General features: G+C 46.3%; 3 protein-coding genes across 3 annotated transcripts; 2 read left to right on the top strand and 1 right to left on the bottom strand.

Annotated features, from left to right (window-relative positions):
• Positions 1-15,483: 15,483 nt before the first annotated feature.
• On the top strand, positions 15,484-44,653 carry LOC128135748 (E3 ubiquitin-protein ligase RBBP6-like). Its single transcript, XM_052774811.1, has 16 exons — positions 15,484-15,649; positions 22,048-22,147; positions 24,801-24,837; positions 29,623-29,667; positions 32,066-32,154; positions 32,274-32,370; positions 33,214-33,353; positions 35,368-35,537; positions 36,332-36,435; positions 36,883-37,074; positions 37,155-37,233; positions 37,327-37,384; positions 38,545-38,910; positions 39,241-39,342; positions 40,627-41,365; positions 44,585-44,653. Exons 1-16 carry the CDS (start codon positions 15,484-15,486, stop codon positions 44,651-44,653), a joined length of 2,553 nt encoding a protein of 850 aa, XP_052630771.1.
• Positions 44,654-44,844: 191 nt separating this feature from the next.
• Positions 44,845-59,550, top strand: LOC128135747 (ubiquitin carboxyl-terminal hydrolase 42-like). Its single transcript, XM_052774810.1, has 15 exons — positions 44,845-44,860; positions 45,457-45,657; positions 46,099-46,209; positions 46,285-46,387; positions 46,535-46,602; positions 46,763-46,833; positions 47,383-47,465; positions 47,714-47,825; positions 48,092-48,232; positions 48,443-48,543; positions 48,639-48,784; positions 50,683-50,793; positions 51,459-51,529; positions 58,730-59,078; positions 59,444-59,550. The coding sequence occupies exons 1-15, from the start codon at positions 44,845-44,847 to the stop codon at positions 59,548-59,550; spliced, it is 1,791 nt and encodes a 596-aa protein (XP_052630770.1).
• Positions 59,551-60,634: 1,084 nt separating this feature from the next.
• LOC128135746 (ubiquitin carboxyl-terminal hydrolase 42-like) lies at positions 60,635-64,593 on the bottom strand. The gene is made up of 11 exons (XM_052774809.1): positions 64,578-64,593; positions 63,778-63,978; positions 63,226-63,336; positions 63,048-63,150; positions 62,833-62,900; positions 62,602-62,672; positions 61,970-62,052; positions 61,610-61,721; positions 61,203-61,343; positions 60,884-60,984; positions 60,635-60,788 (listed from the first exon to the last, which is right to left on the bottom strand). Exons 1-11 carry the CDS (start codon positions 64,591-64,593, stop codon positions 60,635-60,637), a joined length of 1,161 nt encoding a protein of 386 aa, XP_052630769.1.
• Positions 64,594-69,920: the final 5,327 nt, after the last annotated feature.

The raw sequence follows: 69,920 nt of genomic DNA, 5'->3' as shown, positions 1-69,920 counted from the left end.
GCCATATAGACCCTATAGGCCACCCTCCCCATCCCTATAGACCCTCCCCACAGTTCTATAGACTCCCCCAGCCCCATATAGACCATATAACCCCCCCCCGGGGCCATATAGACCCTAAAACACCCCCCACACCCCGATATAGATCATCGCAGCCCCACAAAACCCCCACAACAGCCCCTCCAAACCCCATACAGCCCCCCCAACCCCATATAGAACACCCATCTCCATAGAGACCCTCTACCCTCAGCCCCTCCCACACCTTTGTCAGGGTTTAACCCCAGCCAGCAACTCAGCACCACGCAGCCGCTCGCTCGCTTCCTCCACACGCAGTGGGACAGGGGAGAGAATTGGGGGAAAAAAAGTCAAACTCGTGGGTTGAGATAAGAACAGTTTAATAGGACAGAAAGGAAGAAACTAACCATGATAGTAATAACAATACTAAAATGACAATAGTAATAATAAAAGGATTGGAATATACAAGTGATGCACAATGCAATTGCTTGCCACCTGCCGACCGATGCCCAGTTAGTCCCCGAGTGGTGATTCCCCCCACCTCCACTCCCCCCAGTTTATATACGGGGCATGACATCATAGGGTATGGAATACCCCCTTGGCCAGTTTGCGTCAGCTGCCCTGGCTGTGTCCCCTCCCAACTCCTTGTGCCCCTCCAGCCTTCTTGCTGGCTGGGCAGGAGAAGCTGGAAAATCCTTGACTTAGTGTAAACTCTCCTTGGCTCCTCCCTGTCTCCCATATAGACCCCTCCAAGGCCCATATAGACCCTAGAAACCCTCTCCCCAGCCCCACCCTCCCAGCCCTATATAGACCCTATAACCCCCCTTCCCAGCCCCACATCCTCACCCCCAGCCCCACAGAACACCCCCAAGCTCCATATAGCTCCCCCCCGCCCAGGGCCTTATAGCCCCTATAGGGCCTGGCCCCACGGCTGCGCTCGCCCACAGCACTGAGAGCAGGTCGAGGGCCCGGACGCTGGCCCTGCCCCACACCTCCAGCAGCTCCACCACGCAGCGGGTGAAGGCCTGGACCTCCACCTCGGGGGACACCTGGGGGGCCCGGACGCCTGGGTCCCCCCAGAACCCAACCAGTCCCCCCACCCAAAGACACAGCCCCGAACTCCTGGGTCCCCCCCAGACGCCTGGGTCCCCTACCAGCTCCCCAAAGAGGAGGTGCCCGATGGTATAGAAGGGGAAAACCTCAAAGGGGTCCAGGGGGGCCCCCCGTGGGAACACAGCTCCTGGGAGGGGCATGTCAGAAGGGGGTTTTCGGGTCCCCAGTGGGGTATTGAGGGACCCCAAGGGGGTACTAGTGTTACCGTAAAAAGCCAGTCAAAGAAATTCTGTAAGACTCAGTTTTGGAGTTTTAGAAAGCAGGCATTCTTTATTGCAGCGCTGGATGCATGGGGGATAGTTTCTTCTAACGTGCATACTGCTACCTACAGCAAGCAAAGATTATATTGTTCTAATATATATATATATTTTCATTTTATTTCCTGGAATTGTCATACAAATTCATGTTATTTCCCAGAAATTATTTACATAGTGTCCGCCCTTTTGGGCATGCACTATTAAATGGGTCGGTGGTCTTTTGGGGTCTTCGAAACCCTCTGGTGGTCATTTGCTTGGTGTCCGCTAATTGAACTTTCCCTTAAGGCATGCGCAGTGTGGGTCATCTCAGGTGGTTCGTCTCTTCTTCCCCGTTAGCTGGTCCTTGCAAGTTTTAATCACAAAGCTCAGCAGAACTTAAGGCTTCCTACCTATTTGTGCACACTGTTAACAAACCTCAAGGTTTTCTCACATACCAAAAGTTTCAAAGTCGCTCAAGCAAGCACAAATTAAGCGCTACGAAATACGATGGAGTCTTTCAACTCCAGCCTTTATTCAAGGCATCACTAGGGTCCCTTAAGGGGGTTTTGGGGTGTCCTAAGGGGATATAGGGGGTTCTGGGGGGGGGCCCAAGGGGGCTTTGGGGGCCCCTAAGTGAGGTTTGGGGGGATGGTCCCAGGCAGGTTTTGGGGGTGTGCAAGGGAGTTTTTGGGTGTCCCGGGGGATAGAGGGGATCCCTAAGGGGTCCAGGGGCCCCTCCTATGTGAGAGCATAGCTTTGGGGGGAGTGTTGGTGTCTCCAGGGGGGTACTGGGGGGCCCTAAGCAGGGGTTCGGGGACCCTGAAGAGGTTTTGGGGTGGCCCAGAGGAATATAGGGGACATTAAGAGTACTAGGGTGTCCCAGGGAGATATAAGGGTCTTTTAAGGGGGTTTTGGAGTCCCCATGGGTGGCATTGGGTGTCCTAAGGGGGTTTTGGGGAGGCTAAGGGGGTTTGGGGTCCCTAAGAGGGTTTGAGGGTCCCAAGATGGTATTGGGGTCCCTAGAGAGGATATTGGGGTGTGCTAGGGTGGGGCACTAAGGGAGCTTTGGGGGTCCCTAAGGGGTATTGGGGATATTGGGGGACTCTTAAGGAAATTTTGGGGGGCCCTAAGATGATATTGGGGTTCCTTAAGAGGGTTTTGGGGTGCCCGAGGGGGATGGGAGGGGCTCTAAGGGTGATTTCAGGGTCCCTAAGGGGACGGTGGTGGGGGGGGGTCGGGGTTCTGGGGCAGGTTTGGGGGTGCCTGTGGGGGGTCAGGGTCTGGGGGCCCCCAAGGGGTAAGTTGCAGGTTGGGGGGGGGGTTCCATGTCAGGTTTGGGGTTTCGGGTGGGGGATGTCAGTTTTGGGGTGCTCCCCCAAACTCACTGCCCCCCCCAGGCACATGCGCAGGACGGCCCGTGCTGGCGGGGGGGCCCCCGCCCCCTGCCCCTTACCAGCAGCAGCAGCACGACTGCCATTCCCCGGGGGGCCGAGGGGGGGCCACCGCGGAGGAGTGCCTATATTAGAGGGGGGACCTGGGAAGCCACACCCCACTTAAAGCCACACCCACCCAAAGTCACACCCCCGAGCCACACCCTCCATCACACCCTCAGTACCCCCATCCCCCCCCAACCACACCCCCAAGGGAAGGGTGCCCCAACCCCCGCCCCGCACCCATGGGACCCTCCTAGAGCCCTCTCAGCACCCGTGGGACCCCCCCCAGCACCCTGGGGACCCCCCTCCAGCTCCCTCCAGCACCCATGGCACCACCCCGGGCCCCCTTCCTTGCACCCGTGGGACCCCCCAGCACCCAGAGGACCTCGCCAGATGTCCCCCCAGCACCCATGAGGGGTTGGGGGGGTCCCAGAGGGTTTGGGGGGGCCCCAGGGGGTTCGGGGTCCCCGCTCTCACCATGCGGGCGAAGGGCCCGGGGCGCAGCAGGAGGCGGGTGCTGCTCGGGTACTTGCGGATCTGCTGCAGGGCCCGCTGGCCCGGCCGGCGCCCTGGGGGGACGGGTGGGGATGGGGGGGGACAGGGGGACAGAGTCAGGGGCTGCCAAACCAGAGGGGGAACATGGGGACCCAGGGGGGTAAACAGAGCGGGGTGGGGGGGGATATCTATAGGGTCCAGGCAGGGAGTAGGGAGGGATCTCTAGGGTCCGGGGAGGGTCAGGGAAGGGTCTGTAGGGTTCAGGGGGGGTCTATAGGGCCTAGGAGAGATCCATAGGGTGTGGGGGAGCAGGGAAAGGGGGGATCTATAGGGCCTGGGGGGGCTGAGGGTGGAGGGACCCATGGGGTCTGGGGAATCTATATGGGCCACGTTTGGGGAAAGGGAAGGAGCTGTAAGGTTTTGGGGTATCTATAGGGCCTGGGGGGGGGGGAATTATCTATAGGGCCAGGGGAGTGACAGGGGGATCTATAGGGTCCAGAGGGATCTATCTGGCCCAGGGCAGGGAATAACAGAGGGATCCAGGCAGTCCAGGGGATCTATGAAAATGAAAATATGACTTGACTAATGAAAATATGAGTGTGTTACCAACTGAACCCAAACATAACACTATACCGGCTACTAGAAAGAAAATGAACTCTATCCCAGCCAAACCCAGGACAGCTGTCCTTGTACACTGCTGTCAGCCTTCAGTCTAGAGAAATGTCTGCTAGTGGTGTGTGTTTAACGGTAATGTAACTCAAGTGCATCTTAAGTGGGGACCCTTTAGAGCAGAGAAGAGAATGTGAGAAACACTTCAATGATATGCATCTAGTGAGGATGCAAGTACCTGCTTTAACTTTTTTTTTGGTTGTTTTTGCATTCTTTGGCAATATCTACTTAAAAGTCTACTTCAGCAAAAGACAAAGAAATTACTTCTCATTTCTGTGTCTGACTAAAAGAACGTGATCATACAGAGAACTGATGTCAAGAGCCATTTTTTGGCATTACTGGATATTGCATCTGACTTGTCGTGCTTTCCCTGTGTGTAGGGTGGTGGTTTGTGCCTGGCACTGATCTGTGCTGCCGGGTCTGCATCTGTATTGGTTGCCAGGTGCAAGGCAAAGGGCTTATCCTCGTTAAAGTTTACTTGTCTAATTTCAGAAACCGTCTACATAGACTCAAAAATGAAACCCCTGCTAATCTCTTTGTGCACTGGTAGAGAAGCAGTGGGGGGGGTTTCAGGGCAGTGCCTATGCAAGAGCCTTTAGGAGATCCTGTCCCTTGACTGTCAGATGGGGCAATGAAGAGTTTGAGAAAGTGATGGGTGTTTTAAGAAGGTAGCAGATGTACACACTAGATAAACCCCCTTTTATTGTCAGCTGTAAAGGTGCCTCTCGGCTGCGAGCCTGAGAAGGACCCCACATAAGAATTCTTGACTCTTTATATGCAATCTTAAGCCTACACACATACTCATTTTTTACAGTCTAAAAAAACCCTCTTGGCTTTAGCTGTGAGATCATCTGTTACCATTCACTTTGGAGTGTTTGTCCACACAACTCCCACGTGCAAGCACGCTTAATGCCTATTTATTAGCTGTGTTTGCACTATTTTGTTGCAACTTTGCCACTTTCAGCTCGTTTCTGTCTGGTCTCTTCTACCAATAGACCCACTTGCATAGGCAAGGTCACTGTCGGTCAAGTTCTCTTGCACGTGTCTTCAAAGCCATCTTCACATAGGAGCTTTTTCTTACGTAGCATAATCTGCTGGTCAGCTTTTTCACTAGGCTAGTTCAAAGCCTACACAACAGGATGCCACTGCTGCCTTACAAGTTTTCTTTATATCCCACAGGAGCTCGATGGTGATCAAGCCATTTCTAACTTTCCTTGGGAGACAGGGAGGACCAAAGCTCTTGTATCACAGCTTGGCTTGGTTGGGATGGCAAACTGAAGAGCAGGTGGTGGCCCCAGACGCACCTTTCCTGGGCTGTGAGCTGTGCAAAGGCCAGCAGAAAGCTCTGGGAACACTTGGCACATAGGCCAAAGCGTTCCTGCTGGTACCCCAAGTGTCGGCAGCCCGAGCCCTGACATCTGGAGACCGATGTTTCACGCCAGCAGGGCAGGGGAAGGTGGAGTTGCCTCCTCTCTGACAGGAGACTGCCACGCTTTGGAGGGAGCGGTCAGACCAGGTGCCTTTGCTGTCTGCTGGCCTTCATGTGGTTCTCGTGCTCCTGGACAGCCCCATCTCTGTTGGCAGTCTTTCGTAAACAGGGGTTTGCAGAAGTGGAAGTTGTTTCTCCCTCCTGGTGGGAGCACTCACCGGGGCTTTGTTGTCAGAAAAGCAATGGGGAGCGCTCCTGGTTGGATGCAGCTCCCTTGGCAGATGCTTGTGCTCGTCTCTCGGCCCCAAGGTCTTACTGGTGCCTTCCCCCCACCCAAGCTGTGCTGCTGGCTCTTGTGAAATGGAAGTACGGAGGGAGGGTGGTTTTACCACAGCTGGGAAGTTCCAGTCAACCCGTCAGGGGAGTTTTCTTCCTGGTTCTTGCAGTTACAGGTTTTCAAACAACCCGGCAAAGAAGTTTTCCAAGGAAATGTGACTGAGGGAAGTGCAGGGATGAGCTCTCATTGCTCTCTGTGTGGATTGTGTCTGTCCTCAGCCAGCATGCAGTAGCTTTCAGATGAGGAATGGGACTATTCCAGGCTGCAGTGGGCAATCAGGATCCAAACTCAGTTTTTTTTAAGGCAATCAGGTGAAAATGTGTGGTTGGAGCCTTCTTGGTCGCTTACTCTTTGAATTCCGTGCTGTCCTCTAGTCTGAATCTTGCAGTGTTTTTACTGAGGCATAAAAATTAAAGGGAGAAAGCAGATTGTCCTCACCCACATAGACACCTTCTCCCCAGCTCAAGGTGAACAGACAAAAATCTCTGGGGGTGCGTTGTTTTATTAAACGTGTATCAGATATCCAGCATTAGGGGAGCTGTGTACAGCGAATGGCTGCAGGTGCCTGGGGATTGACCAGTGTCCCCTGGAAGGGAAAAAGGAAAAAAGGTGACCATGGGGACTTGTTTCCAAGTATATTTATTTGTAATTTCTCATTGTCCATTGCTGTATGTGTGCCTCGGAACATTTAGCTTGCAATGCTTCCTCCTCTTCTCCCCGTCTTACTCCGCCTGGTTGTCTTCCTCCACTGCCTGTTCCTACTCCTCTTTATTGTCATTCTTTTACCCTTCTTCTCCTCCTTCTGTCTGCCCTCCTGTTTGTTGTTGCTGTAGTTGTCCTCTTCCTCTTCCTGCCCCTTCCTCCCACTCCTCCTCCACAACTTCACCCTAATCCTCTTCTCCTGTTAGTCGTCATTCTCCTGTTCAACTTCTTGCTCATCCTCTTCTTGTTTCTCATCCTCGTTCTTCTCCTCTTTCTCCCCCACCTCCTCCACTGCCTCCTCTTTGTTCTGTTCCTCTTCATCCCGTATGTCATCCTCCTCTGCCTTCTCTTTGTCTTCCTCCTCCTCCTGTTCCCATTCCTCTTCATTCTCCTCCTCCATTTTCTTCCTCTTTCTCCTCTTCCTGCCCCTCTACCTCCTCCTCCTCCTTCTTGTCTTACTCCTCTTCCTCCGCTTCTTTTCTCTTCTTTCTCATGTTTGTTCTCCTCCTCCTGTTCTGTATCTTGTTCCTGTGTTCTGTTCCTCCTCCTGCTCGTCCTTCTTCTCTCCCTATTTTTCCTCCTGCTCCTAGTCCTGTGCCACCTGTTCCTTGTGTTCCTCCTCCACCTCTTCTTTCTCCTCCTCTTGCACCTCCTCATGTTCTTCCTCTTCCTTCTGTTCTCTCTCTTCTTCCTCCTTGTTCTCATTCTTTTTCTATGTTCCTCGTCCTCTTCATTCCCTTCCTCCTCCTGCTGCCGTCCACCAGTTCATCCTGTTTGTCTTCTTTCTTTTTCTCCTCCTCCTGTTTGTCCTTCTGTTAATTCTCTGTGATGGGGTCATCACAGCCTGGTTGGTTGGGTGTCTGGGACTCAGTGATGGATCAAGGGATTCGATTCCCCATTTAGAAATGGGTTTCCATATGCCCTTTCCTTGTGCCAGCGTGACAGAAATGACAGGCTGACAGTGGGGGTTTTAAAGGGTTTGTGGGTTAGAGAGAGCAGGAAAATTAGCTCGTTCCACTGGGCATCCAGTGGGTACCTGCCCATTATTAAAGTGTCGTTATTTAAGTGCTGTTAGGTTTGGGTATATAGGGCAGGTGGAAGACCCACGTGGCTCCGTGAGGTTCCCACCGTTCCCATCCAGTTTGATGTGTATCAAGGCAGAAAGCCTCTGCCCCACAGGAGGGGAAGGCGTCATTTTCATTTCCTCCACCAATTAGCCCTTGGATGAGAAGAGGGAAAAAGTACTGTTTGATTTTATAGACGGTGCTCTGCGTGCTGCTGCGCTTCCCAGTTGCGTGCCAGGGTCATCACAACCTGGCTGGCCAGGTTCCTGGGACCTCTGAGGCCCATAAGGAGCGAAAAAATCAGCCTGGCACCCAGGAACCTTGAGGCTGATAGGGAGCGGGGGAAGAAGTCTGCCTGGTGCGCGGGACCTCCAGGGCCTGATGCAGAGGGGAAAGGGGACTGATAAGTGACCAGCTTGGTCGCAGGGCATGGCTGTTTGCCTCATAAAATGGCATTCGTTTTGCTAACTGTCCTACCAGGTGTCAGGAGGATGGGGGTACCGGTCACAAGTGCAATTGTGAATTGCCTTTCGTAAGTACTGGGACGGCAGCAATGCAGGGCCCAAGTACCAGGTTAGGCTTGAGGCTACGGCTTTTACCCTGGTTCTCCCAGGCAAAGCACAAGCGGAGACGTATCCCTGCCTGCAGCTTCTCTGAAGGGAGTGCAGCAGCTCTTGCCTGTTCCCAAGGCACTGGGTGGCTCCAGCCCATACAGCATCGGCATCGGTATAAACTGTGCTGGCTCCAGCTTCAAAGGCTTGGGTGATGGCTGGGACTCAGCTCATTGGGCAGAACTTTTTATTTCCTCAGTTAAGTAAGTCTGTTTTTTCATCTGCAGAAATGGCTGTGGATTTACCGAACCAAACACCATTGTTCAAGTGGGCACTTGTGTCTGTAAACCATACTCCTTAAGTATTACTGGGGTTGAACGGGGGAGCATCTTGCATAGGAGAGGGTGGTGCATCGCTCTCAAATTCTTGCGGCAGTCCTATTTGAGCGATGGTTTCAGTGGGAGTCCTTCCTGAACGATCCTTTCCTGGGAGGACAGCGCGATGATGGAGGTAAAAGTGTCCCCCGCTGAACGGAAGGCTTCTGGGCCAGCCCTAGGGGCAATTCTTGGCCTTTGAGGATAATTTTCAGAGTGGGGAGAGGGGTACGATCACGAAAATTTTGCAACTGGGCTGTGCTGTCCGAGGAGAGAGGCTAGGACACAAAGTATAGAATTACAAGAGTAATTCTCTATTCATGCACATGGGGTGTCCCAGTCAAATTGGGGCACCCCGAATGCAGTTTTACACATGGTTCTTATGCCTTTCAAGCATTCAGGTACAACACGATTTGATCAATCGCTACTTAACACACACATATACTGCTGTTTTGCAAAGCAACTCTAATTCTGTGGTGTCACCATCCATCTGCTTCTTTCTGGATCTAGACGTCCCTGGAGTCAATCTTTCTACAGTTCCTTATCTCTGATGCCAGCTAACAGGAGGGTTTCACAGAGGAGTTGGAGGGGTGGGATGCTGGCGTGATCGGGGTAGTCCAGGGGTATCCTTTCTTCTTCAGGGTGGGGGCTGTCCTTCTGCTTCTTGCAATGAGCCATGCTTGCTGAACCACGGCTATGCAGTATACAATGTAAACCGTATAGATCTTCAGAAAGTTCATACAGTTTCATACTCGAAAGACTAGCTGGTACAATAGTCAGGGAATGAGCTTTTTCCTAACAGTCCCTCCTTTTCTTTTGACCCTCAGGGTCACACTATTCACTATTTTAGTCGTGTCGAGTGCATAAGGTCATACAACACTGTAAGCACACGTATGTAATTGCAAAGCAAAACAAGATAGTGACTACAACAACCCAAATCCTTTTAGTTCACAGTCCTCTACCTAAGTCTGGGAGCCAAGAGGTTAAGCACCCAAATAGATTTAGGGGCGATTCCTGCCTTACTTCATCTAGTATTTTTAAATGAGTCTTTTTCTCGTTTCTATCAGTTTCATTTTTCTGGTCTTGATTTACATAAAAAACCCATCAGCTGTTATTCAGTAATTGTCACGGATGAGTGTTTTAGATCACTTAAAAAATTTGTAAAAGTGCGACTTAACAGAGTTCGATGGCAAGGTTCACTCTGTTAATACATGGGAGAATCATACAAAGGCAGATCGTGTTAGAATCGATTTAGAATGATTTACAGAGAGATGGGAAGTGTGGAAAGGTATCACAAAGGGAGACCCTCCTGTTGAGTCACAAGGTTCAGAATGGACCCCCTTGCTTTCAAAACTCCATCTCAGTGGGGAGTCTAGGTGCAGCTGGATCCAGACTTAGTCCCAGACTTGGTCATCAGTTTATGGCTAAAAGACTGTGTGTGCACAATCAATCCTTATATCACTTAGTTAAGATTTCAAAGTTTAGCATGCTGTTAATCACTTAGCGATCCATTCGGGCATCTGGTGTTAGTTCGCTCTGAACTTTGAGCCCTTGGTTTCCTGAAACAGGCCCTCAGGCCTCGAGTCTTATAAAAGTACATAATTTAAAAGAGTGGTAAGCAGCAGGATCAGCTCGAGCTCGGTGCCCCCAGACAGAAACCCAAACAAAGAAATCCCTGGGCAATTATACTCTTACAGACTATTCACCCCCCTCTTCATGTGATCTTCACGCACCTTTCACACACCCGTTGGTCCAGTCGTGGTTGTGGCCTGAGATCTTCTGACACCTCACTGGATTCCTTCACTTTCTCCGGGCAGGCCCTTGTCTTGCCGAGCTGCAGGTGCTGTTGAGGGTTGTAGCCTTGAAGGCTCCTTATCATCTGATTTACGCTGGCTCGGGAGGCTCCTATTTTTACTAAGTAGGTACATGTTCAGTAAATCTCAGTGCAAGTTTACAGCTTGTGGCCTAAGGCTTCAGCAAATCCAGTTACTCATGCTAAGTAAATCTAAGTAAACAGCGTACTAAATCACACACCATTATAATTCAAAAGTGATTCGTTCTACTTGAAACTTACTTATTTAAGGTCAACGACTAATATCTCTTAACATTGAGAGTCGTCCCTGCTCAAGGGGAGAGTTGCCTGGTGGAGCAGTCCAGTTGCCGCCCAGGGAGAACTCAAATTGGGCTCATCCAACGACCTGTTGTTGTTAAAAGATCTCGTTGCTGGAGATTACTGCCGTGCAGCCATGCTGCCTAGCAGGGAGAGCTCAAAGAAGGCTCACTGAGGCTGTCAGATTTATGGGGTAAAGTGGTTGGCTCATAGTCAAATTGCATACAATGGGAGAGGTATGCATAAGAGTCCTTGTACCCACAACTCTCGCTGTGCCGCTCTGCTCCTTTGTGGGTTTCCTAGAGGAGTTCTTGGCCCGGCTACGGCTCAGGCTTTACCTCCTTTGGAGCCTGTACCAAATTGCTGCTGGTTTGGTTAAGGGGGGTTCAAGTGCATCTGTCACAATAATGCACGTAGTCTGTCCTGTACTTCTAAAAGGTGGTCTAGGGGTGATCGATTCTGTATTACCATTTGTGTTAAAGGATTTTCAAACGTGGGTTTCTCTAGGTTTGCTTTATTAACAACTCAGAGTTGGGCCACCACCGCAGTGAATGGCGAAAGATAACTCAAAAACGCCTTCTATATATACGATTTTACAAAGCAATATGCAACTGATGTTTTGTCAGAAGAAGTTCTTGGTGTTCTTGCACGAACTCTCAGTTCTCTATTCTCCAGTGGTTTCAAAAGTCCAATACATTTTCCTGTCTCGACCGATTCTTATTGTCTCGTCTCGGTTCTTCTGAAGTTAGTGGTCATAGGCAGAAGGTCTCCAGTCACCACAGTCACTTACCTTCTTACACACCAAAGATCACCTTTGAATTTCTGAGAATCACTCCGGTTGTTCTATTAATTCATCTTACTCTAAAGTTAATCACTTACTCTTATCTATTCTTATGTCTTAGATCTAAGATGTATGATTCTTTTTCTGTTGATTCAGCTTGACTGGGTTTTAAGCCAGCTATGGTGAGGGCTACACAAGGGACAAATGAGCAGCTTATGCATATTGTTTTATAAGCACCTGCATTCTAGTAATCACATCTAAAACAATCTCTAATCATTAGTTATATGCCTGATATGAATAGTCTTAGAAACAATGAGGCTTAAGGCCTAGTTCCCTTTACATTTGTGATAATAATTTGATTTCTTTTTGTAGGGCTGTAATACTCTGTGCTTTCATGAATGGCTTTTTCTAATTGTCTCGACACATTTGCAACAGCTCTTTCTAGTTCTGCAACGCCTAACCCTGGGATAAAAGCTGTTACAGACAGGTGGAACTTTGTGCCACATTCTGTCAGTGGGCTGTAACACTTCTTCCCATAGATAGCAGTAGCTAGGAGCTACAGAGGCAGAAGAGATACAGGTTCTAACCTGTGTGGATGGTATTAATGCACTTAGAATACACTTTTCAGCTCGGGTTGAGGGTAAATCCTCAACTGCCCTTTCTCCACCTCTCCAGTATCACCCTGGTAGTTGTGTCAATGGGTAGTATAATCTTCAAATAAGTCTGAATCATGTAAGTTATTTCCTGCAAAAGGGTTTGCATGTGCTGGATTTGGATGTTCAGGTAAACCGGTAAGGTTTGGACCCAGAGTAGATGACTCGGAGCAATCAGGATCCTACAGGCCTGTGGCGGCAACCAAAATTGTATCATTATCTTTGGTTTGATTACAGCTTCCTGCAGAATACCAGGTTAATCTATCTGCAAATATCCATATTGTCTCAAGAGTCTGCAGGGCCTGAGAAACTCCATCCAGGAGAAAACGCTACAGTGGGGTGGCTTATTAGAATAGGTTTTATGTACGGGCTTCTGGAGAAACTCCCCTCCATGTTCAGTGGATGTGGTATATAGTAAGGTTTTGGAAGAATCTGTGGAGGAAGACCAGTTGCCTTTAGAGCTAGGAACTGATCTATGGAATGTTGCAGGCATAAGACTCCCCCTTTCATCTGTATGGTCCTAAGATGTGAATTGTCCATCTCTGTCCATTGTATTCATTTCAAGGCTCTATTGGCGTTTCCAGTTCCCGGCTGCTACAGAGTCAGTAAGCTTGTCAATAGGTTTGCTCTCCAGGCATACCCAGAGGTCTCCTTTGAGGCTAGTGACAAACCCTTCCTGGCGGAAGGGCCGTATGCTCACTTTCTGTGGTGAAAATTCATAACGTAGATGCCTGTCCTCGTACCGCTGAGAATTCAATGGGACAGATACCCAGGAGAGCTGATTTCTGGTAGAGGATGGGCTTTTCGTGCATATCCAACAGTTGGGCTCGTTTGCCTCCGCTGCCGTACTGTGGACTGTGGCTATGGCCAAATTATGGAATGAATAGGTATAATTTGTATTCCACCACAGGCTTATAAGCAAGGCTACCATATTAAAAGCTAGGCTTCCAAATCACTAGTAACAGGAAAAACAAACAGACAGAAATAGCAAAAATAACTATCCCTTGGATATAGAGGACAGCACTGAAATCAAAAGGGTTTCCTGACTCTGGAAACCCAGAAGGCATTTAAAGATCCAAAGCAAGCAGTCATGGAAGCTCCCTCATTAGCCCTGTGTCGTGGTTTAACCCCAGCCGGCAACTCAGCACCACGCAGCCGCTCACTCACTCCCCCCCACCCAGTGGGATGGGGGAGAAAATCGGGAAAAGAAGCAAAACCCGTGGGTTGAGATAAGAACAGTTTAATGGAACAGAAGAGAAGAAACTAATAATGATAATGATAACACTAATAAAATGACAACAGTAATAATGAAAGGATTGGAATGTACAAATGATGCGCAGTGCAATTGCTCACCACCCGCCGACCGACACCCAGACAGTCCCCCCGAGCGGTGATTCCCCCCCCACTTCCCCGTTCCTATACTAGATGGGACGTCCCATGGTATGGAATACACCGTTGGCCAGTTTGGGTCAGGTGCCCTGGCTGTGTCCTGTGCCAACTTCTTGTGCCCCTCCAGCCTTCTCGCTGGCTGGGCATGAGAAGCTGAAAAATCCTTGACTTTAGTCTAAACACTGCTGAGCAACAACTGAAAACATCAGTGTTATCAACATTCTTGTCATACTGAACTCAAGACATAGCACTGTACCAGCTACTAGGAAGACAGTTAACTCTCTCCCAGCTGAAACCAGGACACCCTGCCAGACTACAACAAGCCTTTTGTATTATATGTACATGGACAGAAAGGAATCGCCAGTTAGCCCAGAAACGGCTGCAAGCTGTAGAATGTGACTCAGCAGAACTAGACCTCGTAATTCAAGGCATGATGTCCTGTGCTGGGGCTGTTGCAGCAGCAGCTGCGATGACTGAGAGAGCAAGAAACATTGTCCTGGGGCACCTCCTAACGCCGATGGCTCATTCCTTACTCTTTAGTCCTCCTCTGCAGAGTTCAAGCAGCTGTGGATGTGCCACAGTTGGGAAGTACATTGGTTTATGGAACTCAGCCTAGATGGCCACTGGCTTCTTTGACTGAACTGTCCATAAACGCACAAGATACACTCCAACAGCCCGAGATGTCCCCCCCCTTCACTGTCACTGCGGCGCGGGCAGCCGAGTGCCCCACGGCAAACCCCCCCAGGCTGTCTTGCCCTGGCTGGCTGCTGACAGGAGGGGACACGGGGTGGTGACAGCCTGCGGGGTGACAGGAGGGACACGGGTCAGTGACAGACCCGGGGGGTGACAGGACACGGGCTCTTTGTCGTAACGCACTGGGTCATGGAAGGCACAGAGGGGCGGGTGCGGTGTTCCGTTGCAGGTGCACACTGACACGCTGGCGGCAGCCTCTGCGGTTGGTGGCTGGTGAGCCCCTCGGCGGAACGCTGAGGCAGGGGTGCCCGAGTTACCACAGCGAGCGGCCAGGACTGGGAGCGCTGCGTGCGAGAGAGGGAGCTGGAGGCCGAGCCGGGGCCGCGGGGGTCTGTCACGACACAGGCCAGACAGACCAGGGAGTCGTGTTGAGTTCAGAATTCCCTCAGGCTACATTAAGGTGAAACGACACCAAAGGATCAGTTAAGCATTTTATTCGTGGCGGAAGCAAACTGAACTTGTAAGGTGTAACAACAGTAGGTGACGGCGTTTCTCGCAACAGGAGTTGGCATGAAACTACCTCAGTAAACCGTGTAACCCGTGGTAACCATATGCATCAATTCAGGGCAGAAGGAGGTCCCTCCTGTTGAGTCTCAAGGTTCAGAGCAGACCCCCTTGCTTTCTAGACTCCCTCTCAGAGGAGAGCCTAGGGGCGGCTCAATCCACTCCTAGTCCCAGACTTGGTCAGCGGTTTTATGTCTTAAAGGGATGAGGTGTAAGGATTATGGGAAAGGAGAGGGAAAGAGAGAGCAAGACAGAGGGAGTAAAAGGAAAAGAGAAAGATGTCACTGGTCCTGGGTCCAGCGTTGGTCCAGTCAGCCTAGGGGTCCAGTTCTGGTGGGCGTGCGTGCGTGGGGCTTCAGTTTGTGTCCTTTTATCATCCTTGCCCCTCCTTCAGGCGAGCACTCCAACTCATTAGGCTAGTTAAGGGTCATGCGTGGTTTGTGCTTTCAGAACCTTCGGGAAATGGATCGCTGGGCTTGGAGGTTATTTGGGGAGTAACTCCTCCTTCTCTGCAGACACGACCATTGTTTGATCTTTGGCCATGCATGGTGAGCTGCCCTGCTCAGCATATCAGATCAGCGTATCAGAACACAGAGCTGCACACCCCCCCGGCATGGCCTCCCCATCCTGTTGCTGAAGTCTGTGCTGATCTGTGCTGATTGCCTTCTTTTCACCTGTGGTTCCTTGCTATGCAGAGTTCGTCATTACATAGAACTTGCCCCACCGCCATGTTTGAGACATTAACTCTTTCAGTCTCTCACAGGGCCTCTCCCCATCGTCCGCCTGCCCGCCTGGGCTGCGAGGAGGAGCCGGGCGAGCATCGCCTCCATCTGCCACGGTAGACGCTGTCGCGGAACAGGCATCGCCTGGCCGCGACCATGTCGCGTGTCCACTACAAGTTCTTCTCCAGGCTGAACTATGATACGGTCACCTTCGACGGCCTCTACATCTCTCTGCATGACCTCAAGCTCCAGATCATGGGCCACGAGAAGCTGACGGCGGCCAGCTGCGACCTGCAGATCACCAACGCCCAGACCAAAGAAGGTGCGTGGGGGCAACAGGCACGGGGCCTCGGGGACTGCCCGGCTGGCGGCGTCGCAGACGACCCCGCGACGGCCATGGCCTGCGGGAGCCATGCTCTGCCCTCTGTGGCTCATCCCCACGTAGCATGAGTCAGGCTGGGGGCCATCCCGCCAGCATGCGGGAGGACCGGGAGGGCAAGCGTCGCCAGGGATGAAGCGGGGTGGGAAGCGATAATGTGATTCGGCCACGATCGGTAGCTGTGACTTGTGTTGGGGACCTCACAGAGCTGTTCTTTTGCACTTGCTGTTCTGACAACTACCTTCAGATCTGTGCTTTAGACGCGGAGCTAGGCACAGAAGAACACGTGGTTGATGGGCGACGTATAGTGCTTACAAAAGTTTTGGTTTCCTGGAAATTCTTCTAGGTAAAATGATAAGGAAATGCGGGAGGAGATCCTTTAATAACAAACCTCAAAGAAATCTTCAGAGAGATCTGGCAGACAAAGCTGAAAGTGATGGAAACAGAACAGATGGCTAGTTTGAAGAAAAAAAAGTGGTCTTGGTGACTTAGTTTTGTCTTCAACTTGTTTTATGCCACTGCATGGGTATATCAGTGATACAGATGCTTCTTGAATCTTCCATAAGGGTGTTTTCCATGGGAAAAGGCAAAAATCCCCCAGTGGTTTTCAGAGCAAAGCTAGAGAGTACATTTCGGTGTAATATGTATGTATGCCAAGTTTTTGGTTTATATGCATAACCGTGAATTTCACTTTTTATTAATCAGATGTAGATGCTTAAGCTCACCTTCAGAAGATAAAGGAAAAATGTAGACCAGGGTATTCTGCCTAAAAGGGATGTTTGGAATTCTTCCATGTGGACATAAAGGACTGAGTTTTTATAACTTTGCCTGTGCTGGAGTCCTGCCTAAATGTTGAAATGATCTTGGAAAGAACAAAGTGAACCTTGAGTGAAGATGGCCTACTTGCTCAGATTTTTCCAAGCACTCTAAGCCTTTACAGTTCAGTAACTGTTACTTTTCAGAATGGAAATCTAGTAGGAGAAGCAATGTTAATATCAGCTAAAAGGAAACAGGATTTTAAATATCAGTGGAAAAAAATGATGGGAAGGACTCTGTTTAAGATGGTGGGAAGGCAAAATGGATGGTTGGGACCTATTTTAAAAGTAGGGAAGGAGTGTGGGTGTCCTCTTCCAAGCTTACTATGGAGGCATGTTCTATAAAGGCAGAATTGCCTTCCAAAAGCCTCTAGGCCAGAATGATGCATTTAAACTTGCCTCCTTTGAATTTGATCTGGATTTCTTGACCTGTCTTTTGTAATAGGATGTTCTCACAGTATTGTGGAAGAACTGCAAACTCCAGAACTCGGGTCTCTTGAATACTCTTTCCTGCCCTGTACCATTCTGACTCAAAACACTTGGAGAACGTGCGATTCTGCTTATCAGGCAAAATGCAAGAAAATATAAAAGCAAAAATGGGTCTCAGAACTGGTCTTAGATGAATAGTTTTAAGGAAGAATAGTGCTCTTAGAAGACTGTCTCTTGAACGCAGAACTTGCTTGAGTTCAGTGTTGCAGCATGCACTTGACAGTTTTAGTAATGCCACAATGTGATGTCTTCAAAAAAACCCACGTGCTAACTGTGAATGAAATCATTTGGCCTCACAGCTGATGTCAGTCTGTCTATCTGTCTACTGGAATGTCTTCAACACTGTGCAAACGTAGCATTTTAGAGAAGACTTTTAAGCAACTTTTAAACCTTGTCCTTCACCGTGGCATTTTGTGTTGCAGTGCTAGTATGGGGGATTGCTTTGATTACACCTCCGAGTGCAATTAGTTCTTGGGCTGCTGTGCAGCATTATTGTGTAGAGCTTTCAGAAAGGGTATGGAGTCCCCTGTTTCCCAGGCTGAGCTGAGGGTAAGTCATGTACCCATTCAAAAAACAAGATGTTACAGTGGAGCTCATGCACTGCCTGTCTGGCAGTCAGCTGCTTGGACTCCATCAGCAGCAGGTTTGGGACCTCTCGGGGGTGTGCTGTCAGCTGGGTTAATGTCCCTTGGCCAGGTGCTTAGGGCAGGCTCCGTTTGGGACATTACCACGTTGCCTCCAGCATTGCTTTCGCTTTCCCAGTCCCATGCTGAAGCAGCGAGCAGTGCCAATAAGACATGAAGGCATCAGGCGGTCTGTATAATCAGATTAATGATTGAAAGTATGTCAGATTTTATTGACTCATCCTTTCAAAGCAATACAGGTGCTCTTTTGGAGCACAGTACTGTATGACAATAATGCAAATGAAAGCTCCATGAACTGGTTGACCTACTGAGCTAGCTCATTGAGGAAATGATGATATACCAGTTGTAGGTGAGATCAGGGATACCTGCTTGGGTGGAAGCTGAAAATCCAGAAATAGTAGTCCAGTCTGTTCATCAGGATGTTTCAAGGCAGTGCTTTCAGTGCAGCTACACAGATGATTTGTTTGTTTGTCGCAAAGCGTGCAAGTGGTGTTGATTAGAAGAGAGCTAAAAACTCACATTGTGAGAAAGCGTATTTTTAAGTGCTAGGGGGAAAAAGTGTTCTTGGGAGTTACCCTCTTTTCTGGTAGAGACAGTCTGGCATGTTAGTAGTCATTGTCAGCTCTTACCCTGCAAATCCTTTCCCCAGTAGCATAATAGCTGGTTGGCAAGGCATCTAAGGCTAGTAAAGGCTTTTCTTTGTCATTTCACATATAGGCTTGCTTTCCAATGACTTCTGTTCTGAAGAGCTTCTGTACTTTATCTGGGTGAAAATACTTCTCTACATAGTGCTCGGAGAGGTGCTTTTGCACTGCTGTCAGACTCCAAATGGTGGATTAAAGCAGGCCGTAAAATAAAGTAGGAGCTTTTTTCAGTAACCTGTTGATAGCATACATATGAGAGAAATTATTAAAGCTAGCAGATTTTCAGAATTATAGGTGAATTTAAAAATGGGATTTTTAAATGGTGCATTCAATGCGAAGCAGAGCATAACCTGAGCTGCTTGTACTTTTTTGCAGGAAGAAGGTTGTGGACACTAATGCAATAGCTGATTTAAGCTTTCTGAGTCCGTATGAGGCAGCAGTCAAAGTAGCTCTTGTTTAACTTGTCTGCCTCCATGAAATACTTCTTTCCCTTGGGTCTTTCAAGCATACTAAATTTCTTGTCTTTTAGACTGTTAGGTCTCTTCTGCTCTTGACTTTAAGATAACATCCAAATCTTCCTTTGCTTTTGCAAGCTTTCTGAGTTAATGGGATCCTTACTTTTAATCACAGGTCAGATTGACAAAAGCCCAGTAGCCCCTTACTGGCCATCACTGCCAGTAAAACAAGTGTCGTGCTATCAGGAAATAGGAATCAACAATGTTGTAACCTCCAGCTTTGCTGAACATTTCTATTGGAGTGCTGCTTGGACAAGTGTGAAAAGTAGCCTTGTTGAGCATGACATGACTGCTCACTTTGCAGATGTGGAGTCATGAGGTGAGGCAGTGTGACACTGCTTTGCAGGTCCTGGTAGTTACTGAGTCTCTGCTAGGGGATGCTGCTGCCCATGGGGAATAGGTTCCTGCTGGGAGACACCAGTTCAGTCTGAGAGCTGTTAGACTAAGCTGGTGTCTGTTAAATTCAAATTGAGAGGGACTTCAGGAATAGTGTGCCAGATTTAGTCCTTCCCTACTTAAAAAAAGAAAAAAGTTGACTTTTTAGTCGACATTGTTTGGCTTCACCTCTAATAAAATTTCATCACCAAAATTAATTCAGTTAATTGAGGTGAAGGAAAAATAAATGTATTAAAACCAGTTAATATCAGGCCCCTTCACAGAACTAACTCAGCAATGGACTCTGCTGTATGTAAACACTCTTCCACAAATTCTCTGACATGGTGACCAAGCTGGTGGGATACTTCAAGTACCAAATACAAATAGGTGCCGTGATAAGTGTCCTATACAAAGAAAGCCTTTCCTTCACCGAGCTATTGTCACTGTTCAGCTGATGCATTTAAACGTATACTGATGGACTTTTAAGGTGAATTCATTTTTATATCAGTCTGTTACTAGATGGCTGGAGCTCTCTTCACGGTGCACTTAACGAGCATATTGAAAACAAGCATATATCGAGAGAGAGAGAGAGAGAGAGAGAGAGAGAGAGAAATGCATGCAAGGATAGTCTATTCAGAAGGCAGATGTCAATGCTTCTCTTCTAAAGGTCAATGAATTGTCACCAAGTACTAGAAGAGGACTTATTCCTCTTTTTGCATCACACAGCTGTTGGGCATGTTCGAATTGACCTCTGCAGGCTTGCATCATTTGTGAATAAATGCATTGGTTGCTGTCCTCATATATACAGTCTCTTCCTAGGCAAGGTGCTGCCACTTGTAAATCTGCTGCAGAACTAGAACAATCCTCAAGTTCAGCACAGGCGTAGCAAACTCCTGCCTTTTTGTGGAGCCACTGTTGCTTGTCCTCTGTCTCTGAAATGTCAGTCCAGCAGTTTGTGATCTGGACCAGAAAGAACGCTCTGTATGACTCCATTCAGCAGGTCGAAACAGCTGGTTTGGGCTTCTAGATCTGCAGCTGCCATGATGTCCCAGTTGCCTGCCTGGGCCTCAGTACTGCTTCAGCTCCTTCTCCATCAAAAAGTCCCAGTGCAGGCCTTTCTTGACAGGTGGCTGTGGAAGGGTTAGAGTTTCGTTTTTGAGAAGAGCTCTAGGGGTTGCTTTCAGGGTATATGACTTCTGTAAAAGCTTTTGTTTTCATCATTAGTAGTCCTTTCTCCTACAATTTGAACCTACTTGGAAGTCCAGAGGAAGCTTGCTGTTCGGTTCCCTAGGGGGGAAGATCAGGAATTAGTTTCAGCTAAATGATTTCTCAGTTTTCTGAAGAAGCATTCTGTCATTTGGAAAGAGAAGTAAAATTTTCATTTCATTGTTGAAATAATGTCTTCTGGTAGGTGAGTTTTGGGGTAAGAGAGGTTCCTGCCTGTAGGAATAATATACTGAAAAATGAAGCATAAATTGTGAAATATTCCTGTTTTGTGTGTGATCACTGAGCAAAACCACCCTGACAGAGCTTGACTAGATATACAGCATCTTTGCTTTTCAGACCATTGTTCTGATTCGGTCTGCAAAGGTAAGAGCTTTTAATGTTTAAAACTGTAGGCAGATTACAGGGAATGGCTGCTGATAGTGATTTAAAATATTTAGTCATATCCAGCTTGCGTAAGGACAATATAAAAACCATTCTCATGGAGAGATCTTTGCATTTTAAGCTTACTCAGTCAAAGTGTCTCAGGTAGTTTGTTTTTTTTGTTTGTTTGGGCCTTATGTAGAAGGTCAGAAGGCTTTCCTCCTCTTCAAAGACTAACATGGTGTAAGCCAAGGCAAAGCATGGGTAGCTTCAGGCACACACTCTTTTCAAAAGGCTTTTCACGGCTGTCTTCATAAGGAATTTTGTTTGAGTCTCTCTGCTCTGCAAAATGAATCGCAAGAATTCATAGAATCCTAGAATCATGGAGTGGTTTGGGTTGGAAGGGACCTGAAAGATCATCTAGTTCCAACCCCCCTGCCATGGGCAGGGACACCTTCCACTAGACCAGGTTGCTCAAAAGCTCAGGGACGGGGCATCCACAACTATTGACATCCAATTCACGTCCCTTGGGTTAATTCAAACTAGATGATAAGCTTCAGAGGGGAGATAGCACTTTAGTTGGAGCCAATTCTGCCCTACTTGTGAAAGCAAGCTCAACCCCCCCCCAAATTTCTGTGATCCAAACACTAGCATTGCCGGTTTTGTTTCCATTTCCATGTAAAGCGGTGTTGTTGATGGGTTAAGCTCCAAGGAATAGACAGAGATGGCAGGCTCTCTTCTGTGTTCTGTCAGTCTTGACCACTAGCAGCACAGGGGAACTGATACAGTTAACAGCTATGAAAGCAATGGTGCAGAGTTGTCATGCTTTAGCTGAGGGCCTCTTTTGTTGCAGGACAAGCTAGTCAGACTTCAGAATCTGGTTTATGCAGGTGAGACTTTGCTGTGGTTGGTTTTTCTCCAAAGCTCTATTGGTTTTGTAGCCTAACAGAAGCAAAAGCAGCTTAAGCTAGATCAGGAAAGAACCTCATGCATTAGCAGACTCCGCTTCAGTGACCTTTGAGACCATTTTGCTGTTGGCATTCCAGCCATTTTAAAAACATGAAAAAGATTGTGCTGCTTGTGTTTGATTATCAAACCTGACAATTTCTTGAAATGTACTTTCAGTGTGTTGGGACGATCAAAGCGCAACGTTACATATCAAATTTTGCTTTTCTATCCATAAAGGGATTCTCGGAAATGTTGTGTAATTATGTATTGATATACGTTCTCGTAAACTGGCAAATTCTTTTTCTGTATTGATGTTGTTTTCAGAATACACAGATGGTAATGCCCTGATTCCTAAGAACTCATCGGTAATTGTTAGAAGAATCCCCGCTGGAGGAGTTAAAGTCACCAGCAAAACCTGTGTTATGTAAGTATCCATAAAGCATTGTATTCTTGGTTAGGGGTTTCAGCGGATTAACTTTTTAAATTGATATTAGTTTACAAGAGACATTCAGATTGTATCTTTCTTGTTAAAGCTGCTGTTAATTTTTGTTGTCATGGGCTAGATTTTAATGTATCTGTCCCCAAGTAGACTTACATGTTTTGGCCTGCTGGGAGATGGGGTTCAAACTGCAACAATGGTAGCTTTTAAGATGATTCCATTGGGTTTGTTCTTGGGGTTGATTCTTCTGAGAGCCAAGTTGTAGATCCCATTTCCTCTACGTGGAGAGATTCCTTCTTTTATGTGTTTGATTTTATTGCTTTTATAGTAAAGACAGATAGGCATTGTTGTGTAAACTTATAATTTGTTCCCACCTCAGAAGAGTCTGATAGTCAAACACTGACAATTTCTTGCATTTGGGGAGGCAGGGTGGGATATGGCAGGTATTCTTACGCCCCAAATCTGGGTGTTTTGCATACTAGGCACAGAGGAAAGACCAAGGGTTGCCAGCTGGCAAACCATGCAAACCAGAAGTTCCATTCATAAGTGATTCCTATTAGTTTCCTAAAGACAATGTCCACTTCAGGCAAGAGAAAAAGAACACTATCCTAAAGTGTATCACCTTTTGAGCGAGTACAACAAAGGAATAGTTAACCCTTTCCAAACTTGAAACTCAGTAAGCAGTTCAGCACGTTACCAAGTGTTACTAGTTATCTAAGTCTGTTTTTACCCTAAGTTGATATCAGTGCTCCAGGTTTTCAATCTATATTCCTAAGATTTATGGAGGACAGAGAATCGGATGTATTGGTTAAACTTACAGCTATCCAAATGCAATGCTGACTACAGGATTATTGCTGTCATGTATGTATTCAGCTACATTAGCATTGTTTGAACATTCATGTTTTCCAGCCTTCTTAAAGAGACGCCTCTCCCCCACAATTAGTCGGTATTATTAGCTTGTGGTTTTGCCATGTCTTTCTCATGTTGGTTCTCAGTCAATACAGTAGACTGATGAGTTACTGTGTGTCTCGAAAAAACAGTACAGCAGCATCCTGGTACCTGTGAAGCATTTGCGAGCAAAAAACCCTGAATTGATGTGACTCTGCATGTAAACTTTGGGCATATTACTTCAGTAGTTGTTGCAGTGCTTTCAGGCACTACCTAGGCATTCAGGACGCCACAGTGTTGTGCTTATAACCATGGCCTTGTTTTGGGGGTTAATTTAAATATGTGTGCTTAGTGCCGCCCTGTCAATGCATCCTCCGTTTCTGGTTGGCTGGCGCTCTCTCCTGGTATCATAATACTGCCCTGAAATGAGAGGAGAGATGCTGCTAGCATCAAAGATCAAACAAAGACCTGTAAGTGGGGATAAGGAAAGAATGGCACTGCTGTTGTAGCGTTGAAAATGAACCAGGCAGATGAGCTTTCTATTCTGTCAGCTGGAAACATTGCAGAAACAACTTGGTAGAGTGGTTAATGTTTGGGAACGAGGAATGTATGCTATAATGGTGGAGAGGCCTTCAAAAATGCGTTACTCACCTTGTTGTATGTTCTTCAAGGTAAATGGGTGAAGAAACCATTGTGTGGTAATCTAAAGTATTTCCCTGTACTTCCTCATCTTCAGGAGGTACGTGGCTGTACTTGCGAGCCTGGTGGTATTCTAGTAGTGGCAGGAAGCCTGAGCCTTTCTATTTGTACATAAATTCCACAGCAGCCTTTGAATTGTCTCTGCTCATGGGACACTTTGGATGACGTAGGAATTGTTTGTTAACTAGATCAAGGGCTGCACATCTGATTCATGATGAGTAGCATGCAGATACAGATCAATAAGTGTGTGGAATCTCAGCAAGTTTTCAAATGTAATGACTATTGCCAAAAAGATTGTAGCCTTTTCAAGATTACCTTCAAGCAACTTCTGGCAAGTAAGACCTTTTCTTTTTTGTCACAGGGCTCCTAAATCACACCAAACCCTAGAAACTGCTTTCAGGTGACATTTCTACTACTATTTTTAGTCAATATTGCATGTGTAACACATTTAGTATTTTGGCACTTCCATGGCTAAATGTAGTAGCTATCTGAATACAGTGCTTGGGCTTTCACAAAGAAACTCTGTTCTAAAGCCTATGCTGCTGCCATTTTTGTTATTTCTTTGTCAGATGACCGACTGTTTTCTCTGAAGTAAACTTGCACTTCAAAGTGTCTAGAACGTCAGTGTTCTTTCTTGGAAATTACTGTATCTGGTACCCATTTGTAATACTAGATATGTACAGATTGGTTAAAGTTGCCTTTGTATTTTGATAGTTGATAATATTTAAGAACACCAAGCTGTAACACAGACTTCATCTTTTTGATACTTACGCAGCAGAGACAAAATACCTGAGGACTTCCTCTTGCACTGTTGTGTTCTATATCTGTACATCTTAATTTGTGACAAAGTAGGAACGGGATTTGGGTTTTTTTTTAGTTGCACTGAATGTACCAAGAGAGAACAGTTTAGGTATATGAATAAATTTCCACATTCCCTAGACTATCAGAACATAATGTTTTGATGTTCAGGTTTTATAATCTGTTGTCACTGCTTTATGCTGGGTACAAGTGCTTTACCTGAAATTCTGATCACCTTTATTTCTTCTTCCAGAAGTCGTACCGAGCCAGTGAGTGGAACATCAAAAGCAGTATGTAAAAACACAATCTCACACTTTTTTCTACACACTGCACTTAATTCTAAACAACGTAGCCTTGTATTAATTTTCCAGACATTAACTAACTATATATTCCAGTAAAACCTGGTGTATGTTGTAAAGACAATGTCTTTGATTCAGCATAGGAAAAACTGGGTAATGCCATCATTTGCACAGTCCTAATGTGAATATTGGTATTTGTGCCTAGTGATGCATTGCATTTCATATTGAATATGCTAGAATATTTCCTGTATGACTTTGTGTTGTACAGGTAATGTATGATCGCTTTTAGATCATGTAGGTCCGAGGTTTGCACAACTGAACATGGTGCCCTGTTCTACATCTGTGTATAGCTAGTAATGCATATGTTTGTACAGGTTGTTTTGTGCTTTATGTTTCTTGGAATCCAAATTGTTTGGAGTGAATTTTCTGCCATTTCCACATTATATCACTTAGCATTTTTTTTTAAATACTCTTTTTGCCTAATGGATTTTGAAAATGTTATCAAAACCCACTGAGAAACCACTGTGCTTAAACTTGGTACTGTTTCTTACTTTTGACCTGGGGGTTCAAACAAATACCCAAACCAACACATCCCATACGTTTTGAGGACAGTCGTGTGCAGCTAAATGTTTCCTTTTCATGTCCTTAAATGCTTGGGTATTTGTTCCTAAAAGTGTGTAATTGAAGTGTAGAATTATTTGGGCCCCTCTGAGTACATGTATGTCTTTGAGAGATTGCCATGAATTTAAATATGGTTGCTACACAAAGTGGTATTCTGAAGTTCTGCGTTTCATCTTTCCACTCTATCTGATGAAGCAGTTTAGTTTAATAGTTTGTCTGCAAATGAAAATGTCTAAAACCCAGTGTACAGGTTTTGGCACAAGGTTAGAGCCTGGTGTATTTGTGGGTAAAATCCCTGTCATTTTTCTGAACTTCTGCCTGCAGTACTTTTTTGGATCTGGGTGGCTTCGGGGTTAGATGCTGCTTTGATTTCCCAAAGGTTAAGCCTTTCTTTAGTATACCCCCACTCTGAATTTCCATTTGGAAAAGGGGCAGCATTTTTCTTCAGGTTAGAAAACACTGTCATTCGGCTGCTAAACTAGAGATAATTCACACAAGGAAATACCTAAGTGGTAATGGTCTAGATCTGGATTTGCGACTTGGGTCAAAGGCTAGGTGTAACTGTGCTTTTCAAAATAGCCCTTATAATGTAAAAATTCCTATTTGTTGGGGTTTATTTTTCACCTTTAAGTATAACTGCTTTTTCTTCACTAGAATGGTGTGAGGCTTTGCACTAACCCTGGATCATTGGATCTGATCACTTGATCAGCTGTTTGGGTAACTTAATCTAGAAATTCATGAACTCTGGGGTTGTGTTCTGTGAAGAATACAGCCTCTGATTCTCGTGGAATGGTATACAATGAACTTAAAATGGAAAGCTTCTTGTATGTTGGTGTAAAAACACCAAGTCAAAATCTGACATTCATAATTCTATCACTGATTGGCTCAAATTCCTTTTTGGACATGAATGCCTCTCATTGTGAGCCCAGTGACCCTAGTAGTTAATGTAATGCATTTATGTAAACCACATTTATAGTATTTGATCTAATTGAGATGGGTGTTTATTTCTTGGAAAGAGTTATTTTTCTCTTTGTTTACTAGCTTGTGTATAAACACAAATCACATCTTCATAAATAAGGTTGATATTCTTTCAGCCTCGTGTGTTCCCTGGTGTCTTTGTATTACATTTCTAAGTAGCATCTTACCATAAGCTCACATAGATGTCTCAAAAAAAAATTTTTTTTAAAAAAGGAAAAATCCTGGAGTGGGAGGGAAGACTTAGTGTTAGTTAGAACTAATTAAAAGGAAGACAAAGCAAAACTGTTCCCTTCTTGTTTGCTTTGAGTGTACCTGATGTGGGTTGTGGGTAGCCACAGGGAGGGTGGAAGCCTTGCATCTCTCTTTACAAGTCCTCTCTCTCACACACACACACACAGAGTAAAAGCACTGCAGCCTCAGGTGCTTCTAGTGTTGGAGGCACAGTTAGCTTTCTTCTTAAAGCTAACTCAGGTCTTGGTCTAAAGTGTGTGTGTGGGTTTTTTGTTTTGTTATTTTAAATAAACATCTTTCTGCATGTATTTCAAAGCAAAACCTGGATCTTAGTGTGGTCTGAATAAATCACTGGGAAGGCTTGCCAATTATTGTTGAACAGTAAAGCAGCAATGTTAAAATCAGTTCAGATTTTTTTTTAAAAAGGATGCACAAAAACTTATACTTTGAATATTTCTTAATTGTCTTGCTCTTATGTTAGGTGTCATTCTACACTTCCAAATCTGTGCTGCTGTCCTACTGTTACTACGGCCAAATCAAGAAAGTGGATCCTATTTGGTTTTGTATTCTTATTTCAGTAACTGCAAGGATCTCTAGTTGGGATTAGTCCTCAGAGGCTGCAGAAATGCAGAGAGTCATGCGCATTATTTTAGCACCGTCAAGCACAGCTGTGATCCTTCCTGGCTGAATTTTGAGTTTAACCAAGCTATTGGGTTTTAGGAAACCACTGTGATTTAAATGCAGCACTCCAGCAGTGAGATTAGCCTTTTCCTCCTATTTTCTGTCCCCTTTCCCACTTGCTTTATGTGAGTTTCTGTTTAGTCTTCTGTTTGAAATGGGAGTTAATACATTGACTGTTGATTCTGGTTTTTTGAGGGTTTTCTTTGCTTGGTTACTTTTGGGGTTTTTTTGGTTTGGGTTTTTTTCCCCAATTCTTCTGCGGTATTACCTTGGGGTTGTATACAAGTTTCATGGAGGTGTTGTTTCTACTTGACCGATTGGAGGGACTGGGAGGAAATACTTCAGTAGAAATTTAAAGGAAAAAAACAAAGACACAAGAATGTAGGATCATTGGAAGATGGTCATTGGGCAAATGTACTAAATAGTACATTAATTTTCTATTTGCTGGTTTTGGTAACTGTTCATAGAAAGGAGTGCTTTCATCTCCTTTAAGAAATTAGACTGTTGCCTGCAGGCCATATAATAACTGCTTCCTAAAAAAATACAAGAACTACTTAATAGTTTATTAACTGTTATGTTTCAGTTACTGGTCAATACTAGACTGTTTAATGCCAGACTCCAATAGAGAGCTTTCCTAATTCCTTGTTTGCTTTTGAAAACCTGCAAAGTGATAGTGGTTGTGCCTGCCATGAGAGAACATAGGCCTGTTTTTCCACATGTGAAGAAGGGTGGCATGTGGAGCATGAAGCTTCAAAATACTTGATCAGACTTCCGTTTTGACAGAAGTGGGTACCAAATGTTGTGAAGGGAAGGAAAGTTGAATCTTCTGGTAAGATTTGCAGTGGAAAGAAGGTCTCTTGTTCCAGATCTGGGTGCTCCTCTCCAAAGGCACGTTTTCAAGACTTTTTTAGTTAGTGTTAGAGTAACGCTGTCTGTGCTTTCCTAAACATCTAGAGAAGACATGACTAACTGGAGTGACGAATCATCTTCTGCATGTAAATATTTTGTCCCCAGAGTCTGCTAAAACTGCTCCCTTGAATTCTTCCACTACATTGGGTAATAAAGGACAAGGGCTTTTTTCCAAGGAAGGGTTTTAATCTCTCCTCTGATCCATTTAGTGACATCTTGAGGAGAGCTGTTCCGTTTACGCTGTGACACTTTCTTCTACATTTTTGAACAACTGAAGACCTAATAAGCAGTGATTCAGGTGTCTTTCTGATAATGTTTTGCTAGTGTAAGCTTAACTGCTGCTTGTGGCATAATATAATTCCATATTCTGGAAGAGGAACAAGCTAAAAGTGTTACCCTGTTTACTTGTGGAAAAACAGCATTTCACTATTAGTCCTCAATAAACGCTGCAGCGTATTACAAACTAGTGGCCTGAGGGCTTCACTCCTGCAGGGTGTTCCAGGAGGTAGGTGGGAGGGAGGAGTGTGGTTGCAGTGGAGAAAAAAATTACAGGACTGTGCTCTGACTCCATGTTTTCATCATCATTCAAAATTGGTTTTGCTCTGATAGTAAGGAGCATAATATTAAATTCTCACACTTCCCAAACTAATTTGGATAGTATGGCCTGTGGTCTAATAAAATACAAGACATCAGTATTCTCTGTTTTTGTAGGCTGCTCTGTCATGGTAAACACCTTTATTTCACTAATTTGAGCAGTCTGTTTTTTTCTAGACAAAGTGGTGGTGTACTTTTATGGCTGATGTTCTGGATTGGTGGTTTTATTTGGGTGTTGTGGGGTATGGTGAGTTTGGCATTTTTAAACTTAGTGACGGGAGGGGCAGAGTTCATGGTTGAGGGCTGATATGCCTGTGCTTGATTTTGCCAGGCAGCTACTGCCTTCATAAAAGCATAACTGTGTGCATTTATAAGTGATGAGATGTTAACTGATTACTTTACAAGCTACAATGCAAATAAGTTTCCTGTAGTGATGCTTCCTTCTCAAATAAACTGAAATCCTTTTTAGCTGAAAATTGACAGATGTGAGCATTTGACAAGGGTCCGTCTCTGAGATATTGTGGAGCAGTAAGTTGATGTCATGCGGGTTTGGCTATTTTAGTTTCTTCTCATTAACCACACAGGCACTCTGAAGGTGCCATAGGTTTGGACTTTGAGCAAACACAAATTACACGGGGTTGGCAGTGCCCCTGTCAGTGACACTCACAGGATATAGTGCAGACTCTCAGACTACAGTAGACGTTAACTATTGCTATGTTTTGACTGTAGAACTTGAATATGTGTTTAATTTTTTGTGAACAGATAGATGACTCTCCTGCATCTCTTTCTGTGGCCCACCTTGCTAAGGTATATATATATTCTTGTCAAATTCTTTAAAAAAAAGGTGTTTGCTTTGTTTTTTAAAATCTTATACTGTGATCTGTAGCTGGATAACTGTTGTAATGGAAACAAAACTTGAATTTAATTTAAATTAATTTAAAGTATTAACTTTAACTTTAAAATGTGTGTCTATTTTGGTACTACCCTGTAAAGAGTAGTTCCCACTTTGGGAAGATAGAAGGGGAGTACCTTATCAGCCTCAACGTAATGTTGCACTATTACTCATGTTCCAGACACAAAGAAGTAGCACTTCAGAAGCTGTTTACCATTTCTCATATGTTTCATTAATTTTGCATTGGAAACTAACAGTTTTTACAGAAGAATTTAATTGGCTGTAAGTTACGGACATTTGGAGGGGGGAGTGTGCAACAGCCAAAAGAGAATCGTTTCTCTAACACGGACAATTGCATGGCTGTTTTTGAATTTCTAGTCATTAAAGTTACAGATCCATTCTTTTAATGCTGCACAGTTTCATAAATACTAGTATATAGCTAGTGGACAACATCATCTAATTTGTTTGAATGCAGACTGTGTAAAGTGTGAAAATGTACCTGATTGTTTATAGGAATATACCAATGTGTATGTGTGGCATATTAGCAGATGTGACCTTCTGGAACTGTTGTAATGCCATGTTTTGCTATGGAACTGCTTGCATTTTTTGCTCAACAATGTGTACCTTCCTCTGGGAAAGCACTACTGGCTGCACTTTGTGAAAAGGCATAGTGCTAGCCAATGAAATAACTAGTCTTTAAAGTTACAAAGCTTAGAGAGGGCAGGGCCTAATGCAGAGGAGCTAGTTCCTTCTTCTGAAAAGGAAGGCTGGAGTTCATTTCCAAGAAAGAGGAATCTCTTCACACTGGTCACTTCTTTCCCCTCTCACCGAAGAAATTAAATTGTGTGCATTTGGGGAAAAAAAAAAAAAAAAAGAAATGTTTGGAAGGTAGCCACCAAAAGAACTTGGTCTCCATTAGTGCTGTCCCTAAACGTGTCCTTGGTTCTGTAAACTTATGCCAAATTTTACGCTAAAATGTGAAGAAACGTCCTTGTGGTGTACACATTTAACCTTTTGAGAAAATTTCAGTATTTCAGAAAAATACAGGAACATAATGTAAAGCAGCTCAAACCTGTCACTTACTCTAACCTCTTTAGTGCAGACTGGCTTGGCACGGAGGCGATGTGTTAAGAGTTTTCGGGTTTATTATTACTACGTGAGAAATGCCATATTTGAATTTTGGTCTATTCCTACTAATGTGTTGTGGGTTTTGGATGTGTTTTGTAAACTGTTTGGGTTTAAAGAAATTAGTCAAGTATCTGTAAATTTTTCTGTAAATGTTAATGGAAATGATTTCATAGGTGTTGATCTGGATTATGTTACTGTTGAAAAAAACCCGGTGTCTACGAAACATCCATTTAATAGAATGTTGAAACTAGTTGGTTGCTTTTGTGAATGAATGCATATAAAAACAAAACCATGAGTGGTTGATCTGAATGCTAGGTGCTTGAAGGTCCACATCATTTACAGCCTCTCCCTTAGACCCTGCTTGGATCTGGACTAGTGTGAAATAAAAACATTGGAACAAATACTACTTTAAAAAAACAGCTGGCTGCAATAATTTGAAAGATCTAGTTCTGCATAAGGTTGATATTACAATTTGTATGTTAAAAGGACACAGTGAACTGGAAGAAACTGCAGGTTGTGCTTACTGTAGTTAAATCACTTAATATGAAGAAGTTAGTAGAGGGGGAAACATGCAGTGTGGACTGCCCACAGCACATGATGGTCGAATTTGTAGTGACAAGAATCTTTTGTCTTGCTGAGGGATTATAAAAAGCTTGCTTCCCTTTAATGCTTCTGTGTCAGAAGCTGCATTTCAGCAAGCAAAAACAACTTCCCTGACTCTTGTGTGTCCCTTCAATGCTGCAAAATGTAAAGAAGGATACTTGCATGCATCTTTCTCAATTAAATGTAAAGTGGATGTCTTCTTCAAATAGGCTGGAGCTTAAAAAACGCCTTAAATATACTGGATCGTGTAATGTTGTCTACATATAGCTTCGGTCCACTTGGAAGACAATTGGATTGATTACGCAAGTCTTTCTGTAAGGTACAAACAGAGCCTAAGGTTTTGAGTGCCCAAGAATGCTCTTGTCAAGTAGGTTAACACGCACACAAACACCATGTAATAATGGTGTAAGGGCTCCCCAGAACATCTTCAGGACAATGGTATTTTCTATAAGCAGCTGTTTTCATGCAACCTCAGGTAGTGTTGTGCTGCTCTTTACAGGACTGGGTGAGCGGTGTTGTCTTTGGCTGTGTGGGCTTAAACGTGTTTCTAATGTGCGTGTCAAATAATTGCCTGTCAAACAGACTGCCAATCTGGCTGAAGCCAGTGCTTCTGAAGAAGATAAACTAAAAGCTATGATGACCCAGTCCTGCCATGAATATGATCCAGTCAAGTAAGTGTTGATAATGTCAAATCTGTTCTTTGAAGATTATGGACAAAACTGTAGAGGTGTTTGGTTTAACAAGAGAGACACATGCATACCTTGTTCTTTTATTCCCCCAAAACTTGTAGTTACATGAAGAAACCCTTGGGTCCACCTCCATCATCATATACTTGCCATCGTTGCAGAAAACCTGGCCACTATATAAAGAACTGCCCAACAAATGGGGTAAGATTGTGGGGGACTTCTGGTGTTACTTAGTTTTTAATTGTTTTACCCTGGCAGTTAGGTAACAAGTACATGAATGCTGACGTGAAGAATTGTTTCTCTTGGGGTGAAATACAGAGGTTATATGGCCACGTTGCAAAGCCTTTCAGAATTCGAGGGAAACCTGGAATTAGAAATGTAAAATTTTCTTTTTTCTAGGTCATGGACATGAAATGTGTCCATAGATCTTTCTCTGTGAACTTTCATGCGTGTTTTTGTACATTTCAATGTCATTGGAAATTTTTCTGGTTTTAACTCTTTTTAATGACAGTTCATAGTTTTTAGTATTTCGTCTAAAAAGAAGATGTTTCTGTTGACCCCATCTACTGAACATTTGTGTGTTTTAATTAGACAAGCCTCTGGTTGTGTCTTCATGCCATTTAAAGTTAGTCACTGAATGTATATGCATGAGGTATGAACTCCACCTTCATATAGATACGGTGAACGTAAGTTTCCCCAGTGAGTGATTCGGAGCACTGAATTAAGCTCTCCCTCTGAATTGCCCTTTGGAGGAGGAGGAGCGGGTTTGTGTCTCTTCTCTGAGCGGATGGTGAGCTAAGGGCTGTTTCACCCTTAAGGAACCTGAAGTTAAGCCAAAGAATGTCGACCGAGTTCAAAACACTGCTCAAGCCTTTGGAACATCCTGGCTGTATTCATTTAGGAAAAGAAGTATTTTAGTCAAGCGACCCTTACGCTAGGTAAAAGGAGAGGATTAAAGGCTTTTGCTGCTTAAAATAATCATTGAAATGTCATTTTAAGTGTGGGTCTTAAGATGCGGTATGTCTGCATTTCTTGTCTCAACAGGACGAAAGTTTTGGGTCTGTTCCCAGAATGAAAAAGAGCACAGGAATTCCAAGGAGTTTCTTGGTGGAGGTGAAAGATCCCAATACGAAGGGTGTTATGCTGACAAAAACTGGAAAATACGCAATACTGTGTCTTAATGTGTAAGTATGGAATTCATTGGACCGACCAAAAAGTGAACGAGAGAAACCATGCGTAAATGTCTGTATTGGCTTTGTCTGGCAAGGTTTTGGTAGCGGGGGGGGTTACAGGGGTGGCTTCTGTAAGAAGCTGCTGGAAGCTTCCCCTGTGTTCGAGAGAGCCCATACCAGCCGGCTCTAAGATGGACCCGCTGCCGGCCAAGGCCGAGCCAATCAGCGATAGTGGTAACGCCTCTGTGATAACATTTTTAAGAAGGGAAAAAATGTTGGGAGAGAGGGAAAACGGCAGCTGGAGAGAGGAGTGAGAACATGTGAGAGAAACAACCCTGCAGACACCAAGGTCAGTGAAGAAGGAGGGGAGGAGGTGGTCCAGGCGCCAGAGCAGAGATTCCCCTGCAGCCTGTGGGGAAGACCATGGTGAGGCAGGCTGTCCCCCTGCAGCCCATGGAGGTCCACGGTGGAGCAGATATCCACCTGCAGCCTGTGGAGGACCCCACGCCGGAGCAGGTGGGTTCCCGAAGGAGGCTGTGACCCCGTGGGAACCCCGCGCTGGAGCAGGCTCCTGGCAGGACCTGTGGCCCCGTGGAGAGAGGAGCCCATGCTGGAGCAGGCTCGCTGACAGAACTTGTGACCCCGTGGGGGACCCACGCTGGAGCAGTGTGCTCCTGAAGCACTGCAGCCCATGGGAAGGACCCACGCTGGAGAAGTTCATGGAGAACTGTCTCCCGTGGGAGGGACCCTGCACTGGAGTAGGGGAAGAGTGAGGAGTCCTTTCCCTGAGGAGGAAGGAGCGGCAGAGACAACGTGTGATGAACTGACCGTAAACCCCATTCCCCATCCCCCGGTGCCGCTGGGGGGGAGGGTAGGTAGAGAATTCGGGAGTAAAGCTGTGCCTGGGAAGAAGGGAGGGGTGGAGGGAAGATGTTCTGAGATTTGGTTTTATTTCTCATTGCCCTGCTCTGGTTGATTTGTAATAAATTGAGTTAATTTTCCCCAAGCTGAGTCTGTTTTGCCCGTGATGGTAATTGGTGAGTGATCTCTCCTGTCCTTATCTCAATGCACAAGCTCTTTGTTATATTTTCTCTCCCCTGTCCAGCTGAGGAGGGGGAGTGATAGAATGGCTTTGGTGGGCACCTGGCGTCCAGCCAGGGTCAACCCACCACAACATCTGAGTGGCAATGCAACGAGGTTGACCTGCATCTGTAATGAGGAGGGAGGAAGCATTGTCATTGTATCTTAACCTTAAAATCTGTGATGCTTTCTAATGTTAAAATAGGGTGGTCCTACTGTTCATGCCCCTGGAACTTGGTTAAACTTGTGATATGCTAAGAACCTGTATTTCTGCAAAAGATTTCCATAGTGGTTACAGCGGGAGTCGTTCTCTTTGAAAGCTCGTTTTGCTTCTGCTTTGTGTTTCAAAGGCTTCTTGCAAAGTTTAACAAATAGCTGTTGGACTGAGATTTCCTCCCTCTGAGTTTTAGTAGATCTTATGGGTGAAACAGGCTGCAGATTTCCTGTTGCTATGAACTAAGAAAATACTGCTGTGTGCTGACAAGAGTGGCTGTTTTAAAATGCGCTTGGTAGCACTTTTGGGTTTCTGTCGTGGATCTCCTTTTGTAGAAGCTGCAACATGGACTTCTTCCATTTATAAAATGTAATTACTGGCAGACTAAGTTACCCTGAGCCTGAAATTTACATTTACCCTCTGGCAAAGGAGAGGTGGGACTCATTTCACCTGATTTCTAGCTGTCAAGAAATGATTTTTCTCATCTGAGCTAATTTCTTTGTTGATCCACTGAATGGGAGAGCTCTGCAGCAGGAACATTGTTCCCCCCTGCCTATTCTAGTGTGGTGGCTATAGAAAAGTAGTTTCAACTAAATGCCTATGTTTTAGAAGGCTAATGTGGAGTGAGAAGAATTCCATCTCCTGTCTTCTTTTGATAATATCCAAAGCTTGGAAAAGTTTTCCTTTACCCATCTTTAATTTGTTTCTTTTTCCTTGCCACCCCTCCTCCAGGGAAGCTTATACTAGAAGAAAGAAGGAAAAGCCTCCCTTTTTACCAGAGGAGCCATCCTCTTCCTCCTCAGATGATCCTATTCCAGATGAGATTTTATGTCTCATTTGTAAGGAGATAATGACTGATGCAGCTATTATTCCCTGCTGTGGAAACAGTTATTGTGATGAATGTAAGTCTGAACTCCCATGTTTGTTAATTCAAAACAGCACATCTGCTCTTCTGAAAGCAGAAAGAGGAGATAGCGAAATTACTTTGTTACCAGTTCTATTTTATACTTAAGTATACCCTGAATAGGAAAGGGCTCTTCTCGTATAAAGGGGAAAAAAAGCCACAGAGCTTTAATAGTTAAATAAATAAATAGTAAAATAAATAGCTTTTTAGTTAAATTTACATGCGGAAGGATGAGTATGAGAGGAGTGGCTGGTTGTGCAGGTGATTGCAGTATTGGATATTGAATGCATTTAGTTTGCCCACAGCCCTTTCTCTCATACAAAACTATATAGCCAACTCTGGTGACTTACGGTGGTCTGCAACAAACGGATAGTTAGTTAGAGGCATTTAATCCACATTTTTCTCCACGGGAGAGTTGGTTAAAACCTTCAGAACTCGAACCTACTAATGGTTTTTTGAACGTACTATTCGTTTTTTTGAGACAAGTTTTATTCATTAACCTTGAGGGTGGGGACTTCTCACTGTACTATATAGTGGGAAAAAGACTAGCTGAAAGATCAAGACACAGCCTACTCTACATCTTCAAATGTTACAACAGTGACATACCAAAACTCTAGAGTTATTTGCTGCCTACTAGAAATTTTTTACGCTATTGAACCTTTATAGCTTCATGCTCTCAATTCAAGACCATATTCACCTGTTAATCATATACGTGTTTTTATAGTTGATTAGAACCCCCAAAACTTCCTTAGTTTGGCTAAATGCTATTTTGATTATTCTAATTATACACAGGTATTAGAACAGCCTTACTGGAATCTGAGGAACATAGATGCCCAAAGTGTCATCAGACAGGTGTTTCGCCTGATGCTTTAGTGGCCAACAAGTGCCTGCGCCGGGTAACATGATGACTTTTACGTAAAGTGCTTGTAAGAATAGGCTATTTGTAAAAAGCCGAAAGGGAAGGAAATATTAATTTACATCTGCTTAAGCAAGGTTGAATTGAATAAGGCTAAATTTACCTTTCAAGTACATTATCTGTTATCACAGAAGCTTACAACTCCTTAGAGACAATCTGGCAAATTCAGGTCATGCTTTTGTTTAACGTGATTGCCTCGCTTTCAAATTCTGTGTTAACACGGAAGTACTTTAAATACAGACACTCTGAGTTACCAATCACTAGTATCAGTGTTTAATGTGATGTGTTCGTGTATCGGCATGTTGATTTCTTTTGGGATTGATAGCATTTACAGAAACACACAAGTAATTTTACTCTGTGGAGGCTTTTGTTCGTATATCTGCTGAAGTTTCATATTACCTTTTTGTAAATGTTTTTCTGCCTCTAGGCTGTGAGCAACTTCAAAAATAGAGCTGGTTACAGAAAAAGGCACCGTCAGCAGATTTGGCACCAACAGCAGCAGCAGCTGCCACTGCCGCCACCACCACTCGTGATTCTTACACCTCCTGCTGCTCTGGTGACTGCTGCTGAACCTTCTACATATTTGTCTCTGTCAATCAGCAGTTTGTTGGAAGAGAAGGTAAGCTTTGTTTCAACATTTGCAGCGATTCTTGTATTTTAGTAGAGCTAATTTTCCAACTGTCTGCATTTATTCACAAGGGCTGTCAGATTCCTGTACTAAGACAACCAGCATTACCAAGTCATCTGGGCCCCCAAGGACAATCAACACTTACCACTGGTAAGGAACTGTAACTTTAGAATTTCTTTTAAAAAATGATCTTCAGATAAACTGAATGGGATTTTTTGCTTTTTCCTCTCTCCACTCCAAAAGGTCATCCAGCGAGAGCCAGTACAATTTGCTCAGCAGGTGGCAGACCAGGCTGGGAACTGTAAGTATTCTACAGAAATTCAATGTATTACTACTTGTAACCTGTTAAATGAGGCTGTAACACATAAATTCTACAACAGCTGATTTATAATGAAGTAAGTGTGCACAGACAGTTGTGTAGAATACAAGTGGTCATGAATTTTTAAATGGCCTAATTTGAATTGGTTTTAACAAAGGGGTATGTGCTCCCAGTAAGATTATTTACAATAAAAGTCCAGTGCCTAATTGAAAAGAGGACTCTGAAAAATGAACACTTTTTGAGGAAACCATAAGTACATATAAAAATCAAATATACTTAAAGGATCAGGTGGAAAAGCCACCCTTTTGCTTACTGGCTGTATAAGGCTGAAGAAATTGATTTCCCAATAGAAATCAGCCTCCAGCATTCTTTTTTGAACAACTTAGTTGATTCTGATTGAGCAAATCATTGGAAAAGTCAAGGCTGTTATTTTATGACAATTTTGAGTTTCTTCAATTTACTCATCTCAAATAGCCAAGCTGCTTTCTCTCCCTTGGAAAGAGAAGAATGTGTTTTATCTGTTATTGCTGTGCCAAGTCAGTCCTTCATTTTTTTATATACTTGATGTTAGATAGACTGTAAGGGTGCACTGTGTTTATAAAATCTTAAAGAGAAATCCAAACAAAAATCGGGATCCATCCCACAGATGATTTAAAATCTCAGATTCAGTAAGCAAGAAAATAACAATGCAGGGACAAGAACAGGCCAAGTACATCATCATGAGGCAACAGCACAGGAAGCGTATGTGGAAGAGGTTAAAAGAAGTTTGAGAGAAGATGAGTTAATATTTGTGCAGTACTTTGAAGGTTAGAAGTGCGAAATATTAAGTGTCTCAAGGAGTAGCAGAGGAGCGGTGCGCACATGGCACGTGGGAGATGGGAGTCTCTGTTAAGCACGGGCAGCCTCCACCCACAGTTGCAAAGGTGAATGCAAGGAGAGAAGACCGAGGGAAGTGTTGGGGGTGAGGATGTGGAAGGCAAGTATGAGGATCAAGAAATGAGTGTAATCTCAAATGAACGGAAAGCAGGGAGAAAAATGCTTAAGTTGAGAACAAGAAGTGCTCGCCACCATGCTCCCGCTTCCTTCGCTTTCCTCTTCAAAATCAGACACAAACAGTGACACATGTTTTTGGGTTTCTTTAGAGGTCCAAATCGAGGACGCCTGCCCAGTGAATGTACCCAAAGGACTCAGGCCCCAGCACTACCAGAACCAACACCAGTCTTTGTGCCTGTGCCTCCAGCTCCCTCGTATCCTCCAGCACGCCATGCACTTCCTCTTCCACTGGGGGTACCACCACCACCGTTTCCTCCTCAGTTTCCACGTGGTCAGCCTCCATCTGCTGGGTGCACTGTCCCCCCTCCAGGATATCCCCCAGCTCCTGCAAACACGTCATCAGCTTGTGTTCCAAGAGCAGTACCCATGTCTCATTCAATTACCATCCCAAGGACACAAGCATCTCCTTTCTCTAGGGAGGAGTTTTACAGAGAACAACGGAGTCTTAAAGAGGAGTAAGTATTTGGCTCAATGAAGCTGCGTTGTTCTTCATTTTTGTATTTTGATCGCATATCGAGCTGCAGTTACACTCAAGTGCACCTGACAAGCAAAAATGACAGTGTTTTTTCCAATATACTTTTTTGTTGCAGATGGTAAACATGCAAAACTAAACCAAGACAAATGTAATTCTAAAACTTTCCCTAAAACTTGTAGGAATGCTAAACTGTTTTTGCTGAAATAGGATGTTCCCCTTTTGCATTTGCATGCAGTCTATATTTTCTCATATTGGCCATGTTTTGTTTGTTGGTGCCTTTTTGTAATAAAGGTCAAACTGATTTTAACAGGGAAAAGAAAAAGTCCAAACTCGATGAGTTTGCAAGTGCTTTTGCTAAGGAATTGATGGAATGTAAAAAGATTCCAAAGGAGCGTAGGCATTCGTTTCCCAGGTAACTGGTTTACATGTCTGTAATGGAGAAGCAGGTTGTCTGGAAGAATCAGGGGGAGTTCCACTCCACCTCTCTCTCATTGAATGGATTGGATGATTCAAGGGATTGGCAGGGATAGGAGTTTCATATGTAGGTTACTAGCTCAGATATGGCAGAGATTACAGTTGTCTGGTAGTTATAATGGGGCAGCAGTTGTTAAGGAACAGGTGTCTCTTTTCCTAAAGCTTCTCTGCAGTGACATCCTTCACCTCCTGAGAGCCGTGAGGAGGCTAGAAACTGAATAGGTGTACTAGCCAGATTTTCTGCATCTCCCTATTCTGATTGTAACCATTACCTCAAAGCACATCGGAGGAGATAATTGTCTGCATTTCCTCTTTTGTCTGTCTCCTGTGGATACACGGAGAGATTTTAAGCTGGACTGCAAACTGGTGGCTTTCACTAGAATTTTGTTGACATTGTTAAATGAAAACCAAGAAAAACTTGTGAAGAAAAAACTCAGGGTAGCTGATGTTTTCTATCCCCCAATATCACTTGGGCAGGAGCCTGAATAGCTGTCTCTTAGTAATGCTGTCAGTATCTTTCCTAGAGTAATGACATTGAGTCATATTACTAGAGGCTGAGCTTAGAAGCGTTTAGATACGACTTTTTCTTGAACCGCTGTCACTATCCTTGGTTAGAGCTAGAGGTATGTGCAAGATTTTGCTAGGACATTGGGCTGGAAGTGTTGATTGTAAGACTGCAGTACAAGTATTTTGCACCCTGTACAAATTGCCAAAGAAGTAGTGAAGTTAAATAGACTAAGCTGGCATTTTAAAATTGAGCTTTACTGTCTTCAGGCCAAATCGTGTTTTCCTGATGTTTGATACTGCACTGTAGCCATTAAGACTTGCTCTTTTTGCATCTTACTGCAACAAAAATGATTTGCACTGCGTGTAGTTGCAGAGTAGTGAAAAAATGTGTGCATTCACATAGCAGTAGAGGCCACTATACACCACCTTAAATCAGCCAATAGCTATGGTAGTTCATGTGGTAGAAGCGAGTGGAAACAGACTTACCCTTCCTGTATGTTTTTCCACTAACAAAGCAACAGCTGTTCTGTCTTGTGAGCAGAAACTTTTACATGTTATTAAGTTCTTCAGTTGCCAGTAGCATTATGTCAGCAGCTGAAAGAACATAAGTGTATGGAGAGTCAAAAAACCCCAAACCAAATTTGGGAGGAAAAAACTGGGGAGAGTGACTGTTTTGAATTAACTTCTTGTGTGTGTGTGTTGTGTTTTTTTTAAGGTCCAAGCCTCCTTATAGTGCTTCATCTTACTCTAGAAGTTTCTATACCTACTCCAAGTCAAGATCAGATTCTTCCCCCTCTCGCTCCCCCTCTCGATCATTTTGTCGTTCCCATTTGCATTCCTACTCGCGATCGCGGCTGTATCCAAGAAGAGGCAAAGGGAAGAGTCGTAACTATTGTTCTAGATCAAGGTCACCTGGTAATAGAGCTGGAAATTACCCTGAAAAATCTTCTGGAAGAGCGAGCCATGTCATCAAAGATCCTACAAAATCAAAAGAGAAGGAAGTGGAATATCCACAGGATGATGGCAAAGGAAATAAACATAAAAAATACCAGAAGAGAAGAAAAGGAGATGAGAATGAAGGATTTCCTTCATTTTGTGAAAAGTCTCCTCGAATGGAACCTCCTGCGAAAAAAGTGAAGGAGGAGTTGCCAAAGACAGGCAGTGTTGAAACATCTTCCTCTCAAAGGGGTGAGAAGGTTCTTGGTACCCCACAGAAAATTCACCCAAAAGTGACAAAAGATCACCCAGAAACCAGACCAGCGAAGGAGGAAAAGGCAAAGAAAGACCACAAGGAAAATGACAGTGAGAGTAATGTATCTGCAAAAGATGAGGAAGCTGCAGGAAAAAATCCCAAAGACCCGAAAGAAAAGTCTGTTGATAAGGTGAAAGAGGATACAGCAGCACCTGCTGCAGTTGACCAGCCTGAAGCAAGCAGAAGTCAAAGCCGTCACAGTGTTAGCTGTAGTCAAAGCCCTTCTGAGAGTCAGCCTCGAAGCCACAGCAGCAGTGCCAGCTCAGGAGAGAGTCAAGACAGCAAGAAAAAGAAAAAGAAAAAAGAGAAGCAGCAGCACAAGAAGCATAAGAAGCACAAGAAGCATAAGAAACACAAGAAGCATAAGAAACACATTGGAAGCGAAGCGGAATTGGAAAAGAGCCAAAAACACAAACGCAAGAAGGAAAAATCGAAGGAGAGCAAAGATAAAGATAAGCAAACCGTGAAATCTGTCACTACATAGAATGAGGGATATTAAAAAAATGACTTAATTCCTAAGTCATCTCTATTAAATTTTGTTAAAATGTAAATGAATTCAAGCGTTGCAAATAGTGACATGGAAGACCCTGTGCTGCACTTAAAATATTGCTGCTTGATTATTTGATTTTTACATCAGAGCTTTATAAAAGTGAACATTTTGAACAGAATTGTGAGTTGTGGCCACGTATCATGAAAGGTTTTGCTGGGGCATGTTATTTTTGTTAATTAGTTAATTAGTTTGGGTGGAGTATACTGCAAAACTTTTCACAGCTGAATTTTTTTTTAATTGCCTGGCAGAAGAAGGTGGTACCTGTTATAAAATAGCAGCAGCAAAATGCTTTGCAGAATACATTACAGCCCTGCTATGTCACTTTTTGGTTATAGTAAGTTTTCAGTAAACTAGCCAACGTGATGAGATTTCCAGTGATAGCTGAACATGAGCAGAGAAGAGACTAGTGACAGAAAAAAGGTACCAGTAAAAGCTTGCTGGTAGCTAACATGTACGAAAAATAGCATATCAAGGGGTTTAATTTTGAAAAGACAGGTAGGACTTTAAATCCTTTGAACTGATGCAATGTGGGGAGGTGCTGCCAAGAGGCACGGTTTTTTCATGTGCCAAGTGGCCTTGTTTTTATATTGTAAAAGGTAGTATGTGGCCCCAAACATAGAGCCGCTATTCACAGCTGGTCCTGACTATTTTAGAATAACGTTCAATACAAAGCTGTCACATTTCAACCTTGTTCCAGTTTGTTTGGAAAGCTGCTGTCATTTGCCAGCAGACATTTACACATAGACTTTAGGATGCCCTGTAATCTGTATTTCCTCTCATAAGAATGCTGATCACCAAGGTGTTTGTGTTCTTTAAATAGAAGCTTTAGTAGTAGTATTTTCATATGGTGGTGCGGTGCCATGATACAGAGCTCACCCTTCCATTAAATGTGGGGTTCAGCAGATGAGTTTGGCAGAAGAAGAAAACCCACTAGAAAGGCAGGCTTCTGCTTTAAACTACTTTGAACAATGACAGGAAATCTAGAAAATGTAAAATTAAGTAGCTTGATAATTGTAAGGCAGACGTAATTTAAAAAAAAAAAAAAAAGGTGGCAGTGGTGGGTGTTGCTCAACTGTCAGAAAGCCAGCATGGTAAGAAACACTTCTCGTTGTGCATTAAGGGCATAACATCGTGGTAATGACTGAATTTAAAGACTGAATTCAGCAGTGAAAGCCCTCAACTGTTTGGCTATGGGATTTGCCCCAGAAGAGTTCTGTTTGGAAGTACGAAAAATTAAAGCAGCGTTTATTTTAGAGCTTCCTGCTTGCGGAGCCTATTTTGTTCAAAAAGTGTCATTGTTTATATGTGTTGTTACTGGGGTATTTAGCAGTACAGAAACAGTAAATAGTAATAGTAATAATTCATCTTGCTTTTCAGTGGGGGTGACTATCACATTTTAAATACTGGGTTAGAGATGGAGCATCCTGTACTTCTGACGGTTAAAACAAGAACAAACCAGAATCGGTACTGGATTTCACTTCCTGTAGTTTGTGCCTTTCCATGTCAAGGCATTCTTGGTGGACTTCAGGTGTTTTCTGCGCAAGGTAAAGCAGGCTTTCCAATTAAGCCACTCCAATTTTTACTTTCCAGAATCAAAAAGCACAGGACCGTAACAGTCTTTAAAAATGTGCTCATCTAGCATTTCCTATGTGTGGTCCAGGGAACTGGTATCACCAAAGTAAACACCAGATGCATGGGAATTGAAGGCAGCCTCAGACTCTCCCTTTGCCTAGTCTGTGCTCGTGATGGTGAGGCCATTGAAAACTGAAGATTTCTTTTGGACCGTTCTCTGTGAACATGCTTTGGCCTGATGAAACACAGAAAATTTAGGACTCGGCGAAGTGGGATTCTTACTTCCGTTGGAAGGTGTTAAGTATGCTTTATTATCAAGGTTCAGAATACTTAGTAAATTTGCGTGGGAATAAAATTTTGGACTTTTTTCTGGAGTAGCTCCATCAAACCAGGCAAAATTGTGTATTTTTATACAACCTTGTGCTGAAGAAGCCATAGTCGATGTCTGTCTTGTGCTCTGTTAAACTCCCCTCTGTTTTCAGAGCGCTATAGCAGCATTACTGATGATTTTTCAGTCTCCTGTGAATTTAGTTTACTCTGCACGTGGAGTTTCTTATGATTAATTTTTCCAAGTTTTTTGAGCTGAAGACACCTGGAATGCAGTTACGCTCAGGCCCGAGTAGGTAGTTTTTACTACAGTCATGTTTAGAAGTCTTCTGGCGGGATTTCTGAAGTGTTGATGCAGTGCCTACAGTAGTGTGAAGGGATGTATCCGAACAGGGCTCTCTGCGTGAGGGTAGATACTGGAACGCATTTGACTTCAGGTGGTGAAGTACAGTTAAGATGGTTTTAACCACAGTGAAGGACAGCATGCTTACAGAGCAAAGGAAGCTTTGACTGTTGTTCAGACATAAGAAACAGATGTTGACTCAGTGACTAAATTTCGTATGTTCCTTCTGGAACAATAGTGCTTGGCCATCATCTGCTAAAGGTAAGTGTGGCCTGTTCCACATGTGTGAAATGATCACAGATCCCTGTGTCTGTCTTCAGAGAACCCTTGGATGAATATCCCTCATCTCCCCTCTTCAGTTGAGGCTAAATGTGTCTGGTTTCAACATAGTGATAGGCAGCAACTCTTAAGCTGGAAAAGCTCAGGCATGACAAGAAGCCCACCCTGATCTGATTGATGTGGTAGAAAAGAAGACAGAAAAGGAGCACGGCAAAGGCAGCTGTTAAAATAGCGGCCGAAAGCTGGTCACTCCTGCATCCAAGGTGAGCAAGTGTGGGCTGGAGAGCCCGAGGGCTCTGCTGCTAAGGCTAGCCACAGTCTTTCAAAAGGGCCTTGGTAATTGCTGTCAGCCGGAGTCCTGTGACAGGGACAGTGGGGCCATCAGCCTGCAGCTCGACAGTGGTTACAAGTGCCACTGAAACACTGTTGATGACGGATGCTGTTCTGTGGGTTGCGTTTGGGGGTTTTTTTAAGCATTTTGTTGAGCTACAGTTATTTCTTTGTGATCAGGTGAGGGGATTGGTGCTGATCTTCTCTTTCTGGAGCACGTCCTGACCTCCTTTGTCATCCAAAGCTTTCCCCTCTGTTCCTGAGAGGAGTGGTGGCCGCAATGGGGAACGACTCCCGTAAGTAATGGCTTCACCAGCAGGCTTAGCTTTGTGAATCCCCAAAGGCAACGGACATGGCTGGTGCTCCATCCCTGAATGTGCTGACAACCTAGAGTGAATTCTGGGGCATTTCCTGATAGCAGCCAGACTTAGCCAGGTGCTTCCAATTAGATGCAGGAAAACGCTCCTCTGTCACTCCTCTGCCACTAGTACAAGACTTTGAAAGATGACCTTGCTCGTAGAAAGATCTGACATTGGTTGGGTTACCTTCTGCTAGATACTTGCTTGTTTTCATCAATTTACAATCAGGAACAGGGGAGACTTGACCTGCTAATCCAATTCAAGTCTCGAGAGGGAAAGGAAGGTAGCCGTGGGCACAGAAATCGGAGTGTGGGCTTGTTGGACTTTTGGCAAAATAAGCAGGGGAACAGCCTATTTTCCAAAACTGTTTCTTGACCAGTAAATATCAACGGCAGCATTAGGCTTCCCCCAGTGTTTCCGGGCTGGAGGTTAGAGCTGGTTGTCCTGGGTGCTCCTGTACAGAACTCGACTTTTAAAAATGCTTTTGTGCAACAAAATCGTGTCATCTCTTTTCAAATGTCATTTCCCTGCAGTCATTGCCAAGGGAATGGCTCCGCAACAAAGGATCCTCTTTCCCCCGGAGAAGATTTGCATGGATTGGCAGCAAAGACAGAGAGCTGGAGCGGGACTGCACAACCTGGGCAATACGTGCTTCCTCAACTCCGTCCTGCAGTGCCTGATGTACACAGCCCCTCTGGCCAACTACCTGCTCTCTCGTGAGCACAGCCAGTTGTGTGAGTACTTTTAGGAACATTTCCTGGTACATCTGTTGGGCACTTCCCCAGGATTCCCAGCATCTGGAATTTGATTTAGGAGAAAAGCAGCCCTTCTTTGTCAACCCCATGAGGAGCTGTTCTTTGAACGCTCAGGCCTGGAAGCCACTTGTCTTATCTAGGCGTGTTCATCTTCAGATAGGCACTTCTTTCTAGCCCCGGGTCTTGGTCCCTATTCCTGCAAGTCAAACTCTCTTTGCTTACTGCACAGAAAACTTCTGTCAGTTAAGCATCCCTCTGAAGAAAGTTTTCTACGCACTAAAATGTCCCGGGCTTGTTGGGACGTTGGCACCTTGGGAGGAGTGGAGACTGTTCTTAAAACTTCAGGATCTCCATGAGGTTTCCCATCGCTATGGCTATTTTGCTAACCTGAGGAGCTTGCTTCCCTCCCTCCCTCTTCAGGTCATCAGCAAGACTTCTGCATGATGTGCGTAATGGAAGCGCATGTTAACAAGGTCCTGCATTCCTCAGTCAGTGCCATCCAGCCTAGCGCTGTCATCAACGTCCTCACACGTAAGTCATTTCAGGTGCTTTTACAGGTTTTCTCCCCTTCTTGTAGGAGAGAATTACTAACTTCTTCTTTCTTAGGAATAGGAGAACATTTCCAGCTTGGCAGGCAGGAAGATGCCCACGAGTTCCTACGCTTTACTGTCGATGCCATGCAGAGAGCTTGTCTGAGTGGAAGCAGCGAGTAAGCACAAGCAAATTACCTTTTCAATGTTCCCGAGCCCTTTGGACTCCTTGGTGTACTCCCACCAAGGAAAACCTATGCCCAGGGCTTTCAGACAAAGCAAGACTCTTGGAGGAGATCACTCTCTGCCTTACCATTTATTTCCAGATTGGACATGTCTTCTCAAGCAACTACCATCATCCATCAAATATTTGGGGGCTTTCTGAGATCCAGAGGTACTTTTCCGCAACTATTGCTCAACTTGGAATTGTCTGTGCCCTTCTGTTGGCCTGTGATAAAGAGCCGATCGTGTGACTGGCGTAGTAGGTATGAAGGACAGAAAGTGGCACAGCCAGTGACTTCCCCTATCGCTGAGCATTTTGATTTGCCTTCCAGTCACGTGCTTGAGCTGCAGAGCAGTTTCCGATTCCTACGAGGCTTTCCTGGATGTCCCTTTGGATATAAAAGTAAGAGGGTTTATAGCTGTGTTTCAAGCCATCCCAAGGCCCCTGTAGCTTTCCGGAATCCATGCGGTTGACTTAAAAACGTATACTGCGAACACAAGAGAGCTTGGTGGAGGAGGGTCGGAAGTGGAATGAGCTGTGTCCTTCTGGGGAGGCCATGGCAGTGGTCTCCTTGTAGGTGCTGGCTTTAAGCTGGACAAGTACGAATTATCCTCTCTGCACCCTTGACGTACTCTCATCCTTCTTCCTTTTGCCCTCCCTCAGCACCCCATCTGGCTCCCAGGCTGATGGGTTGTATCGTTTTCATTATTGATGACCCTGCGGTGCCACAGGGAAGTAGCTCCCGATAGCCCCGGGAATCCCTCAGGAATTCAATTCCCTGAGGGAAATGTTCAGCATCATACCCTCTTTCTGCCTCCTTCTGGACACTGCTTGCGGGTTCACAGTGCGCCTCCTCAGCGTCAGCTGCCTGGGTCTTCTTGTCAACTCCTAGTAAGTGTTTGGGCAAGGGCATTGCCCGCAGCTCACTGCTCTCCTTTCTCACTCCTCCAGGCAGCCTCTTCTGTCACTGCAGCTCTGGAGGACTTTGTGAAACCAGAGCAGCTGGATGGTGAAAACTGCTTTAAATGTAGCAAGTAAGATGATTACTAGCGACACAGTAGTACTAGGTCCTGCGGGAAGGTGCTGCATGTCATTGAGCAGAAGTCATCATTTCACATAGGCTTAATGCACGATAATGAGACGCAGCTTTTTTTTAATATGGCCTTATGGTACTGAATAGCCTTAAAATAGTGTAAGGATGTGTGAGACATGAAAGCTTGTCTGGTCTTCTTGGGGGAAAATTGGGTGCATTTCAGCACTTGGCTCTGTGCTTGCTTTCAAGATGTGACAAGATGGTTGCCGCCTCCAAGAGGTTTACAGTCCATTGCGCGCCCAAGGTTCTCACAGTGTGTCTGAAGAGGTTTGAAGGCTGCACCGGCAGGAAGATCAGCAAGGTGTGTATGCCACTGGAGGGCAACTTTCCCTTCCCGGAGCAGGAGATTTCCCAAAGCAGTACGCTCTTTCACAAGCTGTTCATGTTGGGTTTTTCGTGTTCCCTTCCGAGGAGAGGAGAGTTCTGGTGAGAAGACAAGCATGTACTCTGCTCCGACAGAGCTGCTTTGGCTGGGAACAGTTTCCTGCCAGCCAAACCATGCCATGTTGAAGGCTATTTCATGTAGTACTTCAGGATCGTTTCTGAGCCCTCCTGGTCTCCCTGTAGGTTGTGGAGTATCCCGAGTACTTGGATCTTCGGCCATACATGTCCCAGACGGCCGGAGAACGGCTCCTCTACACCTTATATGCTGTCTTGGTGCATCATGGTGACAGCTGTCATGCAGGACACTATTTCTGCTACACAAAGGTAAAGAGCAACTTCCTTCCTAGCAGGGAAAAAATGTGTGCTGGGGAAGACAAACCTTCCCGGCAGTGTAACTGGTGGCCAAGGTTTGGAGGGAGAAGGTCTCCTTAGGGGCTGGATTGGATTTGTGTTGGTGTAGTCTTGGTTCTCCGCCTGTGTTTTTGTGGAGAAACCATGCGGTTCATCTCCAGAGACTGATGCCTTTCTTTGCAGGCCAGCAATGGACTGTGGTACAAGATGAACGATATGGCTGTGAAAGGTTGTGGCATCCAGACAGTTCTCAGGCAGCAAGCCTATTTACTGTTTTATGTCAGGTGATGACAAGTATTAAAATGTGTTCAGAATACGTTTCCTTTTCCTGGCTTTGCTATTTTTCTTCTCCTCCTGCATGCTTCTCTTCCTGTTGTAGGAGACAATTATTACCTGCATCCTTCAGTGCTGTTGAATGTGAACTACCCCACGTCAGTCCTTATCTTCCCTTGCTGGGCTTCAGGCTGCTGCCCTGGTGTAAAGTGCTACTTGTCTGCTGTCTGAAGCTGGCTAATGTAGAGAAGAGTAGTTAAAGGGGGCCTACAGGAAAGATGGGGATGGACTCTCTATCAGGGAGTGTAGTGATAGGATGAGGGGTAACAGTTTTAAAGTGAAAGACGGAAGATTTAGATTAGATGTTGGGAAGCATTTCTTTACGGTGAGGGTGGTGAAACACTGGGAGAGTTTTCCCAGAGGGGTTGTGGATGCCCCCTCCCTGGAGGTGTTCAAGGCCAGGTTGGATGGGGCTTTGAGCAACCTGGTCTAGTGGAAGGTGTCCCTGCCCATGGCAGGGGGGTTGGAACTAGATGATCTTTAAGGTCCCTTCCAACCCACACCATTCGATGATTCTATGATTCTATGAAATGGAGGCCGTAGGGATGATAAAGACGAGGACTTGCTCTGACAGGGGCAGACCTGGTGGGTAGACCCCAATCAATTTTCCCATTTGTAGTCCTGGTTACGTCTTCTGTCAGTTGTAGAAACCACTCCAAGAAAATGACTGAACCCCAGAGAAAGCTGCAAGAACAGCCCTAAATGCAGATCACTCTTTTTTTTCTCCAGGCGCTCTGATTTGAAAACGGGAGAAAGGGTGCCTTCCTCACTGGCACCAGCATATGCCTGTTCCTCCCTCAGTCAATGGGGGGCTGACAGCAAGCAGGAGGATTCTGTGGGACCACAGGGTCTGCCTCCTAGGACTAAGGTAACCTGGGGAGGTGGGTCAGGGCACCAGCTGGACAGCAGATTTCTTTCTGGGATCTTGGCATTGCTCTCTTCTCCCACCCATGCTGCAGCTTTCTTCACAGCCGCAAGGCTGCTCCCTCTCAAAGCATCCCACCTCGATCCACCCCATTTGTCCACCTTTGGCCCTTCTGCCTTTGCAGCCCTCCAGGAGAGCCTTTGGGAGGCCCTTAGCTGTCCCCTCCCACAGCTTCTGGGGTTTCCCCACTGTTCAGGTCCTTTCAGGAGGAAAGGGCAGGACCTTTGCACAGCTCTCTTTGCAGGACACGGCGGTGGGCATGGAGGACTCTCCAGAGGACAGCAGCTCCTCTGCACCAGCCAGCACCAGCCAGCTAACCCAGGCAGGTGCACGGGAGGCATCTGCAGGCTGGCCAGGCAGGCTCAGCATCGCCTCCTATGTGGGCTCCTGCTTGCATCGCTTCTTCTGCGGCTGCCTAAGGCTGGTGTCCAGAAGGAAAGCTGCGTGCCCGGTCCGCTCTCCACCATTTGCCCCTCTGCACGCTGTGCAAGAAGACAGCAACAAAGAGGAGCAGGGATTCAGCCCTTCTTCCCGCTGCCAGAGGAACGGTGCCAGGGAGAGGGCCCGGAGCAGATCCCTGCAGTGGGGAAGAGATGTCCGCAGCTGGTTGGTGGACACCACAGACTACGACCACTCAACAGGGAGGAGGAGGAGAACCAGTCCTCCAAGTCGTGATCACGCTCCCAGGGATGATGCTGCTCCAGGGCCCTCCAACGGCACCTCCCAGTCAGGTCCTGCACCCAGTGCTGCTCGGGAGCAAACCCTGCCAATGCAGAAGCAGAGCAGATCCCTGCAGCAGGGCTACGCTCTCCGCAGCCGGGTTTTGGAGACCACAGACTACCACCGCTCAGCGAGGAGGAAGGGGAGGTGGAGAGCAAGTCCTCCACGTCATGACAGAGCCCCAAGGGATGATGCAGCTGCAGGGCCCTCCAATGCCAGCTGCAAGCGGGCTCCCACACCCAGGGCTGCTCGGGAGCACGCTCAGCTGTGGCAGAGAGAGCGGAGCAGATCCCCACATCGGGGCTATGACCTCTGCGGCCGCTTTGTGGACACCACCGAGTGTGACCCCTCAGCAGGGAGGAGGAGGGTTTCAGCACCCCAGAGATGCACATTAGGCTTGCTTGCTTCCCTCCTCCCTTCCGTCCTTCTTTCCCTCCCTCTTCAGGTGCAGAGGAAGGCTTCTGCATGATGTGCATGACAGTAGCGCACATTGAGGAGGTCCTGTCTTGCTCGGGTAGTGCCATCGAACCTACGTCTCTCGTCAATGAGCTTCCATGTAAGTCATTTCAGAGGGTTTCATTTGGAGGTATTTTTGATTTCTGAAGCACCCAGTGTGTCACTCTTTTTGCCGTGTTTGTGTTAAGGAGGAGAGCTTTTTTAGAAAGGTAAGTTTTCTTTCTTTTTTCTCTGAGATCACTGTGAAATCCTTCTTTCTTAGGAATAGGAGAACATTTCCAGCCTGGCACCCAGGAAGACGCACATGAATTCTTCTGCTATGCTGTGGGTGCCATGCAGAGAGCTTGTTTGAGCAGAAACAGCAAGTAAGCATAAGCACGTGACTGTTGAAATACTCCCTAGCCCTTTTAACGACTGTCAGTGAAAACCTCTGTCCGGGGCTTTCCTAACAAGGAGAATTCTTGCAAGAGCTAACTCTGCCTTCCACCTTGTGAGCTCCAATTACCATTTCTTTCCAGCTAGGACACATCTTCTCAGGCTAGCACGCTCATTCATCAGGTCTTTGGAGGATCTCTGAGATCCAGAGGTACTTTTTAAAACTATTCCTGTCCTTAGAATGATCTGTGGCTCTTTCTCTGTTTGTGGTAAACAGCTTCTGGGATGCGGCAGTATGTCCAGTGTGTTGAAAGCAGTATGTCTTGGTCACTGAAATGGACAGAGTTAGTCTCCTTCCCAACCTGAGAAGCATTTCTCTTTCCCTTCCAGTAACGTGCTTCAGCTGCAAAGCCATTTCAGACACCTACGAGGCATTCCTTGATATTCCCTTGGATATCAAGGTAAGATGTTTTGAAATTGTGGTGCAAAATGTTTCCAGGCCCCTGCAGGGCACCTAGTTTATCTCCAGGAAGCTCCGTGGAATTCAACCTGTGGCTGTTACCACACAAGAGCTTGGTGCTGGATGGGAAGGGAAATGTGCTTGTGTGCTTCTGCTGTGGAAGCTCTGTAAATGGTCTCCCTGTGCTGGGTGTCAGCTGGGCACAGTAAGGATGGTATCTACAGCCGTGATGACGCTGTCATACCACCCTGCTTTGGACTCCCTCAGTACCCCTCTGGTTGCTGTGCGGACAGCTTGGATTGCTTTTGCTCTTTTGGACCATGCGTCCCACAGGCAAATCTGGTACCGCCCAGGGGTAGCTGTTTATTGGGAGGTCATATAGTTTTATTTTAATGTATTGTTCTGTATCCGGGTGCTGTTGCTTAATTTAGGTCTATCTATAGAGTATAATTATGCTGTTTCCACCCTTATATGTATAGACACACAAACACACACATGCACACACACAAAATATGCCTATATCTGTATACACACATGGATCCTTTCAAATATGTGTTATTATTTTCAAGGTATTTACTGTGTACTTAAAACTGTCAGCTAACAATTCAGCTATAGCTGAAGTAAAATCACTCACGTTTTTTCCATGAAATAATCTCTTCGAATTTTACGGTTTGGTTTCCAATAGGTCAGTTACAATTTAGAAAAGACAGAATCATGGGGAAAACAAATTTAAAATGGAAATAGAGTCTTAAAAATAAGTATTTATTTCCAATGTTTTGTTGTTGTTAACTGCCTATTTTTATACAAAGCCTAAAACTTTCTTACCAACTCTGATAAATGTGGAGGAGAGACTCTAACTGCAGACTGATAAGCTGTTTTTCAGGAGCTGGTTATTATACTTGTTAGAGTCTTGATGAGAATATCATACCTAGGTGTACGTTAAGACTCCAGGATATACACTTCCTATGTTTATGAATATTTTATAGACATCAAGGTTTTAAGTCTGTATACTCATGTGTAAGTACACTATTGAAATCTAGTATAGTAGAGCGCAGAAGATGTGCGTTATCAGGAGGAGAAGCGTTTTTATTTAGAAGAAACATATTTTCAAGCCCAAATTGTGTCTTCGTTTAGAGAAGCTTTTCTAATTTTTAGCTGCCTGACTCACCATATGGTCAAATCACGGTGTCCACTGTAGCTGACGTGGATGAATAGTAGGCTGAGTTGAGCTAACTTTGGCCTCTCTCACTTAAAACATTGTATTGCATCGTCTGTCACTTCATAGCATAAAAGTTGATAAAGATATGCATGAGGCAGAAGTAATTGACTTAACCTTCCTTTTATTAATCTGATACCTTTAAGTAGTTTTCCAGGTCTTTATTCCCAGATGTGCACAGACTGAAGTACATGCATGATTACAACTTGTTCCATAGTTTGTTCTGTAACTAAATATGACTGTTCACAAATGTACCTTTAGATACACTCAGAGGCCTTTGTGTTAGTGCCAATGAATCAATTGCCTACGCTCTGCTAACTCCGATGCCAAAGTTGGGGTCTCTTTCACTCCTGCTCCTACCCGCTTGCTTCATCTTCGTCCGTCTTTAATAAATGTTTTATTCTGAGTGGAGAAGTGAGACCTGAGTCACATCTCTCACACTTGCTCATTTCATCTGAGTCAAAAGTGTTTCACAGTTACTTTATTCTTTTTCTCAATTTGCCCCAAACTGTGAAGTGTAACATAATGCAACTCTCTGCTTTAAATAGAAAAAAGATGCCTTTAGTAGACCATGATTACAAAAAACTCAGCTGATCTGTACTTGAAGTGCAGTTCTCTGCCCCAACACTCCAGGTGATAGTTTCATAGAAAATATGGCAAATGAGGAACACTGGATGCAACTCCCTGTATTCCCCATTTGTTTTTTTATGGCAAAAGGCTGTTTAACTTTGTTAGAAAGGAAAGTGTAAATGAATCAATTAAAACTCTTCCTTCTAATCCAGCAGAGTGCCTTGATTTTTCAGCACGATAATCCTGACCCTGTCAGGCCTCATATTTATGATTGGCAATGAGCATTGGCAGAAACAAAGCATTAGAGAAAATGTCTTCTTGAAAGCCTGGAAACTTTAACTTAAAGAATAGTTCAACTGTCATACCATGCTAGTTTGAATGGCCTTAGTAATACATTGCAAGTGTTTTATATGGCCTATAAATGACAACCTATAAAGATAGGGAGAGCAATAAACAAACATGTACTACTGTTGCAGAAGTACTTCCTATGTCACAGTTATCTTCCACATCACATACAAAAACTTTTTTCACTCTGCTGTAGTAAGATGCTGGCAGTCTCAAATGTGAAAAATCATGAGTCCAGCAAAGCAAAATAATGAGACTTTAAGCTCATGATCCTTGAAACAAAACCGTGATTTGCCTTCTAGTAATTAAGACAGAATATACTTGTTACAGAGATAGAAGACTATCTGTGTAACAGTTACATAGACGGTTACGTAGATAGAAGAGGTAAATAACTTCTAGTGAGAGTCTTAAAGAGTTGCAGATCAAAAGATGACTGGAAAAAGCATGTAGAAATCTTTGGAAAAGAGAAAATGTAACACAGTAAAAGGCATAGCAGAAATTAAAAACTGAAGTCGAAGAAATTGTGTTTCTGTTTTTTTTTCTTCCTTTGAACTGTGGGAGTGACTAAGCTTTGGAATAAACTGTCAAAGGAAATGATGACTGTCTAGACGCTCTCAGGTAGGAGCCTTTATGTTTCCAAGACGTTCAATTTGGTGCTGAGATACATAGATGAAAATGGCCATTGCATGCAGGAGGTTGGAGTAGATGATCTTCCTTTGGTGTACCTGACCCTCCAAGCCTTTGTACAGGCACACAGAGTATGGTGTCGTGGTTTAACCCCAGCCAGCAACTAAGCACCACGCAGCCGCTCGCTCACTTCCCCCACACCCAGTGGGATGGGGGAGAGAATTGGGGGAAAAAGTCAAACTTGTGGGTTGAGATAAAGACAGTTTAATAGGACAGAAAAAGAAGAAAATAATAATAATGCTAATAATAAAAGAATTAGAATATGCAAAACGAGTGATGCACAGTGCAATTTCTCACCACTCGCTGACCAATGCACAGTCAGTTCCCGAGCAGCGATCCGCCCCAGGCCAACTCCCCCCAGTTTATATACTGGGCATGACGTCACATGGTATGGAACACCCCGTTGGCCAGTTTGGGTTAGCTGTCCTGGCTGTGTCCCCTCCCAACTCCTTGTGCCCCTCCAGCCTTCTTGCTGGCTGGGCATGAGAAGCTGAAAAATCCTTGACTTAGTAGAAATACTACTTAGCAACAACTGAAAACGTCAGTGTGTTATCAACATTCTTCTCATACTGAACCCAAAACATAGCACTATGCCAGCTACTAGAAAGAAAATTAACTCTATTCTGGCCGAAACCAGGACATATGGCATGCCAAAATCCTCTTCAGTCTGACTACAAGTACAAAAAAGCATTAGAAATACCACGCTTAAGTCCCTCTGGATTAGTATTTCATCTGCTTGTGTTGTGAATACTGAAGGACTGCATCTGAAGTGGAGAGATGCTTTTTTCCAGTTTTATCCTTTTGCTTCCATCAGGCAGCAGATTAGGGCTGAGACAGGGCAACTCCAGCCCACCAAGTTTATTATCCAGTTATATACTCACCCACCCCAAGTTTGCCGAATTCCTTTGTTATGGCTGTTTATAGCTCTTGCCTCCACAGTCTTCCATGGCTATGAGTTTGAGTTGCACTGTGTAATTGAGTCTTGGCGGGGAAGTGGAACTCTTCTCCCCCCACTCCACCCCCACCTTTTCTTTATTTTAAACCTGTTATTTGATTGTTTCTTTAGGTTTCAACCAGTTCTTGTTTTGTAAGAAATAGTGAATAATCATTGGGGTATTGCTATTCATAATTTCACATCTATTTTACAGCTCTCATACAGAAACAGTCTGGCATCGTGGGTTGTTCTTCTTGTCGTTGACTGTCTGCTCGTCAGATCCTCTTCATTTTGAGGTGGGGTGATCTGGTTCGTGCATGATGTGAGAGAACATGGGGAATTAATGAGGTATAATCGTACAAGACCAAAACGTAGTTATTCCCTGTCAAATCAGCTGATAAGAGCAGTCCATTTTATTCAAGTGATGTATCCAAATGTGACTTCATCCTGAGACATGCTCATCAGCGAGTTTCTCTCTTCACTGTAATGGCTATATATCTCATCACGTGATGGGAGATTGTGTGCAGCCTCTTACATGTCCTTCCTCATCCTCTTACAAGCACACATGCCACTTTTATGTGAGCGGACATTCATCCATCGTACATCAGTAAACTAGAGCAGGCATCATCATGGTATGCCTGTTTATAGGTAAGTGAAGAGAGAAGAGCTGTGATCAGTCCATAAACATTATGACAGGGAGCAAGATGTGTGAATAATTCATGCAGCCCCAGCTTGCCTTTATATCTGAAAAAGAGGACAAGAGGGAGGAAGCTGTAGCTACATGCAGAAGGACTTATTCCAGGGAGCCAAATCCAGTACGTAATTTGGGGCACCTCAGTTCCAAATGACCTTTCTGCCTCGGAAGAAGTATTGCATTGTTTAAAGTTTTTTTGTCATTGCTGTGTTTTGTATAGGAGCATAGGTAAAAGTTTGAATTGTGATTGCTTCCAGGAGTTTTAAGTAAAACAGTAAAAGCTCTGTTTGAAGACGAAAATAAGATTTGGCAATATTGCTGACAGAAAAAAATTAAGCTTTCAACAGTGTATTTAGGCAACAAAGAGAATTTATTTTATAATTAAATATAAACGCACCACTTTTCCTCAACTAAGCGTGCTAAACAACCTGGAATACACTTTGCATATCAAAAATACGTGACTGTTCTGATCTGTTAAGCAGTTCAAGAATCATAAACTAAAGAAGTTAAATTTGTAATTCTAAGAGTTCTTTTGGCTTACGTTCTTTTATTTACTCAGTTGTATATCCCAAATAAATGTATTAAGTCAGTAGTTACTCTGGGCTTGCACTAATGTGAAAACAGAACGCGATCCATATTTTTGTCCCAATCTGCAGACTTAGGTGCAGAGCCACACCTAGAAAGAAACAAAATACGTAGCCAACATCCCCAGTACAAATCTCAAGCCTTTACTCTTGGTTATACTTTTGGGTAACAGATCAAGGGTCTGATTCTTTAGGGGCAACAAAGGGGGAAAAAGAGCAACAAGCTGCTGAGGGCCGGATCCCGTGAGCCAGCGGGACGGCACTCAGGACGTCCGTACCTAACCTTTAGGCACTGAGTGAGACCCTGGGTAGCAGCAGCCTAGTGCAAAGCAAGACCGCGTGCTGCATCGGGCATCTGGTAAAACTTGCCGGGTGGCTTTGAACTTCTGGTAGAAACTGTGCTGGAATGACGGATCCCCATTTCCTAGGCAAGCATTCAGGACACTAAACCATAGATAAAAAGTGGCCACTGGCCCCCTCCACTAAGTGGATTTTTTTAGATGGAAGCGCCTGTTGCACCTTGCACAAAACTCAAGCTTGTCAGGCTGTGTGAAATGCCTTCAGAGCGTGCCAGCGTAATCAGCTTCTTGGGGAGATTCCCCTTGGCGACCCTTCTTCATGAGTCCTGGAGAATGGTACGTGTGCAGTGGGTGCCAGGATGCACTACTTTTTCAAACTGGTAAGCAAGCATAGTTAAGTATAGCGAAATGTCATAGCTGAGGGGAGTGAGCACGGTTAGACAGAAGATGCAGCTCCAGCTTGTTTTGTCATCCAGGCAAACGTGGCCAGATCAAGTGCTGTTTTGTGTGGCATGAGATAAAAGTATGTTAGATGTGTCTTTGGTGTACATCAGATGCTTCCTATTATAGGTCAGAAAAAACCTATTAGAACAGTCCCTTACTTACAGGACTGATTTTATAGAGTTAACGAAGCCATGGGTGGCTGAAAGTACAAGGACCCACTTTACATTTGTTGGAGCTCATGCTGGTGGGGTCCTGGGTCACGGCCGCTGGTCTGAGGTCTCCCATCTGACCTCGCTGTAATTCCTACATGGGGTGCAGGCTACTGACAGTATTGAAGGGCTATTATTTTTCATAGCAGTGTTGGATCTAGTAACATTGTGTCCAAAACCACTGGGCAAGTCCCTGGTCCAAACAGATCAATGATTTTTTACTTTTTCCTCCCCTAAGAAGTTGAGGCCCTGCTTTAAAAGATCTTTAAAAGATCCTGACCTCAAAATGGCAATAATTTGGGCACAGGCGACGGGTCAGGTCATTTGTTTTAGTGTTCTCTTAAAACCCAAGGCAGGTGTTTTATCTATTCCAAAACTATTTTTCTCTTCTCTTCACATTCCTCCCCCAAAAGAGAAAAAAAAGCCTGGAGTAGTCCCATTCCTTGTCCGAAAGCTGCTCTGTGCCTGCCTGACACCAGACACAATCCACACAGAGAGCAATCAGAGCCAAACCCTGCACTTCCATTGGGACAGTAGCCTTGGAAAACTTCTTTGCTGGGTTGCTTGGAGACCTGTAACTGCAACAAAACCTCCCTGACAGGTAGACTAGAACACCAATTTGTTGCCAATTAAAAAGGGAGCAGGAGAGCAGCAATAACCCCAAACGAGAACATCTTCCCCCAGCCCGTTCAGCCCGTTGCAGTCCCGCTCGCTGTCGGCTCGTCCAGCCCACTTCCATTCGAGTGACTTGAACTCCATCTTTAAAAAGACGAGACTGCAAGATGGGCACACGCAAACACACTGCTTTCAAAATCCCACAATGTAAACTTCTCGGACTGGGTATTTCCACCAATTGCCGCAAAACCTACAGAGAAGGACACACCCCATAAATTCCACAGGCAAGGCCAACGAGTCTTTTTAATTCTGGCTTTGGCTTTTCTGCCTGCTGGGTGCAAATGAGTGCTGTTTCTGCAAGGCGATCCCAAAAGCTGAACACGGATTAAAGCTCTTCCTTGAGGGACCTGTGGGCAGGCAGGCCAGCCGGCAGAGCTGTCCAAGTCTCTGGAAGGTCTCTCTGAGCTCTTCCTGGCCAGAGGCAGCTCTGGGAGGAGGGACAGGGTGGGCTGCTGGTGCCCTTTGTGCAGCTTGGTCCCTGCTGCGGGAAGTTTTGATGCTTCCTGGATTCCTGGATTCCTCTTCCTCTCCGGCACTGCCGCAGTCAGATGCCATGCTCCTCCCTCATCCAGGTCGACAATCTGCCCCCGTCACCATCTCAGCACCCCCGAGTGATTGCCTGATGTGCATCTCCGCGGTGCTGAAACCCTCCTCCTCCCTGCTGAGCGGTCACACTCGGTGGTGTCCACAAACCGGCCGCAGAGGTCATAGCCCCGATGTGGGGATCTGCTCCGCTCTCTCTGAAACAGCTGAGCGTGCTCCCGAGCAGCCCTGGGTGTGGGAGCCCGCTTGCAGCTGGCATTGGAGGGCCCTGCAGCTGCATCATCCCTTGGGGCTCTGTCATGACGTGGAGGACTTGCTCTCCACCTCCCCTTCCTCCTCGCTGAGCGGTGGTAGTCTGTGGTCTCCAAAACCCGGCTGCGGAGAGCGTAGCCCTGCCGCAGGGATCTGCTCTGCTTCTGCATTGGCAGGGTTTGCTCCCGAGCAGCGCTGAGTGCAGGAGCCGACTGGGAGGTGCCGTTGGGGGGCCCTGGAGCAGCATCATCCCTGGGAGCGTGATCACGACTTGGAGGACTAGTTCTCCTCCTCCTCCTCCTCCCTGTTGAGTGGTCGTAGTCTGTGGTGTCCACCAACCAGCTGCGGACATCTCTTCCCCACTGCGGGGATCTGCTCCGGGCCCTCTCCCTGGCACCGTTCCTCTGGCAGCGGGAAGAAGGGCTGAATCCCTGCTCCTCTTTGTTGCTGTCTTCTTGCACAGCGTGCAGAGGGGCAAATGGTGGAGAGCGGACCGGGCACGCAGCTTTCCTTCTGGACACCAGCCTTAGGCAGCCGCAGAAGAAGCGATGCAAGCAGGAGCCCACGTAGGAGGCGATGCTGAGCCTGCCTGGCCAGCCTGCAGATGCCTCCCGTGCACCTGCCTGGGTTAGCTGGCTGGTGCTGGCTGGTGCAGAGGAGCTGCTGTCCTCTGGAGAGTCCTCCATGCCCACCGCCGTGTCCTGCAAAGAGAGCTGTGCAAAGGTCCTGCCCTTTCCTCCTGAAAGGACCTGAACAGTGGGGAAACCCCAGAAGCTGTAGGAGGGGACAGCTAAGGGCCTCCCAAAGGCTCTCCTGGAGGGCTGCAAAGGCAGAAGGGCCAAAGGCGGACAAATGGGGTGGATCGAGGTGGGACGCTTTGAGAGGGAGCAGCCTTGCGGCTGTGAAGAAAGCTGCAGCATGGGTGGGAGAAGAGAGCAATGCCAAGATCCCAGAAAGAAATCTGCTGTCCAGCTGGTGCCCTGACCCACCTCCCCAGGTTACCTTAGTCCTAGGAGGCAGACCCTGTGGTCCCACAGAATCCTGCTTGCTGTCAGCCCCCCATTGACTGAGGGAGGAACAGGCATATGCTGGTGCCAGTGAGGAAGGCACCCTTTCTCCCGTTTTCAAATCAGAGCGCCTGGAGAAAAAAAAGAGTGATCTGCATTTAGGGCTGTTCTTGCAGCTTTCTCTGGGGTTCAGTCATTTTCTTGGAGCGGTTTCGACAACTGACAGAAGACGTAACCAGGACTACAAATGGGAAAATTGATTGGGGTCTGCCCCTGTCAGAGCAAGTCCTCGTCTTTATCGTCCCTACGGCCTCCATTTCATAGAATCATAGAATCATCGAATGGTGTGGGTTGGAAGGGACCTTAAAGATCATCTAGTTCCAACCCCCCTGCCATGGGCAGGGACACCTTCCACTAGACCAGGTTGCTCAAAGCCCCATCCAACCTGGCCTTGAACACCTCCAGGGAGGGGGCATCCACAACCCCTCTGGGAAAACTCTCCCAGTGTTTCACCACCCTCACCGTAAAGAATTTCTTCCTAATATCTAATCTAAATCTTCCCTCTTTCACTTTAAAACTGTTACCCCTCGTCCTATCACTACACTCCCTGATAGAGAGTCCCTCCCCATCTTTCCTGTAGGCCCCCTTTAACTACTCTTCTCTACATTAGCCAGCTTCAGACAGCAGACAAGTAGCACTTTACACCAGGGCAGCAGCCTGAAGCCCAGCAAGGGAAGATAAGGACTGACGTGGGGTAGTTCACATTCAACAGCACTGAAGGATGCAGGTAATAATTGTCTCCTATGACAGGAAAAGAAACATGCAGGAGGAGAAGAAAAATAGCAAAGCCAGGAAAAGGAAACGTATTCTGAACACATTTTAATACTTGTCATCACCTGACATAAAACAGTAAATAGGCTTGCTGCCTGAGAACTGTCTGGATGCCACAACCTTTCACAGCCATATCGTTCATCTTGTACCACAGTCCATTGCTGGCCTGCAAAGAAAGGCATCAGTCTCTGGAGATGAACCGCATGGTTTCTCCACAAAAACACAGGCGGAAAACTACAGAACCAAGAGTACGCCAACGCAAATCCAATCCAGCCCCTAAGGAGACCTTCTCCCTCCAAACCTTGGCCACCAGTTACACTGCCGGGAAGGTTTGTCTTCCCCAGCACACATTGTTTCCCTGCTAGGAAGGAAGTTGCTCTTTACCTTTGTGTAGCAGAAATAGTGTCCTGCATGACAGCTGTCACCACGATGCACCAAGACAGCATATAAGGTGTAGAGGAGCCGTTCTCCAGCTGTCTGGGACATGTATGGCCGAAGATCCAAGTACTTGGGATACTCCACAACCTACAGGGAGACCAGGACGGCTCAGAAATGATCCTGAAGTACTACATGAAATAGCCTTCAACATGGCATGGTTTGGCTGGCAGGAAACTGTTCCCAGCCAAAGCAGCTCTGTCGGAGCAGAGTACATGCTTGTCTTCCCACCAGAACTCTCCTCTCCTCGGAAGGGAACACGAAAAACCCAACATGAACAGCTTGTGAAAGAGCGTACTGCTTTGGGAAATCTCCTGCTCCGGGAAGAGAAAGTTGCCCTCCAGTGGCATACACACCTTGCTGATCTTCCTGCCGGTGCAACCTTCAAACCTCTTCAGACACACTGTGAGAACCTTGGGCGCGCAATGGACTGTAAACCTCTTGGAGGCGGCAACCATCTTGTCACATCTTGAAAGCAAGCACAGAGCCAAGTGCTGAAATGCACCCAATTTTCCCCCAAGAAGACCAGACAAGCTTTCATGTCTCACACATCCTTACACTATTTTAAGGCTATTCAGTACCATAAGGCCATATTAAAAAAAAGCTGCGTCTCATTATCGTGCATTAAGCCTATGTGAAATGATGACTTCTGCTCAATGACATGCAGCACCTTCCCGCAGGACCTAGTACTACTGTGTCGCTAGTAATCATCTTACTTGCTACATTTAAAGCAGTTTTCACCATCCAGCTGCTCCGGTTTCACAAAGTCCTCCAGAGCTGCAGTGACAGAAGAGGCTGCCTGGAGGAGTGAGAAAGGAGAGCAGTGAGCTGCGGGCAATGCCCTTGCCCAAACACTTACTAGGAGTTGACAAGAAGACCCAGGCAGCTGACGCTGAGGAGGCGCACTGTGAACCCGCAAGCAGTGTCCAGAAGGAGGCAGAAAGAGGGTATGATGCTGAACATTTCCCTCAGGGAATTGAATTCCTGAGGGATTCCCGGGGCTATCGGGAGCTACTTCCCTGTGGCACCGCAGGGTCATCAATAATGAAAACGATACAACCCATCAGCCTGGGAGCCAGATGGGGTGCTGAGGGAGGGCAAAAGGAAGAAGGATGAGAGTACGTCAAGGGTGCAGAGAGGATAATTCGTACTTGTCCAGCTTAAAGCCAGCACCTACAAGGAGACCACTGCCATGGCCTCCCCAGAAGGACACAGCTCATTCCACTTCCGACCCTCCTCCACCAAGCTCTCTTGTGTTCGCAGTATACGTTTTTAAGTCAACCGCATGGATTCCGGAAAGCTACAGGGGCCTTGGGATGGCTTGAAACACAGCTATAAACCCTCTTACTTTTATATCCAAAGGGACATCCAGGAAAGCCTCGTAGGAATCGGAAACTGCTCTGCAGCTCAAGCACGTGACTGGAAGGCAAATCAAAATGCTCAGCGATAGGGGAAGTCACTGGCTGTGCCACTTTCCGTCCTTCATACCTACTACGCCAGTCACACGATCGGCTCTTTATCACAGGCCAACAGAAGGGCACAGACAATTCCAAGTTGAGCAATAGTTGCGGAAAAGTACCTCTGGATCTCAGAAAGCCCCCAAATATTTGATGGATGATGGTAGTTGCTTGAGAAGACATGTCCAATCTGGAAATAAATGGTAAGGCAGAGAGTGATCTCCTCCAAGAGTCTTGCTTTGTCTGAAAGCCCTGGGCATAGGTTTTCCTTGGTGGGAGTACACCAAGGAGTCCAAAGGGCTCGGGAACATTGAAAAGGTAATTTGCTTGTGCTTACTCGCTGCTTCCACTCAGACAAGCTCTCTGCATGGCATCGACAGTAAAGCGTAGGAACTCGTGGGCATCTTCCTGCCTGCCAAGCTGGAAATGTTCTCCTATTCCTAAGAAAGAAGAAGTTAGTAATTCTCTCCTACAAGAAGGGGAGAAAACCTGTAAAAGCACCTGAAATGACTTACGTGTGAGGACGTTGATGACAGCGCTAGGCTGGATGGCACTGACTGAGGAATGCAGGACCTTGTTAACATGCGCTTCCATTACGCACATCATGCAGAAGTCTTGCTGATGACCTGAAGAGGGAGGGAGGGAAGCAAGCTCCTCAGGTTAGCAAAATAGCCATAGCGATGGGAAACCTCATGGAGATCCTGAAGTTTTAAGAACAGTCTCCACTCCTCCCAAGGTGCCAACGTCCCAACAAGCCCGGGACATTTTAGTGCGTAGAAAACTTTCTTCAGAGGGATGCTTAACTGACAGAAGTTTTCTGTGCAGTAAGCAAAGAGAGTTTGACTTGCAGGAATAGGGACCAAGACCCGGGGCTAGAAAGAAGTGCCTATCTGAAGATGAACACACCTAGATAAGACAAGTGGCTTCCAGGCCTGAGCGTTCAAAGAACAGCTCCTCGTGGGGTTGACAAAGAAGGGCTGCTTTTCTCCTAAATCAAATTCCAGATGCTGGGAATCCTGGGGAAGTGCCCAACAGATGTACCAGGAAATGTTCCTGAAAGTACTCACACGACTGGCTGTGCTCACGAGAGAGCAGGTAGTTGGCCAGAGGGGCTGTGTACGTCAGGCACTGCAGGACGGAGTTGAGGAAGCACGTATTGCTCAGGTTGTGCAGTCCCGCTCCAGCTCTCTGTCTTTGCTGCCAATCCATGCAAATCTTCTCCGGGGGAAAGAGGATCCTTTGTTGCGGAGCCATTCCCTTGGCAATGACTGCAGGGAAATGACATTTGAAAAGAGATGACACGATTTTGTTGCACAAAAGCATTTTTAAAAGTCGAGTTCTGTACAGGAGCACCCAGGACAACCAGCTCTAACCTCCAACCCAGAAACACTGGGGGAAGCCTAACGCTGCCGTTGATATTTACTGGTCAAGAAACAGTTTTGGAAAATAGGCTGTTCCCCTGCTTATTTTGCCAAAAGTCCAACAAGCCCACACTCCGATTTCTGTGCCCACGGCTACCTTCCTTTCCCTCTCGAGACTTGAATTGGATTAGCAGGTCAAGTCTCCCCTGTTCCTGATTGTAAACTGATGAAAACAAGCAAGTGTCTAGCACAGAAGGTAACCCGACCGATGTCAGATCTTTCTACGAGCAAGGTCATCTTTCAAAGTCTTGTACTAGTGGCAGAGGAGTGACAGAGGAGCGTTTTCCTGCGTCTAACTGGAAGCACCTGGCTAAGTCTGGCTGCTATCAGGAAATGCCCCAGAATTCACTCTAGGTTGTCAGCACATGCAGGGATGGAGCACCAGCCACGTCCGTTGCCTTTGGGGATTCACAAAGCCCAAGCCTGCTGGCGAAGCCGTTACTTACGGGAGTCGTTCCCCATTGTGGCCATCACTCCTCTCAGGAACAGAGGGGAAAGCTTTGGATGACAAAGGAGGTCAGGACGTGCTCCAGAAAGAGAAGATCAGCACCAATCCCCTCACCTGATCACAAAGAAATAACTGTAGCTCAACAAAATGCTTGAAAAAAACCCCAAATGCAACCCACAGAACAGCATGCGCCATCAACAGTGTTTCAGTGGCACTTGTAACCGCTGTCGAGCTGCAGGCTGATGGCCCCACTGTCCCTGTCACAGGACTCCGGCTGACAGCAATTACCAAGGCCCTTTTGAAAGACTGCATTGCGTGTCACCTGCTCTGAAGAGGACCTGCTGCTTACCTGTGGCTAGCCTTAGCAGCAGAGCCCTCGGGCTCTCCAGCCCACACTTGCTCACCTTGGATGCGGGAGTGACCGGCTTTCGGCCGCTATTTTAATGGCTGCCTTTGCCGTGCTCCTTTTCTGTCTCCCTTCCTACTGCCTCAGTCAGGGCAGGATTCTTGTCATTCTAGGCTGAGCCCAACGCCTCAGACTACACTGCCACCCCCTACTTACCTATCCTAGGATACGGTAAGGAAATAGCAAACAGGAACTCTACCCATAGCCCATCTCTGGCCAGCCTATCAAGGTGTAATAGCTCAGCCTGCAGCTCGGAACGCACAGACCAGCCTGTACTTTCATCCCGTATCTACCTACTCTATGATCTGTCCTGAAAGTCAAATCATAATTACCTTTGAAAGAGGATGGAAGTTGAGAATTGAGCAGTAAATGATAAATGGTTGGAAAAATGTAGGCACGCAAGTAGCAAAGGAAGGAGCTGAGTTATCCCGAAGGCCAGCTCAGCCCAACTAGCTTTTGCTGGCCTGCTTTTCAGGATCCCAAGACCTGGCCAGGTGTGCTCACAAGCGCCGGGCAGGTGCCGCATCACTGCCCCTTTGTGACACGGGGCTGCACGGGGACATGTCCCCTTGAGGCCATCGAGCACCACAGCCGCCACAGCCCAGGCACCTCCTGGAGCCGGCAGTCACTGGAGCTCCCCACACGCTGCTGGCGCAGGGCTGTTTGTCTGCCAGCAGAGCTCCCACCTCTTCCTGCAGCTGCATGGGCTGGATGAATAAAAACCTGCCCAGGGCTGTAAGTGTGCCTGTTCACAGCTTTGGCTGGCACGTTCGGGTTGCTGAGGGTGTCTTTTCCACTCTGCCCGGGTACAGGACTGTGTCCGTGACACTCGTGTGGCAAAGCACCTGGTCTCTCACAGGTTCATTTCCAAAGAATTTTCTCTGCCCCCAAGATAGAGCCACGGGCTGACTCTGAACTAGCACTACCAAAGAAACACCTTCAGCAACTGTGCTGGGTTGACCTTGGCTGGCTGCCCCAACTGCTCTCTCACCCTGGACCTCTGAAAAATGTTTGTTGGTGCCTTTTTAGCATCAGGTTTAATTCCTTGACCTGCTTGCAGGGCAGTGAGTATTGCTCCTGCCCCGATCAGGCAGCTGGTTGTTATTCCTGCCCTGCTCGAGCTGGCTGGTTTGGCCCTTGCCCTGCCTGGCTCATCTAGTTTTCCCCAGTCCTGCTTGGGGCAGTTAGTTTTACTCCTGCTCAGCTCAGGGCAGCTAGTTTGGCTCCTGCTCCACTTGGGGAGGCTTTCTTCTTTTTATCCTCCCCTTGGGGCATCCAGTTTGGCCACGGCCTTGTCCGGCTGTCTTGCTTTCACCATGTCCCTCTCGGGATAGCTGTTTTTCCCCCTCTCTTGTTTGGGGAGGCTCATTTTGCCCCTTCTCCACACAGGGTGCCTGCATTTACTCCCGCCCTGCTCAGGTGGCTCTTTATGCCTGTATTGGGTCTGGCTGAGATGGAGTTAATTCTCCCCATAGCAGCCCTCATAGTGCTGTGCTTTGTATTGGGAGCTAGAAAGGTGTTGATAACAACACACCAGTGTTTTGGCTACTGCTGAGCAGTGCTTGCACAGCATAAGGCTGTCTCTCCAACACTTCCCCCTGCCCTCACCGGAGGGCTTTGGGTGGGCAAGATCCTGGGAGGGGACATAGCCAGGACAGCTGACCCAAACTGACCAAAGGGATGTTCCATGCCATATGATGTCAGCTCAGCAATAAAAGTTAAGTAAAGGGAGATGGAAGGGGGGGCACTGGTTATTTACATTTGTCTTTGGGAGCAACTGCTATGAGTAGTGAAGCCCTGCTTCCCAGGAAGGGACCAGACATCGCCTGCCGATGGGAAGTAGAGAATAAAATCTTTTGTTTTCCTTTGTTTTCACGTGCGACCTTTGCTTTTGCTTTATTAAACTGTCCTTATCTTGACCCACAAGCCTATTGTTATATTTTCTCTCCCCTGTCCACCTGAGGAGGGGGAGTGATAGAGTGGCTTTGGTGGGCACCTGGCGTCCAGCCAGGGTGAACCCACCACAAGTGCATATCCAACAGTCGGGCTCGTTTGCCTCCGCTGCCGTACTGTGGACTGTGGCTACGGCCAAATTATGGAATGAATAGGTATAAACCATATTCCACCACAGGCTTATAAGCAAGGCTACCATATTAAAAGCTAGCCTTCCAAATCACTAGTAACAGGAAAAACAAACAGACAGAAATAGCAAAAATAACTATCCCTTGGATATAGAGGACAGCACTGAAATCAAAAGGGTTTCCTGACTCTGGAAACCCAGAAGGCATTTAAAGAGCTAAAGCAAGCAGTCATGGAAGCTCCCTCATTAGCCCTGCCAGACTACAACAAGCCTTTTGTATTATATGTACATGGACAGAAAGGAATCGCCAGTTAGCCCAGAAACGGCTGCAAGCTGTAGAATGTGACTCAGCAGAACTAGACCTCCTAATTCAAGGCATGATGTCCTGTGCTGGGGCTGTTGCAGCAGCAGCTGCGATGACTGAGAGAGCAAGAAACATTGTCCTGGGGCACCTCCTAACGCCGATGGTTCATTCCTTACTCTTTAGTCCTCCTCTGCAGAGTTCAAGCAGCTGTGGATGTGCCACAGTTGGGAAGTACATTGGTTTATGGCACTCAACCTAGATGGCCACTGGCTTCTTTGACTGAACTTTCCATAAACACACAAGTTACGCTCCAACAGCCTGAGATGTCCCCTCCCTTCACTGTCACTGCGGCGCGGGCAGCCGAGCGCCCCACAGCAAGGCATGCTGCATCTCCCCCAGGCTGTCTTGTCCTGGCTGGCTGCTGACAGGAGGGGACACGGGGTGGTGACAGCCTGCAGGGTGACAGGAGGGACACCTGGGGGTGACAGGAGGGAAACGGGTCAATGACAGGCCTGGGGGGTGACAGGAGGGACACGGCTCAGTGACAGGCCCAGGGGGTGACAGGACACGAGGCTGCGGGGAGGAGCCGGGTGGGCGCCATCATCATCTGCCACGGTAGATGCCGTCGCAGAGCAGGCATTGCCCGGCCCCGACCATGTCGCGTGTCCACTACAAGTTCTTCTCCAAGCTGAACTATGATACGGTCACCTTCAACGGCCTCTACATCTCTCTGCGTGACCTCAAGCTCCAGATCATGGGCCGCGAGAAGCTGACGGCGGCCAGCTGCGACCTGCAGATCACCAACGCCCAGACCAAAGAAGGTGCGTGGGGGCAACAGGCACGGGGCCTCGGGGACTGCCCGGCTGGCGGCGTCGCAGACGACCCCGCGACGGCCATGGCCTGCGGGAGCCATGCTCTGCCCTTTGTGGCTCATCCCCACGTAGCATGAGTCAGGCTGGGGGCCATCCCGCCAGCATGCAGGAGGACCGGGAGGGCAAGCGTCGCCGGGGATGAAGCGGGGTGGGAAGCGATAATGTGATTCGGCCACGATCGGTAGCTGTGACTTGTGTTGGGGACCTCACAGAGCTGTTCTTTTGCACTTGCTGTTCTGACAACTACCTTCAGATCTGTGCTTTAGACGCGGAGCTAGGCACAGAAGAACACGTGGTTGATGGGTGACGTATAGTGCTTACAAAAGTTTTGGTTTCCTGGAAATTCTTCTAGGTGAAATGATAAGGAAATGCGGGAGGAGATCCTTTAATAACAAACCTCAAAGAAATCTTCAGAGAGATCTGGCAGACAAAGCTCAAAGTGATGGAAACAGAACAGATGGCTAGTTTGAAGAAAAAAAAGTGGTCTTGGTGACTTAGTTTTGTCTTCAACTCGTTTTATGCCACTGCATGGGTATATCAGTGATACAGATGCTTCTTGAATCTTCCATAAGGGTGTTTTCCATGGGAAAATGCAAAAATCCCCCAGCGGTTTTCAGAGCAAAGCTAGAGAATACGTTTCGGTGTAGTATGTATGCCAAGTTTTTGGTTTCAATGCATAACTGAGCTTACCCTGAGAGTCACTCCCACTCCCACTATGATTCCAGTTGCTGCCAGCATGATCACAGTTGCCCTCAGGGTAGTTCCAGTTGCTCCCAGTAGGATGCCAGTTGCCCCCGGGAGGGGCCAGTTGCTCCCAGTATGATCCCAGCTGCCCCCATCGTGCTCCTAGTCACGCCCAGCATAGTTCCAGTTGCTCCCAGTATATCCCAGATGCCCCCAACATGATCCCAGTTCCTCCCAGCATGGTCCCAGTCACTCCCAGTTGCTCCCAGCATGATCCCAGTTGCTCCTAGTCACTTCCAGTCACCCCTAGTGTGGTCCCAGTTGCTCCCTCTATGATCCCAGTCTCAACCAGCACGGTCCCAGTTGCCCCCAGCATGCTCCTAGATGCTCCCAGTATGATCCCAGTTGCCCTCGGTGTGCTCCCACTTGTTCCCAGTATGATCCCAGTCTCCCTTGGCATGATTCCAGCAGCTCCCTGTTGCCCCCAGATGGTCCCAGTTGCACCCCAACATAATCCCAGTTGCCCCCTAACATTGTCCCAGCATGGTCCCCATTTCCCCCTGGGTGGTCCCAGTCAATCCCAGTATCATCCCAGTTGCCGTCAGCGTAGTTTCAGTTGCTCCCAGTATATCCCAGTTGCCCTCAGCATGGTCCCAGTTGCTCCTAATATATCCCAATTGGCCCCAATGTGCTCCTAGATACTCCCAGTTGCCCCCAACATGATCCCAGTTGCTCCCTGTCTCCTCCCAGTTGTACCTAGTCACTTCCAGTTACCCCCACTGTGGTCCCACTTGCTCCCAATACGATCCCAGATGCCCCCAGGGTGGTCCCAGTGGTCCTCATAAGTAAAGAGGGGGGGAATAGGGGATAGGGGGGCCCCCAAAAATTTGAGGGCAGGGGGGCACCTACCTGTCTGCGCCAGGGAGGTGATGCTGACCGGCCGGGGCATGCTGCTCGTGCGTGGAGATATATGGCGGTGCCACCGCCAATGCTGT

The sequence above is a fragment of the Harpia harpyja genome, chromosome 24 (genome assembly GCF_026419915.1).
Source record: "Harpia harpyja isolate bHarHar1 chromosome 24, bHarHar1 primary haplotype, whole genome shotgun sequence".
Taxonomy (NCBI): Eukaryota; Metazoa; Chordata; class Aves; order Accipitriformes; family Accipitridae; genus Harpia; species Harpia harpyja.
This window is presented reverse-complemented; position numbering and strand designations above follow the sequence as displayed.

Bases quoted from the DNA above. Each gene is read 5' to 3' on its own strand.
- LOC128135748 (XM_052774811.1), top strand. From the start codon at position 15,484: ATGTCGCGTGTCCACTACAAGTTCTTCTCCAGGCTGAACTATGATACG. The intron at 22,148-24,800 runs GTAAGTATCCAT...TTCTTCTTCCAG, and splicing joins ACCAGCAAAACCTGTGTTAT to AAGTCGTACCGAGCCAGTGA. The intron at 36,436-36,882 runs GTAACATGATGA...TTCTGCCTCTAG, and splicing joins CCAACAAGTGCCTGCGCCGG to GCTGTGAGCAACTTCAAAAA.
- LOC128135747 (XM_052774810.1), top strand. The intron at 46,210-46,284 runs GTAAGTCATTTC...CTTCTTTCTTAG, and splicing joins TGTCATCAACGTCCTCACAC to GAATAGGAGAACATTTCCAG. The intron at 59,079-59,443 runs GTAGTCTGTGGT...CTTCTTGCACAG, and splicing joins TTCCTCCTCGCTGAGCGGTG to CGTGCAGAGGGGCAAATGGT.
- LOC128135746 (XM_052774809.1), bottom strand. The intron at 62,053-62,601 runs GTAAGAGGGTTT...TCACTCCTCCAG, and splicing joins ATGTCCCTTTGGATATAAAA to GCAGCCTCTTCTGTCACTGC. The intron at 60,985-61,202 runs GTAAAGAGCAAC...CTTTCTTTGCAG, and splicing joins ACTATTTCTGCTACACAAAG to GCCAGCAATGGACTGTGGTA.